General features: G+C 46.7%; 1 protein-coding gene across 2 annotated transcripts; it reads right to left on the reverse strand.

Annotated features, from left to right (window-relative positions):
* Window positions 1-1,386: 1,386 nt before the first annotated feature.
* Window positions 1,387-44,527, reverse strand: RFX2 (regulatory factor X2). 2 transcript variants are annotated; one of them, XM_063110939.1, is made up of 17 exons: window positions 44,438-44,527; window positions 41,476-41,565; window positions 39,829-39,908; window positions 37,937-38,198; window positions 29,884-29,958; window positions 22,254-22,435; window positions 20,572-20,691; window positions 17,877-17,992; window positions 17,000-17,118; window positions 16,630-16,742; window positions 16,106-16,260; window positions 14,051-14,148; window positions 12,943-13,092; window positions 11,934-12,142; window positions 4,577-4,730; window positions 3,239-3,281; window positions 1,387-2,788 (listed from the first exon to the last, which is right to left on the reverse strand). In XM_063110939.1, the coding sequence occupies exons 1-17, from the start codon at window positions 44,525-44,527 to the stop codon at window positions 2,676-2,678; spliced, it is 2,169 nt and encodes a 722-aa protein (XP_062967009.1). In that variant the 3' UTR covers window positions 1,387-2,675. The 2 variants fall into 2 exon arrangements, with proteins under 2 accessions (XP_062967009.1, XP_062967008.1); XM_063110938.1 differs by lacking the exon at window positions 29,884-29,958.
* Window positions 44,528-72,089: the final 27,562 nt, after the last annotated feature.

A 72,089-nucleotide genomic window follows, 5' to 3' on the forward strand; every position in this document is an offset into this window, starting at 1 on the left:
AATTGGCCACACAATTTGCAGGCCCTGGTGCAAAATGAAAACACGGGCCCTTTGTTCACAAAGAATTTCTAGCTGGTAGGTAGCACAGCATCAAACCAAACACAGGCCCTGGAGTTCCCAGCCTTGGGAAGTGATGGATGATTTTAGCGTCACCTCTTCCTGGGAGAGAGGGGCCTGGGCTGGGGCAGCTGACCGGGAACTGCATCAACCTCTCTGGAACATCCTCCCACCTGTGGGTCCTTCCTGGTTCCTGAGCCCGTCACCCTTCTCTGTGGGGTTTCTTCAAAGTCCTATAACCCCCAGCGTCAGAGTCCCCCAAGAGGAGACAGTCGCAACAATACAACTCCTGGCCTCCACCCTCATCCCACCGAGTCAGGCTCTCTGCCCTGGGCCTGAGAGGCTGGGGAGGGTGTGGAGGCTGATAAGCCTGGGTGATTACTCCCAACAGAGGGGAGCCTGAGGAAGGTCCACAGATGGGGGGAGATGGGGTCCAGGAATCAGTGTGCACTGATTTTCAAGGGAGTCTGAGCAGTGGTCCCCACCACTTGCTGAATAAACCCTGAGAACCACCAGTGGGTTCCATCAGCAACTGGAGATCTATTTATTCTGCCACAGCTGAACAGGTCTAGTCTGTTTACAAAGGCAAACTGGAGACATCAACGATCCTGGGCAAAGAATTGTTTTAGCACCATCGCGGGCTCAGGGCTGGCAGCTCCTTCTGGAAGGCATAAGAAGACCCTGAGTGCAAAAGGTTTAGTCTCCACTCCCCAGACAGCTAGCATGCAAGTGTGGGAGACACGCAGCAGCGTCCCCTTTGGGCTGGCTGACTCCGGGCAGGTGGACCACAGAAGCGGGGCATTGTGGGGGTGAAGGAACTGGAGTGTGGATGGTAACCTCCCAAATGGGCACACCCAATGTGTTTATTGCTATGAAAAACAAGGACAGGGTTGGAAGGCTTTTGACTTTAGAGTCATTTCTGTTCCTCCCCGTGGATCCTGCAAAAGACGGATCCTTACGGAGCGTAAGGCAGAAACGCAGTTTGCATCGGTCACCACAAGTGGAAGAGAAGCCGGGTTATTATGATCCATTAACCACAAGCTTAAATGTCTCCCAGGAGAGGAGACATATATTTTAAAGACATTCTTTCTGTCTGATTTCATCTAAGTCTTGAACTGCAAGACCACACAAACACTGTGGTTATTACAGACTTCCTGTTTCGAAAATAAGCACATCTTTCTCCTCCGGCCCCTCACTCCTCCCTGCACCCCTGTGCAGGCCGCGGGATGCACAGAGCTCCTGCTTGGTATGAAGTAAGGTTTTTAAAGGCCACGTGAGTTTATATTAGTACCTTCTGCGTGAATGAGAACAAAATATTTGGGCTGAATATTCTGCAATATACACATTCATAAGAAACGTTCTAATAACAATTAGAGCACAAAACTATTGGTATACACATATTTCCAAAAAGAGAAACTATTGCATTTTGTTAGACGGCACTTCCTAGACCAGAGGCTTTTCTTCTTTGCAGCTGGTTTGGGGACAGAACTCTCGCACATAGCTAACCAAGTGAAATGGCTATGTGGTTCGATGGATACAAATTCAGAGCGTCAGAAGTACAGGGCTGCGTGGTATGCGCTTGCCCCCAGAGAAGAGTTCTGACTTTGAAGAGGTCAAGATGGGACTAGCTGGGGGTCAGAGTGCTCCAGGATTGCTAATTCAGAGGGAGTTGTTCTGGAAGACTCCAGGGAGTGAGACGCAGGCACTGCTGTTTGTACACAGATGTGGAGGGATGGCTGCCCTCCCAAGGAGCGGCTGTAACACTGACTGCCCTGGTCCCCTTGAATAAACTTATCCCAGAGCCAGTGGTTTGGCTTGATGTTGACTGTGAACTTGGACAGAACCTCAAATCCTTCACGTTGTTGATAAAACGTCTGGTTTTGATTTTTTAAAAGACACTACTGTGTCTTGGCAGGAGTGGGCCTGTTTCTGTGGCTTGTTCTTTTTCGGGCTGCGGATCTGTCCAGGGACAGAGTGACTGGCAGCTGCTTCAGAGACTCCTTTGGCATCTGGAACTCAGGCTCCAGAGGGACAGCCTGCAGGAAGCTGAGGACAGTCAGTCCACGAAAGGCCACGAGGCACAGTGCTGAGACCACAGAGGTAACAGGGCGAGGGCGCCCTGCTATCCGTTCCTGAGGGGACCCCTATGGATGCCACAAACTCCACACCTGCCCAACAGCGGCAGAACAGGTGGGGAGAGGCTGTCCCTTCCTTCTGCTCTCTGATTTTTCCTTTTTTAAAATCATCATGAAAATTGGTACCAGCTGAATGGAGAAGAAAACTGTGGAAGGTAGCAACTCTCAGCTCTTAAAGGGACTTGGGCCAGAGTTCACAATTCCAGCAGAGAAGGGTTTGTTCTGTGTAAGGGACAGGTGTCCTGGTGTAGCACTCAGGACACCCAGAACACAGCCCCCGATGTGAACTTCTTCGATATTAACAATCATTTTTCTTCTTGAACAGCATGTCATCCTGGAAGGGCACACTGACCCCAGGAGTCCCCCTGAGTCTCAGTAAATATTCCATCATCTAAGAGGCACTAATGCGGCAGAGCTGATGGAGTCCAGGCTCCCCGAGTGGCCGGGCGGCATCCTCGGGAACCTCGTGGAAGGCACCAGGTGCTAGATGCCCTGCAGGGGGTGGTTGGGGTCGCTGCGCTCACGCTTCACGAGAGGCTCGCCCTGGCTGCGGGCATCTGCCTCGGCCTCGCTGCCACGCTCGTCACTGATGTCATCTGTGGGGTCAGGGGGCACAGGAGGAGGGAGAGAGAGATGCGCATATTCAGAGAACTGCACAGACACGAATGAGCCAGGGCATCGAGGACACGGGGCAACCTAAGGAACCTGTCCTCCCTCGCCTGCCTGGTCACCCCTAAGTACCCCTAGGTTGGGCAATGGCAAGGGAGTCTTCTGACCCGTGACATCCTGTGACCAGCACCGACTGGCTTGGGCCACGTTCCTGGTGGAGCTGTTCCTCCCGTCCACTCTCCTGCTGGATGTGGATGCAGGAGGCCTGGCTGTGGCCTCAGTCCTGCGGGCTGGTGTGGGGGTGCCACCTGGATACCATCCCCAGGGCCCTCAACCTGCCCCAGGGCCTCCACCCGCCTGCAGATTGTGTGATGGGGCGGCCAGGCCAAGGCTGGGAGGGATAGCCCTCGGAGGGCCAAAGCCACAGACACACGCACCTTTGTCAAGCAGCGTCAGTGACAGGGAGGCGAGATCGTTGAACTGAAAGATAAATCCAGAGTCAGGGGCGTCTGCAGAAGGGTGGCAATTACTCTCTAGGAGGGTCTCAGGGTATGATACCCAAATGGCCTTAAGCAACGTCCTCTGTTCAGTTACATGACTGGGGTTCTGCCCTGAGAAGTGGCTTTGACACTGCCAGGTGGCAGGTGGGTCCCCTTGACACTTTCCAGGCCACACCTGGGAGTTGACGGAGGGTAAGGGGGTGCTGACTGCTGGGGCCAGCCAGGGGACAGGCAGCTCGCAGCGGAAAGCCCTGGGGTGTTGCTGATCCAGCCTTTTGCGGTGGCTGGAGGGTCTGTGGGCTCCTGGGGTCTGTGCATGGCATGAAAACTACCCATGGCTCCCAGCAGGGCCCAGCACCCATGCCAGCGTGGTAAGTGGTGGGTCCTGGTCACTAGCCCTTGGAGTGTTGTGGTCTCTGAAAAGTAAGCTTGCGGCGGGGGGAGTGGTCACCCTTGATCCTGGGCTCCACAAGCATCACCTCATTTCTTCCTCAAAACTACCCCACCCAACCCAGCAATTCCGCTCCTGGGTACAGGCACAAGAGAATGGAACCTAGGTGTGCAAAGACCTGTACACAAATGCTCACAGCAGTGTGACACAACAGCCAAAAGGTGGAGACAACACAAGTGCCCACCCACAAATGAATGGACAAACACAGCGTGGTCCATCCACACACTGGAACATCACTTAGCCATGAACAGGAGCAAGGCTCTGACACATACTACCACGTGGATGAACTTTGAACAAGTCACTCTCAGTGACCGATGCCAGACACAAAAGGCCACACAGTATGTGATTCCATTTATTCCATTCTGTCCACAGAGACAGAAAGTGGATCAGTGATTGTCAGTGGCTGGAGGAGGTGGGTGGGGAGTGGCTGCTAATGGAAAGGGAGTTTCCTTTTGGGGCAATGGACTGTTCTGGAACTAGATAGTGGTGATAGTGGCACATTGTGAATGCACTAAATGCCACTGAATTGTGCACTTGAAAATGGTAAATTTTATGTTATGTGTATTTTACCTCAATTAGTAAAAACACCACCCATGGTGGGAAGGGGGTGCTCGAGGCATCATTTTGGTGACAGAAAACCTGCCAGGTGGCAGTGAGTAGGTGGCAGAGGAGCTAGGACCTGGACCTAGGTCTCTCAGCTTCTCCCTCGTCCCTGGCCTCCTGCAAATATTTTCTCTGGGCTGTCCACTGCGTCCACACTCACAGTATGCCTCCTTCTCCCTGCAGTCCCGGCTCTCCGGGGTGCCGTACCAGGGTCCCCTCACCTCTCCCATGACAGCGATTGGCGTCTCTCCAGTTGCCTCGGCGACACGGTGCTCGACCAGGTAGAACATGTACTCATCATAGAGCAGGCGGATGAGGTGGAAGGAACCGAAGCTGGCAGCACTGCGCAGGGTCAGGTCCCGGATCACCATGGAGCTGGGGAGACGGCGGACAGAGGCTGGGAGACGGGTCGGGGAGGACTGAACCTGGGGCAATTGGCCAGGCTTCTATGGAGCAATGTGCTCATTGGTGTGGTTCTTAGACCTGCTGGCCTACGGGGGCCTGCCAGCCACCGAGCCACCCCTAAGTTGGGCATGATGGACGGGTGGGGATGGGGCTGCCCACTTGCTCCCAGGGGATGGGACGGGAGCAGTCAGCTCTAAAGCAAGAGGCCGCTTGACACCGCAAGTGTGATGGCTTCTAGCCCAAGCATCGGAGACTGGTTCTTGGCTTGTGAGTAATATTTCAGACTCCGAGTCAGAGCAGAGACCAGAAGTTCGTGCCCTCTTGCCCAGCAACAGGCGCCTTTCCTCGCCTTCCCCGTGGCCTTCCCTCCTCCAGCCAGTGCTGTTAGGCACCTAAGAACCAGACAGAAGTCCTGGGTGCTTCTGTCTCTTTCCTGGAGAGCAGGGGTTGGCAAACCATGCCTAGATCCAGACTGGATGCAGCCCATTGCCTGGTTTTGTGCTGCCTGTGAGCTGAGAATGGTTTTTACATTTTGAAATGGTTGAAAAAAATCAAAAGAATGTTATTTTGTGACACGTGCAAATTACATGAAATTAACATTTTCAGTGTTCACAGATAATTTTATTGGCACAAGCTGTGCCTGTTCCTTTATGTGTTGTCTTTCCATGCAATGACAGAGTCGAGTAGCTGCAGGAGAGACCATGTGGTCTGCCAAGCCGCAAATACAGACCGTCCCTGATTTGTAATGGTTCAATTTATGAGTTTTCAACTTAACAATGGGTTTAAGCGGATGTAGCCCCATTGTAAGTCTGTACTTACTATCTGGCTCTTTACAGAAAAGGTGACCCCTGATGTAAAAGAATTATAACCCCAATGCCCTATCTCAGAGTAAGAACTCATGAACTCTCAGTTCTGTTGAGTCAGTGTTGTAGCAATAAAAGGAACAGGAAGGGACAAGAAAGGAGAGACACAGCATGAACACTACCGAAGCTGCTGATACCTATGTGTAGAGCTAGGGCTGGGTCTGGAGCTCACAGACCCCTCAAGCCTGTTCACAAACCCTTCACACACAGGTCTGTGAGCTAGGTAACCAGAAAGAAGGTCCTTGGAGCCGTAGGTTAAGAAACAGTAGTTTTTATTCAGCACACACACTAATACCCAGGGAGTCCCAAGAGAAGCTCAGAAACTCAACTGCTACCGGCAAAGTCCAAAGAAAAAACTGAGCAGCTGCCAGCAGAGTAAACATGCTCTATTTTTAGACCCAAGCTCTACTGGCCAGGCCAGCACTGCTTCACAAACTGAAGAACACACAATAGCAACAAAACTAAAAAGATACATGGGTGCACATGTGCACTAACTTGACCCACGCACAACTTGTTTACAAGAAATGTGCTGCACGATCCCCAACCAGACCTGAGGTGGGAGGGGCTGACTAAACTATTCTATTTTCCCCACACTACGCAATAGCCACGGGGTGTGCAGGTGATGCGGTAAGGACAGCTGATGACAAATCAGGGTACTGAAGTCTTTCTGCACCTCCCTGGGCCAGCGTGTAGGCAAAATGGGAGCTGGCTTCAGCTGCCTGTAACTTTGAGATGGCTAAGGAAGGGCACCTGTGTGGCTCCTGTCTGTGTGGTTACTGTGTGTGTGTCTATGAGCCCTTTAGAAAGCAAAGGGAACTTGAAGGACGTTTATGAACACAAAGACCGCATAAGTGGACAGAGTGAAACAGCTCGAGGTTTGTGATGTGTTTTTCTCCCTTGGCTCTGTGCAGCCAAAACCTCCCCACCAAGGTAAGCACAACGAACATGGCCTGCGGGTACTTGGGAGGGAGGCCCCCAACCCCCAGCCCTTGCCCACCCCAAGTAAGCTACACCCCCCCAGCCCCCTCCTGCTCCCTGGGCCCACCAGCTCGCTTCCCAAGCCCCCTTCCATGAAGGCCTCTGTGCGGGTCAGGTTCTAACATCCTGCACCTACCCACTCCATAGCCCCGGTGTCTGGTGCGATGCTTCAGCCCGAAGTATCTTTTCTGAAACATCTTTGTGGTCACCTTGGCATGTTTTGGGTTCTCCAAATGTGCTTGCCCCTTCCCGAGGGTAGGAACATCAGAAGAACTCTACCAAGAGGAACCCAACCAGAGCCGAGTGATCAACCAGCCAGGGCCTCTGCCCACCTGTTCACCACTTTCTGGTGGATGCTGCAGAAATAAATCCCTTAAAGCTAATTTGTATTTTTTTTATCACAGCAGTGCATGTACATAAAAATGAAGTCAAATAGTGTTCCAGTCCTGTTAGTGAAAAGCAGCCCCTGTCTCACCCGAGGTGGCTCCTTTTCAACTCTGAGCTGCATGTGCTTGTTTATACTGCAGATGTCTCAGTCCTAGGTTCGCTCTGCTCTGGTTCTTCAGGCTATGACATCCCCATTGACTTCCCACCACGGAGATGGGGGTCTCTGCACCTGCAGATCAGCAGCACATCCCCTCTTTTCCTCCCCCGTCACCCCAATGTTGTGTAACCACTCTTTTGGGCTACATCAGCGTTTGTATTAGACAGCGATGGTGTATGAAGTCCACAGCTGAGTCGTGCAGTTCCTGTCTCGTTCATTGACTCAAGCTGAGTTTAGGAGCTGGGGAAACAACAGGGAGCAGGAGCAATGTCCTGGCTCTTGGGGAGTGTGCTTGATCATGGAGGAGACAGACAACAGACACGCGGACATACGAGGTGACAGCGAGTGGTAAGGACGATGAAGAAAGTGGGGCATGGGGGAGAGATGACAAAGGATGTGTTATTTTATTTAGGGAGGTGTAGGAGGATTCCTGTGAGGATGATGGAGCTATGCAGAAGTCTGGGGGAAGAACGTTCTGGGTGGGGGGGAGGCAAGTGCAAAGGTCCTGAGGCACCGAGGCCAGGGCAGAGCGAGGAGAGGTGGGAACAGGGAGGTACTGGGCAGCTATCTAAGGGGTCAGATGGTAAATACTTTTGGCTTTGTGGCCAACAGCCACACTTCTGTCTGTAGCTACCCTGCTGCTGATCTGTGAATGAGTGGGTGTGGCTGACATTCCAATAAAACTTTATTTGCACAATGAGGTGGACAGCAATTTGGATCATACAGGACCACAGAAAAGCTTGTTTTCCTAGGGGTAGTAGCTACCTCTTTTTTAAAAAATGCACACTTTGCTGTGTATTCATCACCGAGTGAGATGAAAACCCTCCCATGGAACTGCAGGAGTCATTCAGTATCACAGTCCCTGTTCTGGGTAATATCCCCCGCAAAGCCTTTTTTCTCTTGCTCTGGTCTGCACAGATCGGGGCTGTAGCTTGGAAATCATTTCCCCTTACAGTTCTGAAGACCTTGCTTTTACTGCCTTCCAATTTCTGTACTGTTACGCAGAAGTCTCATGCTGTTCTGAGTCCTGGCCTGTTGTCTTCTTTCTGGAAGTTTTTACAGTTGTCTCTCAACCTTGGTGTTCTGAACTTCCACAATGAAGTTCCGTGGTGGAGGGGGCAGGTGTCTTCTTCATTGTGCTGGGAACTTGGCAGATTTTTCAATCTGGAGACTTGTGCCTGTCAGTGCTGTATTAGTCCGTTTCTGTTGCTTATAACAAAATACCTGGCACTGGGCAATTTACAAGAAAATGAAAAATTTACTGCTTACAATTTCAGAGGCTGAGAAATCCAAAGTCCAGGGAACACATCTGGTGAAAGCTTTCTTTGATGGTGGTGTCAGTGATGCAGGGTATCACATTATGAAATGGTGGAGCAGAGAGAGAGTAAACTCCTCAGTCACTCTCCTCCTAATGCCACCAGAACCACTCCCATTATTCCAAGAATGGACCAATCCACTCATGAGGGTACAGTCCTCACGATCCAATCACCTCTTCAATGCCCCACCTTTCAAATACCACAATAGAATTTCCTATCCTCTTAACACTGTCACAGTGAGGACCAAGCCTCAATGAGTTTGGGGGGGGACATCCGATCCACTGCATTCCACCCCTGCCCCCCAAACTCATGTCCTTTTCACATGCAAACACATTCATTTCATCTCCAAAGTCTTAACTTGTTTCAACTCAAAAGTGCAAAGTCCAAAGTCCCATCTGTGAAATCAATGTGTTATCTACTTCTAAGACACAATGGTGGGACAAGCACTGGGTACACATTTCCATTCAAAAAGGGAGAAATAGGCCAAAAGGAAAGGGTAACAGGTCCTAAACAAGTCTGAAACCCAGCAGGGCAAGAATCAAATCTTACAGCTGAGGAATCATGTACACTGACTCTATGTTCGACATCCTCTGCACACTTTCATGGGGGTTGGGTCTCCAAGTCCTTGGGCACTTCTGCTTCTATGGCTTTCCTGGTCTGAGGCCATGCTTCAGCTCTCACAGGCTAGCACTGCATGCTGGTAGCTCCACAATTCTCGGATCTCCATGGCAGTCCTGCTCTCATGGCTCCACTAGACATGGACTGATGGGGTTTCTCTGTGGCAACTCCGATTCCACATTTCTGCTAGGCATTGCCCTAGTGAAGGCTGCAGTGATTGCACTCCTGCAACAGATCTCTTCCTGGGGCCCTGAGGCTTTTCCATACATCCATTGCAATTGGGGTGGAGGCTCCCAAGCCTTCTGTGAGCCTGTAGACCTAAAATCACATGGATGCCACCAAGGCTTCCAAATTGTATTTTCTAAAGCTATGGGTCCAGCCACACCTGGGGTCAAGTTAGCCACGGCTGGAGCAGCCAAAGCAGCTGGGGTGCTGGTCTGGGGAGCAGCATCCCGAGGTGGCCCTGGGCAACGAGCCTGTGGAGGGCACCTCAGGCCTGTTCCTCACAAGCATTCTGTCTCCCTAGCCCTCTGGGCCTGTAATGAAAGATGCAGCCTTTGAAATGTCTTGAAGATCTTTTCTCCCTCTCTTAATAATCCCTTTCTTCTGTACTAATCTCCTTAGCAAAGGGTCGTTGGGCTGTGCCATTGCATTTTTCTCCTGAAAATGCTCTCTGCTTCTCTACCACATGGCCAGGCTGCAAATTTTCTAAATTTTTACTCTTTGCTTCCCTTTTAAATTCTAGCTTTATGTCATGCCTTTGCTGCCATAACTCAGTGTAGTCTGTTACAAGTAGCCATACAGACTCCTTAGTGCTTTGCTGCTTAGCTATTTCCTCCACCAAATACCTTGGGTCAGCACCTTGAAGTTCCACATTCCATAAAACTTTGGGGCCTGAATAGAATGCAGCCAGGCTCCTTGCCAGTTTGTGGCAAGGGTGATCTTTGCCCCATTTTCCAATAAACTCCTTCTCATTTACATCTGAGAACTCCTTAGAAAGGTCTTTATAGTTCATATTTCTATCAACATTCTGCTCACAACCATGTAACCAGTCTCTAAAGCATTCCAAACTTTCCCTGGTTTTCTTGTCTTCTAAACTTTCCCTAGCAGCTAGGCTTTTTCTAGCCTGCTCCTTCAAATTCTTCCAGCCTCTCCTCAGCACCCAGTTCCAAAGCCACTCCCACATTTTCAAGTATTTGTTATAAGCAACACCCCACTCTTGGTACCAATTTTCTGTCCATTTCTGTTGCTTATGACAAAATACCCAGAACTGGGTAATTTATAAGGAAATAATATTTATTGCTTACAGTTTTGGAGACTGGGAAGTCCAAAGTCCAAGGAACACATCTGGTGAGGGTCTTCTTTGGCGGTGGCTTTATGGCAATGTTGGGGTCTCACATGGCAGAAAATGGTGGAGCAGAGAGAGCGAGCTCCTCATGCACTTTCCTTTTAAAGCCCTCAGAACCATACCCAAGGCCACCATTAAGCCATCAACTTAATCACCTCTTCAAGGCCCCACCTTTCAATTACCATAATAGGATTCCCCACCCTCAACAGTTACAGTGGGAATTAAGCTTCTAATACATGAACTTTGGGGGCCAGGGGTGGAATGCTATGGATTGATTGAATTGTCTCCTACCACAAAAGAAGACGCTTACCAGATGTGTTCCCTGGACTTTGGACTACCCAGCCTCCAAAACTGTAAGCAATAAATACTGTTTCCTTATAAATTACCCAGTTCCAGGTATTTTGTTATAAGCAACAGAAGTGGACTAATACAAGTGTTGAAATATTTTCTTGCATTATGTTTTTATTATTTTATTTCCCTCCATTTTCTCTTTAAAAAAATTTCCTGTTAGCTGGATATTAAACCTCCTGGAGGAGCCTTTAATTTCTTTCATGTTTTCCTGTCATGATTTTTCTTACTCCTTATTTTCTCTCTCATATTTACTTTCTGGGTTAGTTTTACATGCTAACTTGGTCAGGCTATAGTACCCAGTTATTCAATCTAGTACTAATCCTGGTGTTGCTGTAAAGGTATTATGCAGATGTGGTTAACATCAGTTGGCTTTCAGTAAAGGAGATTATTACCTTTCATAATGCAGGTGGGCTCATCCAACCAGTTGAAGGACCTTAAGAGAAAAACTGAGGTCTCCCTGAGTAAGAGGAACTTCCACACACACCTGAGAATGTTCAACCCTCCAGTCTGCTCCCAGACTTCAGACTGGCCAGCCCCCCAGTCATGTGAGCCCATTCCTTGAGATAAATCTCTCTTATATATGTAATATATCTATATATGTTTTACCTACAGACACCTGACCCACTGACCCTCACCAGGTGCCATTCCATGGGGACAACGTAACCCCAGGCTGCTGGTGCCTGTCCCTGCCTCTTGCCGGCACTATCACAGTGAGTGACAGGGCTCAATAGTACTTCCCATGTGGCTTGTTGTACTAATTGACACCTTGACACCTTTTTCAAACTCTTATCCCATCTCATCTGCCCCCTGTCCTCCCATCCTCTTTCGTGCATTTTGTGCATTTATGCCTTTTACAGACTTTCTTTACTGTCACTTTAGTGGGGTTTGCTAGCGGGCAGAAATAAGTGCATGTGCTGGAGCTGCTGTGTATCTCCAGAAGTCCTGATGTCGATTTCTGTCTGCGGATGCTCGCAGTCTACTTTTAGGTCTTCTGGACCTGCCCATGGAGTGAGGCCCACAGGTCAGGCACTCATTTTTGGGGGTTCAGCCCCTGCCTCAGAGCTGCAGAGTTTCATTTTCCTCCAAGCTCAGCAGGTGGATGACCTCTGGAACCCCCTCCCCTTGAAGTTTTTGCAGGAGATCGGGGGGGCTTACCTGTAGAAGGACCACTTCAGTAGGAACTGTCGGGCGGCCTTGGGGAAGCTGGGGCTGCCTGCATGCTGCTTCAGGACCTGGGTGACCACATTGTTCAGCCAGCTGGCCCACTGGTCCAGGGAGCTCTGCTGCTGCAGGGTCATCTTGAAATCCTGCTCCAGCCGCTGTACCACGCTCTCCTCGCACTGGCACACCCACGAGGCCTGCTCCTGGGGTGAGCATGGAGGGTCTGTGTTGGCCCCATGGTGCCAGTGCTGCAAATGGGGAGCCCAGGGACCCCCAGGTCCAGCTGTGGCTCTGGGTAGGATGTCATGCAGTGCTAGAGCCTTTCTGCCCTTGACCTTTCTTTACCCATCTCACAGGACAGGGTGAAGAGCTAGAGAAGGAACCTGCTCTGGCTTCTAGGGCCTTAACTCCAGGTCTTTCTGGATCAAAGCTTGTATTATACCATGACTTTGTCTTGTTTTGTTTCGACGTGGTCACTCTTCTAAGTGCATGTGTGTGAGTTTACTCATTTAAAAGATAAACACAGTGCCTGAAATGATCCATCTGCCTGCTGCCTGCTATGAGCTGGAACCTTCTAAGCCCAGTGGACAGAGCCATGATATGACGCCAGGGAGACAAATGTGGTGCTAGAATCCCAGAAGCTGGGAGCGTTTGCAAGGAAAAAGAACAGAGGTATTGGTCACAGCACCTGGATGCCAGAGGGACCTGAGAGATGGTGGAGTGGAGGGTCTTGAGGCTGAGAGTGGGCTTCAGGGGGCTTTGACCTGGGACATGTTTCATGCCATAGAAACGTGGGCCAGGCATAGGCTAGGTGCTGGGTTTTGCTGTGGGCTCAATTTTGTGTTTGCTGGTTTTTCTAGAGGGTGGAAAGCCTAGGCCAGCGGGGTAGGGGAAGACCCAGATCTGGGGCACAGACTGGAGTCACACAGATGTCCTCTCTACTCTGCAGCTTGAGGCCCATGCCCCATCCCAGGCCACAGGTAACTGTGCTGTAGAAAGTCACCTGCACGTTGGCAAAGTCCACGCGGTTGAGGTCGCTGAGCATCTGGTTGATCTGGGACGTGTTCTGAAGCACCGCCCGGGCTGCCTGAGCGAGGTGATTGAGGGACGTGTATCTCCGCAGAGTCTGGGCAAAGGCACTGACGACGCCAACCTGTAACCGAGGATGGCACGTGCGGATCAGCCGGGGGTAGCCAGGCCTCGCGGTGAGCAGGCGGCGGGTGGGGAGAGCCTGTTCTACTCTGCTCCTTGCGGGGTGCCCTGTGTGGATTCGGGACATTGCAGGAGGAAGCAGCAGGAAAGAGCAACTCCAGCAGGGAGAAGGGGCCCATGGTCTGCCATCCTTAAGGACCCAAAGATTGAGAATAAGTGAAGGATACAGACCTCGCCAATGTGTCATGCTGCACCTCTACCAGATGCCTACGCACTGGCGAGTTAGAATTCACGACGGTGTAAATATGCCCCCACTCCTAGAATCCCTATCGCTCTCTGGAATAGCTGTTGAAAATATAGAGTCCTGGGCACTACTGGATCAGACTTTTGTGGGGAGGTCTGGCTTAGGAATCTGCACTTTGTAACAACTACCTAGGTGATTTTTACACACATTGAGGTTTGAGAATCACTGGCCTAACAGGTCAATTCCAAATTGCAAGCGGGTCGACCAGATGCTCTGAGGGTGGCCCTCATCTCTGTGAGAAATGCTTGTGAGAAGGACGGGTGAGCACTCTCTTTCCACATGGAAGCCAAATTGATACACTTCAAATTCTGACTTGTGGCCAAGACTGCAGTAATAAGGGCAACAGTAAGATTAAGTCCCCTCTGATGAGCACAGAAACACTCAAGTGTGTTCTGCATTGGCCCATCAGATGACACCTGCTGCCACTCCCCTCCCTGCCAGCACCTATTCTACACCATCCACATCCTTGGTGCTTCCTGAAAGGACCAATAGCCCTCATGGCGCAGAGAGGAAGTTGCTCTCTCTGGGGCACAGTGTCCTCACATTCCTCCGGAGCAGGGCGAGAGGAGCCCCTCCTCTCATCCACCCCAGGCTCCCTCCCTGCACAGCACAGCAGGGCCCGGGGGGGCCCCCAGGGTCCCGACCCCAGGGTTACCTTGGTCTGGATGGCCTGTGGCGGGAAGTCACTCATGGCATTGGTCAGCCAGCCTTCCAAGCTCTTGGCAAAGTTACGGATCGCCTGGGTCAGGGTACCTGGGAGTATAAGCCATGATACTGACTGTGGGGAAGGCAGTGTCTTGCCCTCAACATCAGGATTCAGGGTAAGAGATGATGCCAGTCTGGTGGAGACGACCATCCATGAAGAGCAGGCAACACGGAGGGAGAGAGAATGACTGAGCAGGTACCAGGGCAGCCCAGAGCTCAGGGCACTGGATGAAGGATTTGCCGAGGAAGAATCAGGGATGGCTAATGCCATTTATTACTACACACTGTCTGTGATGGTGGGTCTCATCCAGGGCATGCTGCCCCATCCCAGGGACACTGGGGCGTGCTCTGGGACGTTTGTGGTTATTATGACTGGGAAGAGGAACTCCTGGCATGGAGTGGGTGGAGACCAGGGATGCTGCTCAGCATCCTGTAGTGCCCAGGACGGCCCCATCCCCAGAGAATGATCTGGCCAAATGCTCACAGTGCCTGGGGGATAAACCCCGAAACACACACACACAAGCATGTAAATATATACCAACTCCAGACTGATTTAGAGCAAAGAAATTGTTTTGTTTTGTTTTTCTTTTGCACCTGGCCGGTAGGGGGATCCAAACCCTTGACCTTGGTGTTACAAGGCTGTGCTCTAACCAACTGAGCTAACCAGCCAGCCCCAAATTGATTTTGAGATGGCTTATAATAAGATGCAAATAGAGAGGCTGGCCGGTTATCTCCATGGTTAGAGCATGGTGCTCCTAACACCAAGGTCCAGGGTTCGATCCCTGTACTGGCCAGCCACCAAAAAAAACAAAAGCAAACAACAAGATGTAAAAAACCCAGGAAAAAAATGTGAAAGGAAATTCACCCAAACTCCAGCCATAATCTAGTGTCTCTACCGAGCAGGGCCCTGAACAGTGTTCCGGCAGACAAGGCCAAACAAAAAATGCAATCGTTCTGCTGTTTCTTGTTTTCTGGCAAAATACAGCATAGCAGTTCCAGAAAGACCGAGATTTGCCTAATACTACTAGCCCCACGTATTTACAGCTCGCCTGCTGGGCACAGCCCACAGAGCCCGATGTGGTGATTTACTAACATGGAGGCCTCTGTGCCCAACGGCTGTGTCTACCCTCAGGATTACAGGAGGTGGCACAGGCCTGGCGTGAGGGCCCTTCGGTGGTGGGTACTGTCATTGCGGCTGGAGGGCGAAAGCCCTTGGGAGTCTCCACAGGCATATCAGCCCTGCCACGGGTCTAGCTGCCAAGGCACATATTTTCAGTTTTTCCTTTCCTACTGTGCCCTGTCACTCTAACATCACCCCTGCCCCCATGTCGTGTGGGGACATCACAGGGCACAGAGGCACTGAGACATACATGTCACCTGGAATCCCACAGCACTGGGCAGCAGCGGGTCTCAGTGTTCATAAGGGAATGCTTGGGATTTGGCTGGGGAAGGGCTGGGCAGCAGGGTCTGGTGGAGGCATTAAAGGTTGGCCCCCATCCCTAACAGGCTGCCGGAGCTGAGGGCCACAACCCTGGCTCTTCCTCGTTATGTCCTTTCCCCTTCCACAGTGCGTGGCTCTCAGGAAAAGTCATTCTAGTGCCTACGGGGAACTGGGGGAGGGCAACTGCTGGGTGGGCAGCAACCCCCTCAATCCTGAGCAATGGCCTCCCCCATGGTGAGGGCCCCTGGGCATAACCAGGCTACATCCTCCAGCCAGCCTTCCAGAAAGCACCGTGCCTGGTCCCGGCCCACTCTTGGCAGCGACCTGATAGCAAGCAGAGCTTGGAAGAGCCACTAACTGTGACCTTCCCCTCAGTATAGAAACAAGGAAAAATGCATAGGAAGAGAAAACACATTCCAGGGACCATCGAGCGGCTGTTCTGAGGGTACGAATCCAGAATGTGTATGAGATGGCTGCAGACATACAGATGAAGAAAGGAGAGGAAAGGAGAGAGAAGGGCCAGAGAGGCAGGCTGGACGGAGGGGCCGCGCGGGGCCTGCTTACTGGGGACCGGCCGCAGCACGTCGGGGATGAGGATCTCCACCAGCGCCTGGTAGAGGATGTGGTCGCAGTTCCTCATCCACTTGAGGATGGGGTCAGATTTACACAGAGAGATGAGCTTGTCCTTGGGGAGGGTGGCACCTTCGGGCTCTTCATCACTGTGGGGGGAACGGGGAACAGGTGAGCTGGGGCCTGGCTCGGGTGGGCCCTGAGCTACCTACCCCCACCCCCCTGTCCATGCTGCTCAGAGGCTGCTCAGAGGCTGCTCGGGTCATTTCTATTTGAAATGACATCATGGTCACCTCTAAAACCCTCTGTGTTAAAAGTCTGACTTGAAAAAGGCAAATGGCAACATGGATTACAAATCAACTCTGTGAGGTCTAAAGACTACAAGACATAGAAGGAGGGGTCCGAGCCCCGATTCTTGCAGTGACGCATTCGTTTGTGGGTCACATGAGGATGTCTGCGTGTTAAATCTGGGGGCAGGGGGTTGCCGTGGCCTGTGTGGGAGGACAATGGGTGGTCACCTGGCAGGTAGAGAGGTGGGGCTGTCACTGGAGGAGGCTTTAGAGTTCCAGAAGGAGAGCCACAGCTTTTCGATGTAGTGAAACTGGAGGTTCATTACAACGTCTAAAGTGGCCTAGGTAAAAACGATCAGTTAGATGGATGAACGTGTGAATTTATCACATGTCCTGCGAACATGCCCAGCAAGCAGCAGTGATACAGGCAGCAGTGAGGTCTTTTGAGATCCCAAGAGAGACCCCCAGAGAGGAGCGACCTGGAGGGAGGGGCTGCTGCTTGCAGAGAGGAAGTGTGGGGACACGTGAAAGACGCCTGCCTAGGCTGGGGACAGCCCGAGCCACCCATCCAGGCCTGGGGCTTCTGGCAGGGCGTCACCTCGCAGTGCCGCCTGTACACCAGCTGAAGGGCTTTGACGTCGTGCAGAGTGACACTGTCCTGCAGCAGGACGCTGCCCAGGTCAGGCGCCGGGAACTCCGGGAAGACGTGGGAGACGTCTGGGGGAGGAACACGGGCATGTCAGAAACGGGGCTCTTAGGGCAATGGGGACAATTACCAGTCGCGGAAGCCCAAGTACTGAGGGGTGCTCAAGAAACAGACGGCTCTGGGCTGGCATCCTGACTCCCCCTCAGGTACAAAATAGGGATATTCAATATTGTCACCTCCCAGGGATGTTAAAGATGCCAACACAGAGGCAGCCCAAGCCCAAACCCCGGCAACAGCATCTGCATCTCTCCAGAATACCCAACCCAGGAGGGCTTGTCCAGGCTCAAAAAATACAGTAGAACAACACGGCAGCTGCTGTCTTCAGAGTCCACCTGAATAATGACACTGAAAGCAGTGAGGCCTCCACGAGTGAAGACTGTCCCCTGAGTAGCCCCTAAGTTCTCCAGGTAGAAAACGAAGAGAACCCGGGATGGTGGCCACACCCTGCTGCGCCCAGAGCCGATGGGCTGTAAAAGACAGTATCTAGTATTCTTTCTGATGGTCATTCCATTTTATTTACTCATTTTCCTGGTGGTCATTTTCTACATTAAGTTTTTTGGTGTATGCTAATTATTCCAAAATCTCAGGGATGCCAGAAAGGTTTATCTAAAACTTTCTATTTAACTGAAAACATGTCACACAAGAAAACTGTTTGAAGCATCCTTTTAAATGCTGCTGTTGCTGAATCCCCTGAGCATCCAGAAGCCGACAGGATCCCCGTGGGACCCTGCACCTGGGGCCAGGTGACATTGTGCCCTGCACCCCTCACCTATGTACTGCTGGTGGTGCTGGCTCTGCGCAACCATGGCCTGCTCGGGCGTGCTGTGCAGGCTGCTGTGGGAGCTGCTGTCCCCAAGGCTGTCTGTCTTCTGGGCTGGCCGGTACCTGGGCAGGGGACACATGTGCCACCATGAGGCCCCAGTAGCATTGCCTGGGATGTGCTCAGGGAGCAGGAGGCAGAGCAGGATTCAGTTTGGGGGTGTGTGTGTGTGTGTGTGTGTGTAATTTTTAAAAATTGTGGTCAAATACACAAATCACAAAATTTACCATTGTAACCATGTTTAAGTGCACAGCTCGCCAGCATTAAGCACATTCACACTACTGTACAACCATCACCACCGTCCTTCTCCAGAACTTTCTCATCTTCCCAAACTTACACTCTGTCCCCATTAAACACCCACGCCCCATCCCCCTCCCCAGCCCCTGGTACCCCCCATTCTACTTTCTGTCTCTGTGGATCCGATGACTCTAGGGATCTCCTATGAGTGGAATCATGTATTATTTGTCCTTGTGTGACTGGCTTATGTCACTGAGCACAATGTCCTCAAGGTTCATCCATGCCGTAGCGTGTGTCAGAATTCCCTTCCTTTTTATGGCTGAATCATACTGCATTGTGTGGATGGACCATGTTTATCCATTCATCCACTGATGGGTGTACACACATACATACATTCTTTTTTCCCCCTAATATTTCTTTCTCAGAAGATAAGTGAAAATCTTCATGGGGAATCCCAAACATTCTACTTCTGCGAGGTCTCAGAGGAGACTCTGAGACTTTCGTTTTACCCTGAGCCAGAAAGCAGTGGGCAGCCTGTCCAGGCAGCAAGCTGAGAAACATTCCGTGAAGGAGGCTTTCCTAGACAGTCTGTTCCCCGGCGCCCAGACGGTGTGCCGGGCGCAGGGCAGGGGCAGGAGTTTGCCCGAGCTTGGAGCTCCTTTCCTCATGTGGAAAGTAGGGCCAGGCTACTTGGGGGGAAGGGGAGAACATGCTGATCAGGGTCAGATGCATGTTGACCTCCTGGCTCAGGGTGGGCTGTGAGCATTACACAGAGACAGGGTGAGGCTGTTGCTTTCTAAACACAAATGGTGGAAGCCTGTCCCCAGGAGACAGGTGGGTGGCTGCTCCTAAATAACAGACTGCCTGGATTATAGGTTCACAGGTGTTTGCCAAAACTGAGCACCACCAATAAGCTATGGTGTCTACTTCTGCAGACAGCAAGGTACAGGATGGACTACTGGCTCCTAGAGAAAATTCTAGAGACTCTCTTCTGTGACCTTCAACTCCTATGACCGGCTGTATGGGCAGGAGTCACTGGGACACCTCAGAGCAGCTAGAATGGGTTTTTGAGCCACACAGATTTGTGAGTGCTCACTCTGTGCAGTGGGTGGGTACCAGGCATGAAGGTGCCGCACAGAGGTCTGTGCCTACAGACAGACAGCTGGAGCCATCAAGACTCCAGAGAGGGAGCCAGGGGGACAGAGGTGCTCTTTGGCTCGTGGGGGCAGGAGGGAGGGGGGTGCAGTGGAAGGCTGCCATGGAGGTGACATTTGAGTGGGGCCCTAAACCAGGGGTTGGCAAACTGTGGCCCGCAGGCCAATACTGCCAACTGTCTTTGTAAGTAAACTTTTATTGGCACACAGCCACACCCATTGGGTTATGTGCTGCCTGTGGCTGCTTTTACGCTACAACGGAAGCGTTGAATAGTCGTGACAGAGATCATCTAACCCGCAAAGGCTAAGATATTTGCCTTCTGGCTCTTTACAGAAAAAGTTTGCTGACCCCTGCCTTTAAGGACATGAGGAAGTTTGTGACAGACAAAGAGTACATTCCAGAAAACCCTAGGTCTTTCCAGCCAACAGATCAAAACGTTAGGAGGAAGCAGTGATTTAAGTATACAAGCTTCTTTCTGCTGGCATCTTGGGTTATTTTTCAGTGTTCTCTCTCTCTTTTCTCCCTATAGTTTAAAAACTAAAGATCTGTGATTCCAACTAGATGGCATTCTAGAAAATATGGAGACAGCAAAAGGTCCAGCGCTTGATGGAGGAAGAATGAGTAGTTGGAGCGCAGAGAACTTTTAGGGCAGTGTGATCTTATAGATCTGTATGATCCTATAATGCTGGGTACATGTCATCACACATTGGTCCAAGTTCACAGAATGTCTAACACCAGAGCGAACCCAAATGTAGACTATAAACTCTCACGATAATGACTTGTCAGTGTAGGGTCATTGGCTGTCACAAATGCACTGCTCTGGAGGGGGATGTTGATAGTGGGGGAGGCTGTGCCTGTGTGATTTGGGGGGCAAGGGATACATGGGAACTGTCTGTGCCTTGCCCTCAATTTTGCCGTGAACCTAAACTGCTCTAAAAAATAAAGCCTATTTTTAAAAAATTAAAGACCTGCACACTCTGTTGGCAAGATGAGGTTGCACCCAGCCTCCCATGTCTCTTGTAGCCTTGCTTCACTCTCAGCAGAGGGGACAGTTTTGGCTCTCCTGGGATGCTGGAGACCGGGAGGTTAATAGGAGCTTGTTCTGTGGGCTGGGGAGTCCTCTCACAAGTAGGTAAATCATGTTTGAGAAACGCCTCTCCCCACACTCTCCAAGTGCAACCCAGCTCTGCCCCAGCTCAGGCTTTGGGAAGGGCAGTCCTCAGGCCAGCCTCAGGACCCCAGGGCCACCCACCTGGGCTTCTGGTGCATGGGCTGCTGCCGCATAGCCATGTACTGCGCGTCCTCCTGCAGCCGGTTCAGGGGGGAGTCTGGCTTCAGCCGGATCCCATAGTAATGGTACTTGGAGTTGCCCCTGGAAACCAAACAGCCCAAGGTCAGCTCTTGGTAGATACTGAACAATAGGTTCAGGTTCTCTTTCTTGGCCCTTCATTTTGGCCACTCTGGTCCAGCATTTCCTGAACTGTGTGAGAAATGTTCCCGGGGAAATTCTGCACACAACGCCCCCTTTGTGGAGAGTCCCCTCTCACATTTCTGTATAATAAAAGCTCTGAGAAGTCCTGAAAGGCGAAAACCAGGTCAACTTTTTTTAACCCAGCATCACCTACTTATCATTATCATTATCATTATTATTATTAACTTTTCCCCAATCCCTTCAATCATCTAATAACACGTTTTAGAAAATGGCACAGTTTGGGAGCCACTACCTTAGTTGGTTATGGGAGAAATGATGATCAGAGGGCTTTCAACAGTTCAGTTACGAAAATAAGTCAAGGGGTCTCCAGAGGAGAGAAGCATTAACAGGCCAACACGGGCTGTGCAAATACTCTGCTCACGCCATGCCATTTCTCTGGAGCTGGCAACAAGGAGGGGCTGCCTGGGGCCTTTCTAGATTAGGCCTGTGCTTAGCCAGGTGCTAGGAAAAAGGAAAACATGGGGACATGAGCCCTAATCCTGAGGCCAGTGCCCCGGATACTCCAAAGGTGAAGGCCCCAGAGGCAGTGGTGGTTGTGTCCCCCAGAGGCCCGGGCTTCCCTGTGTTTTCTCCCCACTTCTTCCCCTGCTCTATCCGTCAACAGAATGTTCTCTGTAAAGGATCAAAGAGAAGAAGGGACTCTAGTCCTTGTGGACCCACTGCCACGTCATCATTAGACAGCTAGAATGCTCGCTTCTGAGAATGTATGGACAAAACCCCGATGCCCATTTCTGTGCGACTTGGCAGGGAGTGAAGCCGAGCCTGGCCTGCCACAGGATCATAGCCACAGCAAGAATCAGCCATGTGGACACTCCAGGCCACCAGCTTTGAGTTAGCGGCATGGCCGTTTGCTCCTGGTAAGAAGAGCATTTGCTTAATTGCCTTTGATGAGTCTGTGGCAAGAGACATTCCGTGGCTGCTGTTGGCCAAGGACAGGCAGTGGTGGATTGTACCAGGCAGAGCAAAAGGTATTAAGAAACGGTAAATCCAGGGCTAGCTGGTTAGCTCAGCTGGTTAGAGTGTGGTGCTGATAACAGCAAGGTCCAGGATTAGATCCCTGTACTGGCCAGCCACCAAAAAAAGAGAAAGAAATGGTAAATCCAGCTCTATTAATAATCCATAGACTGCTTTTAAAAGTGAGTTATTATGGGAAATGTCAAAAGGAGAGAGAAAATTAAAGTGAACCCCCATGTCCCATCACCAGCTTCTAAAGGAGGGAACAGGGCCACAGTCAATGCCTTAAATCACGGCCCAGCCACAGCCAACGCTGTCACCAACTTAGAGCAACTCCAAGTTCACCCAGAGGCGGTTGTAAGGGACACTTGGGCAGAAAGAGGAGGCCCCACATTTTCCAAAAAGCTTGATTCTGGATAAAAGAAGAGGGAAGATGGGTGGGGAGAGGGTCATAAGACCCTCGGCTTCACTGCCTCCCATCTACCCACCTGGTTCCCAGCCTCCGCGTCCTCAGGCCCATAAACACAGACCGGATCAGTTTCCCAAAGGAAGCAGCATTCACGGGGTCGAGCTTGTGTTCCTGGCAGTGCCGCAGGTAATGGTTGTAAAGGGAGCTTCGGGGTAGACTCACGCCTTCGGCAGTTTCATAATTATCTAACAGCCACTGGAGCTGGATGAAGAAAGACATGTTTGCGTTTGTCAAAATCTTGAAAAACACTAAAATGCTAATGTGCACTCACTAAGAGAAGTACTTGCTTTTCCTCTGCTAAGAAACATGATGAGGACATCCGTCTTTACTGTGCCTGCTTTGCGTTCTCTAAGCATATTAACAGCTTATTTTCATTCATTTACTTATTCCTTCAATTTTCAGCCTGGTGTACAGGTTCCTTGACTTATTGTATAAAAATCTGCAAGCGAACGAGACCTATTGGGTTTTGTCTTCATAGTCATTTAAATACCCACACACCACCACACACTGCTTAAACACCAAATAGCTCCTAAACCTATAGGAATGGAGGTAAATTCTGATGCCAAGGAAAATGGGAAGATTAAAGAGAACTTGTTGGAACCCTTTAGCACTGCACTCTGTATTAAACAGTGAAAATGAACAGAGATGTGGAGGAAAATGAAGAACACCTGTTAAAGATGGAGGCACTCTTGCTTTCCAGGATTTAGACTGTCAGCAGAAATGCAAAAAGACTGGGTCAGCAAAAATTTGCAAAGCTTAACCGCAAACCACAGACTTCCTATTGAGTTACCTTGGAGACGGGGAGGTATGGGAGGGGATTACAGCTGGCTACGACATATGTAAGACATGCCTGTACCCGATAAAGTTGCTTAGTGCGTGCGCTAAGCCCCAGAACTTTGTGTCTGGTCTCTGGTTGACCACCTCCCTAGGCGGCAGCCCCTAGCTCAAGGCATGCCTTGAGCAACTCACCTTGCTGCACTCTCTTGGCAGGACTGCATGCGGCCCTGCTCCCCGAGGGACTCCTGGCAGAGGCTACGTGTAGTCCTGCCTCCTGAGACCCCAGGGACCAAGAGAAAGGTGCAGAGATGGACTAATTTGTACTGAAATTCCTGATTGAGAGATGTACAGATGGAAGTTTAATAAAATGCTTAAATGCGAGGTTTTGTGCTCTAAATTAAAAGGCTGGCTAAAAATCTAAAGTCAACATCAAGTTAGAAGAGCAAGAACCATCCACATAACAAGATCAGTCCCCATGCAAGGTATTAACGCAGAGTGGGGCCCACCCACCTGGGGATCCCCCCAGCAAAGTGCTTTAAAGGCTGAGGCTTGATTCTGGCTTACCCCTCTGTTCCCTGATCCAGAAAGTTCTGATATGTGAAGACAAATGGCCTTCACTGATGACCGTTTGTATTTGGAGAAAGGCACAAGCTACATGCACAGAAATAAGGCCTGAGGTCCGAGTCCCGATCCCACGCCAGGAATGTGGAGGGAAAGCTGCATCCCTGTCCCAGTCCACCCTGCATGAGGCTGTCAGGGTGGTCACCCTGGGCTCCTGCACAGCCCCGTGGTCTGAGGAGCCCTTGCCCCTATGCCCTGTGCATCCTGTAAGAGCTCTCCCCCAGCACACCCCCTGTGCCCCACACATTACCGTGTGCAGCACGTCCATTGTCTGTTTGTCCCCCTGACTCAGAACTGCAAGCTGGGAAGGAAGTTGGCCTTCATCTCCTTTCTAAAAAATAGTTTTACTCTGGGGATGTTCTAATGTGCACAGAGTCTCCAACAACCATCACCACACTGTGTGTCCTCTGAGCCCCACCCACTCACAGCCTGTCCTGAGCTTCCTTCCTCCTCCTCCATCCTTGGGGCTGTCCAGGGAGGCAGACGCAAGAGTGAGGAGCTGCCCTGTGCTCTGGAAAGTTTCAGAGGGTCAAAGTGGGAGGACAGCCAAAGATCTAGGTGAAGGGGTGCCTGGGACTGACCGAGGTCCCTTTCACAGAAATACAGACATCCACCCGAGCTGGGGTGATGGGTTCTGTTTCAGAAAGGAGGAGGTTAAGTGTTGGGCTGGAGGTCAGGGTAGAGATACAGACCAGATGTGTTACTTTGGCACCAAAGAGCCAAGGATGGACCTCCAGGGCTATGGGAAAGGATCCCACGTGCAGGGGCTGAGGTGGAAGGCCTAAAATCAAGGTCCAACACTATGTGCTGCCTCTGGGGCAAACCAGGAAGGCTTCAGGGGACTTTACTGCAAGTTCCCTCCCCCCTGCTCCTGCAAATGAAGTCCTGGCCAAATAGCCATTCCTGCTACCCATGAGTGTTGGATTTCAGTTCCTTGCCAGCCAGCAGAATTGTACAAACAATACAATCACCTCCTCCTGTGGGTACCAGGGTCACCTCCCCCTCTTGCTGCTATAAGCCTGCCTCCCTCAGCCCCTATTGTCCACTGTGCTCCTAAGCGTGGCCCTGTGTGGCCCTGGCTGGCATGCAGTGTCCTCCTCCCCAGGCTGTGAGCATCTGTGAATAACAAACTGCTGTTGATCTCAGGTGTCCAGTGCCAGGTGTGCGGGGAGACAGAAAGACCAAGTGAAGAGGAGTCCTGAAGAGCAGAGGGGACTCTGGCACATGGGGAGCAAGCAGAGAGTGGCTGGGCACAGAAGCCAGAGGAGGCTTTCCCTCTCTGTTACTAAGGCTAGGGGAGCAGAAGACGCCACTTCTCAGGCATCCTCCATGGGTGGCAGAAGCCAGGACCGGGAGCCCAATGTCCCAAGGGTCCGAGAGCCACACGAGGTGGGTAGGAGCCAAATGATGACATGATTCTCAGGCTGTGAGCATGAGGTCAGCTTTGTGGGTGGTGGGCTGGAGCGAGCACTGGACTGGGAGCCCTGAGAGATGGATTCTGAGACCCCAGCCACCAGTCTGGGATGATTGGTTCGTGTGTACAAAGAAAGGTTTGGAAAAGATGCTCGCTTCTGCTCATCACTTAAATAACCTGTTATTTAAATTAAAAGTACAATTCTTTGCTTGTGTAATTATGTTAACATTGACATTAAAAGGAGGCACAAGTGTCTCCTGCGTTTCTTCCTGCTGAGCAGAAAGTAAGCACACAGAAAAGACTGAGTCCATTCCTCCAAAGGAGCAACGGTTACATTTCCTCTCTTTTGCATCAATGAACTACCCAGAAGGGGAAGGATTAGAGCTGCTTATGATGCACTTATGGACTCCATCCAGGGTCTATACCTTCCAGTGGGCCATGAGTAACTCAGGGGCAGGAGCTGCGAGTGGCTCAGTTCTGGGTCCCCATACCCAGTGTTGTGCCGGACATGGGATAAGCGCCCAATGTTAGTCCAATTAAAATGAGCACGAGGGTCCAGTCTCTCTGGCCACACAGTGCCCACCCCACCTCTGCGAGTTATTTAAGCTCCCTGGGCCTCAGTACCTCCACGTGAGGAAAGGAGAGGGTTTGGCAAGATTGCCTGCCCACTTTGGGGATATTGTGCCATCAGTCTTTCCTGCTTATATGTGTTCTATTTCTATGTCAATATCAAACACAAATCAAGAGAACGCTTTCCAAGAAAGCATATGTATTTATCCAGACATCCATTGTGATCTGTCAGGACTGCACACTGTTGAAATGAATTAAATTCTTCCTTTTAAGGGGAAAAGAACCCCTAAACCCTAAACACCCCCAGTGGCTCTGGGCTCTTTCTGGCACTGACCCTGGGGACAGATGTCCTAACCTACAAATGGGAAGGTGGGGACTTGTGTCTCAAAGTCCAGACTCGTGCCCACCCTGTCTAGCCCCCTTTGTCCCTACGAGTTGGGGTAAATTTGCCTGACATGGGCACCTGATCAGCTAGTGGCAATTTAGATTCTTGCTGTGCCATATATCAGCCGCTTAGGTAGCCCTTCTGAGCTCCGATGTTTGCTTTGTTGATATAATCAAACTTTGAACACCCACCTGTTCATCCATCCATCTATTTACCGAGAGTCGACTTCATGCTAGGGGATCGGGATGCAGCAGTGAATAAAACAGACAAAACCCCTTGCCTTCCAGATGTGTCCATTCTTGTAGGGGAGAGACCCACAATAAATAAGCAAAACAGAATGCGAGATGGTGTTAAGAGCTATGAGAAAAATTAACCCGGGAAAGGGGACCAGGAGCAGCATGGAGGGGCAAGGGGTGGGGGTGGTGTCAGGGAAGGCTCTCTGAGAAAGCGCCGAGTGAGTAAGGACCTGAAGGAAGTGAGGTAGGAGCCATGAGAAGAGAGCTTCAGGCAGCGGGCACAGCCTGTGCAAAGGCCCTGGGGCAGGATGTGCTTGGCATGTTGGAGGAACAGCAGAGGACCATGTGGCTGGAGCAGAAGGAGAGAGAGAGGGAGGAGGGGAGGGAAGGGAGGGGATGGAGCAGGTTGTGCAGGATCTTGTGGGCCATTTTGATGACTGGCTTCTACTTGGAGTACACGAGGAACCCTGGAGGCTTCTGAGCAGAGCATTGCAATGATCTGACTTAGGTTTGAGTGGGATCACTCAGGCAGCTGCCATGAAAAGGGAGGGACTGGAAGCCAAGCAAGGGTGGAAGCAGAGGGCTGGCTGGGAGGTGGCTGTGATAAGCCAGGGGGAGATGGTGCTGGCCAGCGGGGTGGGAGAAGTTGTCTGATTCTGGATTTTTCTTGAAGGTGAGGTTCAAGAGCATCTGGATGTGGGACGCAGGAGGAAGAGTGAGGCCTGAGCACCTGGAAGGCCGGTGGCCAGCATGGCCTTGCCAGAGACAGGCACAGGGCTGGCTGGTGCTGGGGTCAGGGCTTGGCTCTGGATGTGCTGCGTTAAGGTGCTGAGCTGAGCAGACAGGTGGGTTAGCAAGTGAGGAGTCAAGAGGGAGTCCCCGCTGGTGGATGCGTTCAGAAATATACCGGGTAGGGTCAGCCAGGTGGCTGCAAGGGGGCAGAAATGCTGAACTGAAGCTGCTACAGGAGTTCGTCACAATGACTTGGAGCACTGTGTGCAATGACAAGGCTACCTACCATCCCATGGAGCTGCCAGCTCCGCTGACCCCACCTGCCACCTATGGGCTCCGGTCAGGGTGGCCACTAGCTGAAGGCTAAATGACTTTCGACAATTTGTGTTTCTTGATGTAAAAAACCAAAAGTCTTATAATCCCAATATGATTCATCTAAAAGCAGTTCATTCTCCCAGGGTGTGGAAACAGTAAGTTTATTTTAGTAGATGGCAACTACTGCACCTTGATGTTGACTTGGCGAGGGGTCCCGGAATCAGCTGACAGCAGAGTGGCTGCGTTCCCTGCTCTAGGCTTGGACCTTGACTGAGGTTTTTCCGGGCCTGGAGTGGTGATGGCTGCCCCTGAGCAGATGCGGCAGTTCTGCCTCTGCCTCTTCCCTCTGAAATGGCCATTCCCCACTTTCGCACTGCCAAATTTTAGAGACAGCTTGAGGCCTGCCTCCTCCTTTGGGAACTCAGTAACCACAAGAATCAGCTCCTCTTTTCAGCCCTCATGGGTGGGCTCCTGTGCACACATAGGTTCAATCTGGATTTGTTTTTCCACACTTTCCACTTTCCGCTCTCAAAGTCTAAGCTCCCTGGAGTGGTCTTCTTCTCCTTTTTCATCCCTGTGTTTGGTACTGGCCCAGCCAGAGCCCTGCACATGGTAGACGGTTGGCTGATGTCACCAACTGGCAGCAGGGAGCAGGCATGGCCCCATTGCTGATGGGACACCCTGCCTGGGGCTTTCTGAGGAGAGAGGTGTGGGAGGTCACCAGGAAAACGGGCCCTGCTGGGCACAGCTGCTGCCCTGCCCCCCAGGCTCATCTGCCCCAGAGTTGGGCTGGCAAAGAAACTGAGACTGCGGCTATGAACCCCTCCAGACCTCCAGAAAGCTGCTGCCCACTGCTAGAGTGGTCTCAGCCGTAGGAAGCACTGGTGACAACCGTTGTGAGTATGCACAGCTGGGCAGAGGACACGCTGCCCATCCATCAGCAGATCATACTTTCTAACTCCCTGTCCTCTCTGGCTCACCTTTGCCAAGACAATATCCAGGTTTATTTTACTCCAGTGTGTGTGGTTCACTTTTTAGAATGATCTTATTTCTACTTCCTTTGCTTCTAAGTCACCAACCCCCAAATTATACTGATCACAGCTCCTGAGGGAAGAAAATGCACATGGGAGATTCTTCCTGCTAGAAGAGCCAACTCCGGAGTGTGACTCTGTAGGGAAGCAACCCAAGAAAGCCTGTCTTTCAAATGAAAAGCGTTAGAAAGCCAGAAGCTTCGGCAGCCAGGGACAAGCGGCTCATGTGTCTTCCCATAGACATTTTAACTTTCCCACGGACTGGACCTGCTGCCTGCCTGGGCTCTGTATTCCTGTTCCTGCCTTCCTCCTGACCTAGCACCATGGCCCTGCAGGTGGCACATGTCAGCATCAAGCCGAGACCACCAGATCCTTGTTGAACAGAGACAGAGTCATTCTGCAGGATTTTCCACATGGTATGCTCTGAGTTTAAGACTCGGGGGTGGAGGGATCCTCTCTCCAAGCACAACCTGAAGCTTTTTCCTTCCTGGATGTGTCCACAGGGAAGACGTCTGCCCTCCAGAAGGTTTCTGGACCTTTGCCTAGGTCTGCTTCTGCCCCCAGAATCACTGTCTGAACGCTGACCAGCTGGAAGTCTTGAAGGGGTCACAGTTAGGATCAGACTCAACTAAAGGGGTCTTCTTTTTCTTGGATGTTTTACCTCTCAAGAGAATGTGAAATCCCAATTTCAGTGCTAGAAGACATTCTGACTTCCATGGCCTGTCCTTGTTTTAAAATGTCAAACACATTTCCAGTTATGTGCAAAGCCGAATCGAGAGCGTTTGGAGAAGTGAAGTGAACGAGTGTGGGGAGACTGGAGCTTCCTCCTCAGTGTCCCCAGAAATAAAGACCCTGAGCCAGTCACCTCCTCCAGTTGCTGCTGTAAAGCTGCCCCAAGCCAGGACTCTAACAACCTCCTGGCACAGGATCTACGATCTTGGTTTTCTCCCATGAGATGCATGAAGGAGGAAAATCTTATACAGCTAAAATCAGTAGGAATTAGTTGCCTTATACTTTTCTCAAATTATCATTTCTTTCAAAGAGCTGATCCCAGGAAAATTAGCTAAGGGTCTTTATAGCATTTCTGATCCGATGTCATTTTTTTCTTTTTTGTTTTTGTTGCTTATTTTTAGTATTAGTTTTATTTTAAATATATAACTGTACTGCTTATTACCTGTCAGGTATTGTTGGGAGTATTTTACATACATTAAATAATTTAATCCCTGTAGCAATCCTAGGAGGTAGGTGCTATAATTATTTACCTTTTACAAATGAAGAACCTATCTTTACTTCCCCTTCACTGTTTTTGTTTTTTGGGGGGCGGGGGGACAGCTGGCCAGTACGAGGATCTGAGGATCCGAACCCTTGATGTCGGTGTTATCAGCACCATGCTCTAACCAAGCCCCTTCACTGTCGAAGGATAGTTTTGCTGAATGTGGAATTCTAGGTTGGCTTCCCCCCATTTCAGCCCTTTGAAGGCGTCATTTCCTTGTCTTCGTTTGTTTTAAAAATGTCTATGAAGGTTAAAAGCAGAGCAGGGCAGAGCGCCACGTCAGACACACACTTACATGGCTGTTGAGTAAACCGCTTTTGTGTGATGTGATTCCTTCGCTTTTTTGGAGGTTTTCAATCGCCATTTCAAGCTAAAGAAAATGTGTGCAGAAACAAAACAAAACAAAATGGAAAGAAAAAAAAAAAAAAGAAAAAGGAAGTCAGATGGTTAGCATCAGCCACGATTTATTTTTATTAATATCCAATAATGGTTTGAGTTCCTCAAAATAAAAACAAGGCTCAACGCAGGCAGAGGGAGATGAGTTAGGTCAGTGTTAAAGCTGCAGCAGGGAGTGTTACCTTGTCACATGCAGAGGAGCCCGTGAGCCCGCCAAACACAAGCAGCAGAAAGAAGTCATGTTGGATTTTAAAGCAACATATGCACGTGCACATGCGTAACACATTAATGAGTAGTTGCTGCATCAAATCACGTGTCAGCGAAGCCAGCTGAATAATCACCCACTCTTCTTCCCACACCACATCTGTTGCTAGGGAGAATCAGGTGAACGAAGCCAAGGACAGGTGGCGGCATTGACACTGGCCAGCCTGTCCCATTGCAAAGCCCAGAGTCTCCCTGCTGGATGCTTCAAGAAAATACCAATGAGGACAAAGACACAGACCCTGCCATTGGAAGGCGCAGGACCCTGGGCCATTGGACACAGTCACAGAGATCAGCGCCTGGATATTCAGGAAATGTGGGCTGTGCAATGAGGGTCATATGGAAGAGAGGGCAGAGTGCAGACAGAGTTAGGGGAGCAATGGCAGGACTTCCTGGAGGAAGGGGGCTTTGAGTTGGGCACTGAGGACCTGGTGGAGGTGAGGAGGAAAGGTGGAGCAACAGGTCTGTGCAAAGGAAGAAGCACCCAGCCATGCGTGGCTGCCCCCACCTTTGCACCTGTCAAATTTGACCGAGACTTGTACATGGAAAATGGACATTTAAAATCTGCTGCGGCCCACCACGACAGGCAGAGAACTGTAATGAAAAGGAAATGGACCTAAAGTATATGCTTTCTTTTCTAAAATACCCAAGGAGGGCAAAAACTTCAATGATGCTTCTGCAAAAAGCAGGCTGAGTGTGTATTTCAGAGACCAGGTTTCCTGGGGCTGAGTTCAAGAACTAGAGGGTTACTACTTCTCCTTTTGCCTCTTTTGACCACTGTAGTTCTGCTTTGTCTCATTAGCTACACCTGCTGGAAGCCAAAGAGGATGTCAGTGTCACCTTTAAGACATGCAGAAGGTGCCCTGGAGGATCAGGTGAAAGGAGAATGGCGAGACCTTCCCCAGCTGCCGACTCCAGGGAGCAGGTGAGCAAGAAGGCAGTCACTGCCTGTATGATAGACAGAAGAAATACACATACCTCCCCCCAGCCCAGCAGGCATTCTGGTCTACAGCTTGGGCAGTCAGGTGAGTACCAGCAAAGCACATGGCTCCTACTTCCCCACGCTGAGCAGGGTGGAGCCTGGGCAGTCAACTTATAACTGTGTGTGGCACCTTCCATGTGAAGCACTGCCCAACTCATGGGTGCCCTGAGTGCAGAGTTCATGACTCTGGAAGTCCTGGGTGGCCTTGTCCAATGCACAGCAGACTGGGAAGGGGAATAAATACCATCTCTCCAGCATAGTGGGTCTTGACCATTTGGTCTAATGATCCCTCTACACTATTAAACATTTTTGAGGTCTACCTCCCACCAAAAAGAGCTTTTGTGTTTAAGAGTTAAATCTGTCAATAGTTCCCATATTAGAAATTAAAATGGAAAAATTGTAAATGTATGCATCAATCCATTAAAAAAATAAACCCATTACAGGTTAACATAAATAACATTTAAAATAAAGAAATGCTATATTTTCCAAATTAAAAAAAAAATTAAAAGAGTGGAATTGTTTTACATTTTTACAAATCTCTTTAATGTTCGACTTATAGGAGACAGTTAGGCCCACACATCTCTTCTACGTTTCTATTACAATATGTTGTTTTAGTTGACATATATAAGAAAAATCTGGCCTCACACAGGTATACAGTTGGAAAAGGAGCAGTGTTTTAATAGCCTTTTCAGATAATTGTGGATATTTTTACTTAATACTAAACCAAAAGTTGACAACTGGTAGTTTCTTAAAAGTTAGCTGTAACATGGAATCTGAAACCATATCAATGAGTTTTTACCTCAGTTACATTAAAATCCATTAGTCTTGAGATGACATCAATGAAAATGGCAGAGCAGGGAACTCCAAAATTCATTCCTCCACAAAAACAGTGAATAAACAGGCAAACATTGTCAGAATCAACTTTATCTGAACTCTGGAAACTAATAAAAGATTTCTAGCACCAGGTAAACCCTTAATCAAGAAAAAAAAAAGAAGATAGCCAAAACTTGGCATTTAAGGAGATCTGTCAAATCACTAGCTGACCACTAGGCTAACCAAATAGAGAATTCAGGGGCCACACATGACAACATGACAAAGAATACAGATTTTACAAAATTAGTCCAGAAAGGTCATTAAACAAATAACAACAACTACAAGCAGCAACAACAAACCCTGGGGAGGATGGAAGAATTTGATATGCAGAGTTGCCATAATACTCAAAATATCCAGTCTTCCACAAGAATTATGAGGCATGCAAACAAATAAGAAAGTATGGCCATATGCAGAAAAAGAAAGGAAAAGAAAAGAAATAAATAGAACTGTCCCCAAGGAAGCCCAGACATTGGATTTAGGAGACAGTTTAAATCAACTATTAAAACATACTCAAAGACCTAAAGAAAGTCATGTACAAAGAACTAAAACAAATCATGAGAATAATGTCTCACCAACAGAGAATATTGACAAAGAGATAGAAATTATAGAAAGGAATGAGATAGAAATTCTGGAGTTGAAAATACAATAGCCAAAATGAAAAAATCACTAGGGGAGGTTAAACAGCAGATCTGAACATGCAGAAGGCAGAATCTGTGAACTTCAAGATAGGCCAATTGAGATCAGTCAGTCTGAGAAACAGAAAAAAAACCAAAAAACAAAAACCAAAGAGAAATTATCTGAGCTTGAGAAACCTGGGGGACACTGCCAAGAATACCAACAGACACATAATGGGAGCACAAGAAAGAGAAGAGAGAGAAAGAGAAAGAGGTGAAAAGCATATTTGAAGAAATAATGGCTATAAACTTCCCAAATTTAATGAAAGACATGAATGTACACATTCAAACATCTCAACGAACCTCAAGTAGTATAAACTGAAAGAAATCCACACCGAGATACATTATAATCAAATGACTAAAAATCAAAGACAAAGAGAGAATCCTGAAGGCAGCAAGAGAGAAGGGATTCATTACAAACGAGGGAGCCTCAATAAGAGTAACAGTCAATTTCTCATCAGAAACCATGGAGGCCAGATGGCAGTGGAATAACATATTCAAAGTGCCAAAAAGTGGAAAAACACAAATGTCCACCAACAGATGAATGGATAAATAAAATGTGGACCATCTATAGAATGGAATATTATCTAACCACAAAAAGGAATGTAATTCTGACACACGCTACCACATGGATGAGCCCTGAAAACATTATACCTGTGAAAGAAGCTAGTCACAAAAGAACACATATTGGATGGTTCCTTTTACATAAAATGTATAGAATAGGCAAATCCATAGATACAGCAGATTAGTGGTTGCTAGGGGCTGGAGGAGGGATAATGGAGAGTGATTGCTAATGGGAACAGGGTTTCTTTAGGAGTGATGAAAATATTCTGGAACTAGATAGTGGTTATGGTTGCACAACATTGTGAATGTGCTAAATGTTACTGAATTGTACATTTAAAAATGATTAAAATCATGAATTTTATATTACATAAATTTTATCTCAAAAAGAATATACATACAACTAACTTAAAAAATACATTAGTCTTCTTACATTTTGAATGGATCTTTTACTGATGGGTATGATTTTGTAACATCATGCATTGGTCACTTGGAAAATATAGGTTCACTGAATTTGCAGATCTTCCATGTTGACACATTTCACTAAACAGTATCAAGAAATCACATTTGTTAATATCACTACTAACCTCATCAGAAGACTCATGAACTACTGGGAAGCTGTCCAGTTTCCAGTGGCAGACACAAATTTTCCAAACTTCCCATTTTTTGTTTGAAAACTTGAATTTTATGATTAGCAACTAAGACATGCCAGTCATTTTCCTTCATGTGTTCATTTCCAAAAAAAAAAAAAGTCTGCCAAATACCCGTCTGAATAATCATAGTTTGTCATTCTTTCAAGCAAATATGGCAAACCTCTCAATTTAGTATCTGCTGCTTCATGTCATTAAAAAAAAGCAAAACAGAAAGTTTTTATCAAAAACTCACTGTTTGGGGCAAGTAACTTTTAAGATTTATAATACTGATAAAATTTTTTGCCAGAAATAAATACTCGAGAAAATTTGTCACCAAAGTCTGAAATCACTCATTGAGGCAGTAGGTGGTCATTTGCTTCGATGTTCATTCTCTACTTTTAGGATTAAGTGGAAGTCCCATGAAACACAACTGACACAAACAAACTGGCAGATGTCAAATGTCACATCAGGAGCCACATTTCTGTTGCAATCTCTGAGCTATTCCCGTTCTTGGCTCCTGGAAATTCCCTTGGATCTCTGCAGCATCCTCATGAGATGTTTCCATGCCAAAATCAAGCCAATAAACAAAGCAGAGCAAGCAGAAGTCAAGAATTGGATTCCCATCCAAGATGATAACTCTCCAGGAACTTGGCAGGGTGTATGTGTGAGTATGAGTGTGTGTACGTGTATGCATATGTCTCAAAACATAGCTCATTCATGGATTTTTAATTAATTTAAAATTTCATTTCTTCCAAAGCAACCCAGACAACAAACCACAGTAACTGGGTGGCCAGGGTCTGAGCAGCACATTTGCTTATAACAAGAAGGACTTGGACCATAGAGAACACCACAGTTTCTCAGGAAATCAGCCCTGGGGTACTTTTGGCATTGAAGGGACTAAGTGGGGCTGGGGTAGAGGCAGGTGTCCTTGGAGAGACAAGCAAGTACTGCCCTATAACATCATACCCTCCAGAAAGCAAGTGACTTCTCTTCAGAAAAGAAGGAGCAGGCACAGGGGCTCCATGCCTATCCTCAGATCAGGGTCCTGTGGGTCACCCTGGACATAGGAAAAGTGAAGACAGCAAGGTTCAGGGGCCTCTCTGATATCAGGGTGACCCCAAACATACTGGGACCAAAAGAAACGGACATGGCTAGACCACCACCTTCTATTTCAGGAGATTAGCCCCTCACCCAAATAAGAAGTTATTGTCTAACAGAAAATCAATCAATGTTGTCTGACATAATAACACCCTAAAGAAGAGAAAACACATGATCATATCAATGAAGAAAAAGCATTTGACAAAATCCAACATCTATATATGATAAAGACTCCTGGAAAGCTAGGAATAGAAGGGAACTTTTTCAAACTAAAAAAAGGGATGTTTATGAAAAGCCTACAGCTAACACCATACTTAGCAGTGAAAGACTGAAGGCTTTTCCCTTGAGAATGGGAACAAGGCAAGGATGTCCATTCTTGCCTTTTCTATTCAGCACTGTACTGGAAGTCCTGGCTCGTGCAAAAAGGCAAGAAAAGAAATAATAGGCTTCCATGTTGGAAAGAAAGAAATAAAAGTGTTCATATTTGCAGACAACAAAAAACTCCTAGAACTAAAAAGTAAGTTCAGCAACATTGCAGGATACAAGGTCAGCAGCCAAAAATCAACCATATTTTCATACCCTATCAATGAACAGTTGGAAACTGAAATTTAAAATCAATACTATTTACAATAGCTCCAAAACCATGAAATACATAGGCACAGATCTAACAAAACATGTACAGGATCTGTATGCTAAAAATTACAAAATGCTGTTGAAAGAAAAAAAGAAGATCTAAACAAATGGAGAAAACATACCATGTTCATGGATTGGAAGACTCAACATAGTAAAGATGTCAATTCTCCCCAATTTCATCTGCAGGCTTAATGCAATTTAATAAAAATACAGTCGGATTTTTTTTTGCAGATATAAACTGACATAAAACTTAAATAGAAAATTTAACCAACACAATATTGAAAAAGAATAAAGTAGGAGGAAACGCTCTACTTGATTTTAGGACTTATTATAAAGCTAGAATAATTAAGACAGCTATTGGCAAAGGGACAGTCACACAGGTCAATGAAACAGAATAGAACATTCTGAAATAGACCCACACACATATGGCCAATTAATTTTTGACAAAGATACAAAAGTAATCCAATGGAGTCTATGCAAAGTCTATGGATAGTCTTTTTTAGCAAATCAGGCTAGAACAACTGGTTGTTTCATATGTAAAAAAACAAACCTTGACCTAAATCTTACATCTTATACAAAAGCTAACTCAAAATAAAGCATATCTAAATATAAAATGTAAATGTACAAAACTTTTGAAAGGAAACAAGAGAAAATCTTCATGACCTGCAGATAGGCACAGAATTCTTAGACATGATATCAAAATTCATAAACTGGATTTGATCAAAATTTAAAAAAAAATTTTTTTTTTTCTGCAAAGGACACTCATTGGAGAGTGAAAAGACATACTAAAGACTGGGAGAAAATATTTGCAGATCACATATCTGATGGGGACCCGTATCCAGAATATATAAAGAATTCTCAAAACTCAACAGTAAGAAAACAACCAACCCAGTTAAAAAATAAGCAAATGACTGAACAGATACTTCACCAAAGAGCATCTACAAAAGGCAAATTAAGCACATGAATAGTTGCTTATTATCTTCAGCTATAAAGAAAATGCAAGTTACAACCACAATGAGGTACCATCACACACTATTAGAATGGGCAAAATAAAATACTGACAACACCAAGTGCTGACAATGAAGTGGAGCAACGGGAACTTGTATACATTGCTGGTGGAAACGCAAAATGGCACAACCACTTGGGAAAACTGTTTGGTGGTTTCTGATAAAGTTAAACATACACTTACCATATAAACCAGTAACTCCACTCGTAGGTATTTACCCAAAAGAAAGAAAAATGTGTCCATACAAAAATCTGTACGCAAGTACTTAGAGCAGCTTTATTCATAATTGCCCCAAACTGGAAACATCCAAATGGCCTTCAACTAAGGAGTAGATAAACAAACTGCATTGGAATGGAATACTACTCAGTACTGACTCAGTAAAAAAGGACTGACTACTGATTCATGCAATAAACAACTTGATTGAATGTCAATGGCACCATGCTGAGTGAAAGCAGCATCTCAAAAGGTTATGTACTGTATGATTCCATTGATACGACGCACCCCAAAAGATAGAACTACAGTGATGGAAACAGATCAAACAGCTCGGCAGTTGCCAGGGGTTGTGGGTTGGGGAGGTTGTAACTATAAAGAAACACCATGAGGGAGTTTTCAGGGTGACACACTGTTGTGTATCCCGACTGTGGATGATTACATGAATCTACACACACATCAAAACTCACAGGCTGTACAGCAAAAAGTCAATTTGACTCCACGTTAATTTAAAAAATAAAATAAAGGTCAACATGGAAAATCGAGTTTTAAAAGCAGAGACATTTTTAAAGCAGGTAAGTAATTATTTTGCGTGGGATTATGGCAGGAAGAATTCAGTAGAGCTCTGGATGGAAATTTCCTCCTGTTTGCTTCAGTCCAGTTTTCAGCTGGATGGACTGAACTAAGCCTCCACAAGGCTGACAATGACAATAATGATTATAATGGTGATAACAATAGGAGCATCTGCCAGTGGGGAGATGCTACACACATATTCAGTTTCACAGCAGCACATGACCTCACATTCCTCCTCCTCTGTTTACCAGCAGCCAACTGAGCTTCGAAGAGCTCTGCAGACCAGTAGGCTCACGTGGCCCATCTGTGGTGGGCAGAGCTCCAGGCCAGGGCCACCTGGGTGCACACAGGTTACAGCTCCGCAAGGTTGCAGGCTGCCCCTTACTCACTGGCCCCGCACAAGTCTACTTGTACCCTATCCCACTGGCCCCCAAGAGCCTCGTACATACCGTGGCTGGTGAAGAGCGGGACGTGTGGGCCAGGGAGTGCCTCGAGCCATCCATCCCCCCGTGGAGGAGATAGGCTCCTGCGCTGGAGACGATGGGGTTCCCTCCAACATCCATGGCAATGCCCACCATACTGTGGGAGGGCACCGCTGGTGGGGACGAGGCTGCCACGGTCACCTGGGCACCACCTGGGGACTCGAAGTAGGAAGCTGCGCTGCTGGGGGAGTACATCTGAGGCTCGGGGTTGTAGGCATAGGCCGTGCGTCTGTCAGAAAGAAAGAGGTCACCCGTGGGACACTGTCTGGTTTAAACGCCTCATCTGAATTCCAAAGGAAGCTGGCAAAACTTCATGTAAACACTGGAGCCCTGTACACTGAGCATATGCGGCAGTTCTGACATGGTATATGAAATTCAAATGCAAGACGGAGTTCACAACCATCTTCTCTGAAGATATTCAGGATCACAGGGTGACTAATGCAAAAGGGATCATTTAACAATTCTAAGCAGATAAACGGGTTGCATGAGGGAGCTCCTTTGTGGAGATGGAACATACATATCATAGTGGAAGTTACAGAAATCTATACACGGGATAAAACTGCACAGAACTATATACATGCATCCATGCATGAACATGCATCCACACACACAAGCACACATGCACATGTTCACACACACAAATGCGTGTAGCGACTGGTGAAACTGAGTAAGTCCTGTAGGCTAGTGAGTAGTATTGTCCCAATGTCAATTTCATGGTTTTGATTTTGTCCTACAGTCACACACTATGTCAGCACTGGGGGAGGCTGGGGAAAGGGTGCACGGGACTCTACTAGTTTTGCAACTTCCTGTGAATCTATGATTATTTCAAAACAATAAGTTAAATAAAATGGCATAATAGAAAGAATTTCTAAGCTATACCAAGAATTCATCTAAGTAAGATTCCCTTAACATCTGGATTAAAGGATTAACCTTGTATGTTGGGACTGAAATTTTTAAGTTACACTTGACTAATGCCAGACATTGTAAAAGCCGGTTAGCGGTGGTTTCTCCTCATTGGTGAGTAAAAGTTGGTGGCATATCCAAAGCAAAGCCCCCTCTGAGAGGCCCCCTCTGACCCCTGGGAGGCACAGATCTTGTACTGTCCCTTCAAGGTGATATCCATAGAATGGCAGTACGATATCAGAACCAGGAGTGACCTTGGTAAAGCCCACAGACCTTGCTCAGATCTCACCGGCTTTATGTATACTCGTTTGTGGCTGTGTATGTTTCGTGACCATCAGTGTCAGGCATTAAAAAGCCACACAACACCATCAACCACAACTCTGCAGCCACACCCAAACCTCTCGCACAATCCCCACACTTGTGAAGGGAGTCATCAAAACCAAATGGAAACACATGAGCAAGCATCCTACAGAGAGTAGAAAACTCTAGAAGCCCTTGAAAAGTGGAGACTTATCAACATCATAAAAAGCCACAGTTTAACAAAGGTGAGGGTGAGAAAACACGAGAGAAATGGTTTCTAGATTGTGAAGACTGAATCTTCAGACCTAGAAGTTGGGTTAGTTTTTGGTTTTGGCGGCTGGCCGGTATGGGCGTCCAAACACTGGACCTTGGTGTTGTCAGCACCACGTTCTAACTAGCTGAGCTAACTGGCCAGCCCCTTGTTTCGTTTTTTCAAAGACTGCTTCTCTAGCAGTAAAAAATACACAGGTCTGTGATTTCTGAAATCTCCACAGGGATGTGATATCTTAATACAATTTAAATAGGACATAGTGAACATATCCCCAAAAGGATAAGGGAGAGAATTTGTTCCAACATATCCCAAGGTGGAAAGACGCAGGAGAGGTGTGACAGAAGGATTCGGGCATGGAAACTTCTGTGAGAGGAAACATACATACATGGCTCCATTGGTATAGACAGCGTCTCCCCCTTCCACATACTGCACCTGGGCGGGGTACACGTGCTGCACAGGCTGTACCTGAAACAACATTATGTATTTCGTGTTATGGACAGAAGTTTTCTTTTAATTATTTCCACAGTCAGCACTTCTAGAAACAGAGAGAGAGATGGTAATGTAAAGAAGATGTATTCCAAAGGGGCCCAGATGGTTCACAGAATTGCTACTGACTCACACAGCCTCTCTGGGATTTCTGGGAGCTGTGACTCATTCTGTTGTGCTGCATGGGGGCAGCAGGTCAGTGGTCCCCGATCTGTGTATGTGGGGATAGGACAAAGAGAAGTATACCTTCCAGCCAGTGCAGCGGAAGCCAAAAGTTTGGGCAAAACCCCAACCTTGGAGCTCAGGACTGTCCCTGTCATGGGCAGAGGGGTCAAGCTGATTACACCCTATGTGGCCCCTGATACTTCCTATTGGTGGTCCTGGGGCCCCCTCTCTAGCAGAGAGGAGGTGAGAGGCTGTGAAGATCTGAGCAGAGTTGGAAGGAGCAACGTACCTGGCAGTGGGGGGGAGCAATGGGAGGACCCCAGTGCATCCCCACTTTCCTTGTCCCTGCCTCAGCTGAGACATCAGTCCAACACCTTGGCTGATGGCCCCCAAGGGACTCTGGCCCCCCTAGTGGATGCCCAGTACTTTGCATGTGGAACTTCAAACTCTCACCATAGAGGGAATCTTAAAGGACGCCGAGGTCAACCTCACTTTGGGATGATAAGATCAAGGGCCACAGCAGTGGGCTTGCTTGGGTCTCCTGGTGACCCTACTCTAAGCAGGAGCCCCTGGAAGAAAGAGGTGCATTCTCCGGGGTTTCATGGCTCCTTTTAGGCAGGAACCTGATTTGACTTTAATTCATCATTTTATAGAGCATGAGACAGCAAACTCCAGTCTGAGCACCAAATCTGGCCCACTGCTTGTTTTTGTAAATAAAGTTTTATTGGCACACAGCCATGCCCATTTGTTTACATATCACCTGTGGCTACTCCTGTGCTATGACAGCAGAGTGGAGTGGCTGTGCCAGAGACCACCCTGCCTACAAAGACAAAAAATGTACTATTTGGCCTTTTCTAGAAAAGTTTGCTGAATGCTCTTGTAAATTGCTGACTCTCCTTGAGCTGATGACCTGTGTACTATTTGGCCTGTCCACCCATGCTTTCAAGCTTTATTCTTAGATAATTTAATTCACGAGAGGCATTTCCTTGGTCATGCTCTGGTCCAAGGGCAGGGTCCCTGCTTGTGGCTGGGTATGCCTCCCCCAGGGGTTCTGTGTTCCTCCAGCTCCTGGTATCTGCCCACGTCTCTGCCTTACTCTACCTGGCAGGCTCGCTCGCTTACTCACTCCCCAAATGCCTGCTGAATTTATGAATGAACAAAAGATCACCAGCTTTCCTGGCTTGTTGCAAAACTATCTGCAATAAAAGAATTTTTTTTTTCTTTTAACATAGCTTCTGGAAGAATCTTCCAGGTAAGAAACTGAAGATATTAAACACAAAGAAACAGCAACAGTAGAAAAAGATGCATCATTCAGAGATCGTTCTGGATTACTAAGCACTGACCACGCCCCCTGTGGATAGTGCTGTGGTGCTGTCATTACCTGCTGTGGCACCTGTTGAACTCTAGGGAGGGAGATTGGCTGCATCTGAGCTCCTTTGGTAGTGGAGCCCGCTGCCTGGACCAACACCCTCTAAAAGAAGGAGATGAGGGACAGTTAGTGCTTAAAACAAACAAAGACTACAGCTAGAGCTGCAGACACATGCAGAGACATACAGGCACACAAACAACACTGGTATGTACAAAAGTGTGCACACACACACTCACTCCATTCACCACACACATGTACAAGCTCATGGGCACATGAAGCACACACACGTGCACACAGGAGCACATGTGCCTCCACCCCTCTCGCTCACTAGCTTTGCCTCTGTGGGGTCTAGTCCACAAGATGATGCTACCTGTCCCTTGTACAGAGGGGATTGCTGCTGAGGAGGGGGACCTTCTGAGCAGCCATTCACACCACCACCCTGGGAGAGTGCTTTACAGCACCCCACGATTTTGCAGTATACACTGGACTTGTCCCCATTTTATACATGAAGGGAAATGAAGGCCAGAGTGGTCTATAGCCTCAGAAAACTAAATTCTAAAACCAAGATTCGAGTTGCGTTTGGCTTCCTCACTCTCTGACTCCACTGCTCTCTGGTCTCCTAAGGAGAGTCCTCACAGCGTAGCTTTGCTAGTTTGCTCTGAGAACCGATTGGCCACACAAAGCCATGAAAACGTGAAAGGTCAAAATGAACTCCAGAGTCAAGAGAGGACTCGGAGCATTGTGTTTGTGAATTTAGAGCTGGGGCTGTAGAAGCTGTCAACTGTGATGCTGCAACTTTCCAACATGGACCCCAAATGTCACTGGTCATGCTGATTCTGCAATGCTCTGTCTTATAAATGCCAGTGAGTGGTGATGAGTGAGGGTGCACTGTCCTCTAGAATCCACGGAATGTAGCTACAAGATGAAGAAAGCACTAATAAGGCCACCAGCCAGAGGGCATTTGTGTCTCAGCTGAGCTGGGTGCTGTGTGGTTGGAGGGACCCAGCCCTCCCTGAGCTCACCACCGGAGATAAAAAGAACATAGATGCTAAAACATCAACCGGATGAACGTATAAACTAAATGCTATATGTTTGTACGATGGAATATTATTTGGCTACAAAAAGGAAGGAAATTCTGACAACGTGGATGATCTTTGAACACATCACACTCAGTGAAAGATGCCGGACACAAAAGGCCACACGATGTATGATTCTGTTTATGTGAAAAGTCCAGAATAGGAAAGTCCACAAGACAGAAAGTGGAACTGTGGTTGCCAGGGGATGGGGATGGGGAGTGACTGCTGACGGGGATGCCTGGGGCTTCTTTTTGGAGTGATAAGAATGTTCTGGAACTAGATAATGGTGCTGGTCGCACAACTCTGTGAATACACTAAAAACCATTGAATTGTACACTCTAAAATGGCTAATTTTATGTTATGTGAATTTCAACTCAAATAAATAAAAAAACATGAAAGTTTCACATTTGTACACTCTAGCGCTGAGCTGTCCAATTTCGTAGCTACTAGCTGTGCAGCTGTGTGGCCATTTCAATATAAACGTAAAGAGATTTTTAAAAACTGTCAAGTTCAGTTCTTCAGGGGCATGGGCCACACTTCAAGTGCTCAGGAGCCCTGGTGCTGGCGGCTCCCATAATAGACAGCACAAGGTGAGGGGTTGGGTGTGAAGAGCATGCCACATGACTGAGCGAGCAGGAATTCCTTCTTCCGGCCAGGAAACAGCCAGGCAAATTTCTGAGAGCTCGCTGTTTGGAGAAGGCAGTGCAACCTGCTGACCAGAGGGCTCGGAGCTGGTGAGCCTCAGAAAGGGGCCACCAAGATAAGCCCTGGGTGGATGCGGAAGTTGTAGCAGTGACACTGGGACCAGTCCTGCTGTGGCTGCTGCAGAGGGAGGCAGAGTCCACCCAGGCCTGGGGGGCACCTGAGAGAGGGGCTTGGCGAGAAGGATCCCAGGCAGCAAAGGGTGGGAGGGCTGACCCCCCTTGGGCAGGTTCAAGTGTGAAGGGAAACAAATCAATTAGGCCACAGCTCGCTGCAGGATGACAGCATCTCATCATGCCCTCTCAGCACCTCAGATGTCGCTTCCAAGACCCTCCCCACCTGGCTGCCATATTTGCAAGAAATAAAAGCTAAAGATGTCTGACCATACATTCTTTTATTTATTTATTTTTGGGGGGCAGCTGGCTGGTACAGGGATCCAAACCCTTGACCTTGATGTTAGCAACACTGCGCTCTAACCAACTGAGCTAACCGGCCAGCTCTGACCATACATTCTAAATTGAATAAACCGCTTCAATGTCTGCCTTTCTTTTTTGCTGAATTATGGTTTTTTTCACTTTCATCGTTTCTTTTTGCCATGCTCCTTACTCTGAGATTCGTAAATCGTGGGTGATCACATGGCCACAGTGGACCTCTGCACACTTCAACGAGCCTCCAGTCTGTTTCATGTAATCTATGTCACTCACTTTGCGTTTATGTCTACTTTATGGCTTATTTCAATCCGTGATAGAAATCCAGAAGCAGAGAGAGCCATAATGTAAAAATTCTCTCTTTGCAAATCTTAAAGAATGTATTAATTCTAATGGTAGATTCCATTTGGAATCAAGTCCTAAGAATTCTAACATCTTTTGCCTTATGCACAAAGTCTTTCTGTGCAAAAGGGTCATTTACAAGTACAAGAAGACTTCCATTGAAAGATCAGAAGAGACTAAGTCGGATTCAGGGGAGTGGTTTCTTTTTCAATTTGTATCATTTCCCTGGTGGGACCTTTTTTAACAGTGAAAAAGCCAAGTAATGCGAAGGAAGATGTGCCCATTTCCACAGTGGTGGGCTTGGGGTTGAAAAGTCCATTCAGAAAAACACAGCCTCCTTTCTCTGCTGATTCATGTCGTTTTCCCCACTGTGGCCGCTCTGGTTTGTCCCAGAGTACCCAAGCAGCATGGCGGGGCCACTGTTACCTGCGGGGAGGCGGGCACAGGCTGGGCTGCCGCCGACGGACGCAGAGCCACGGAAGCTGGTGAATCCGATCCACTCTCGGAATTCTGCATGCTCAGTTCTAAAGAAAGGTCCAGAGACAGTGAATGGGCAGGGGTTGCAAGCGTGAAGGCAACTTAGGATAAGTACAAGGGAGGCAATCAGTAATGACCCACGGTCTTCAAAGCTGAAATGCAGAGACCCTGGCAGTACTGGGCAAGTAAGATGGGGGGCAGTTTGCACAATTCTTCCATAGAATGAGTGGGGGAGGCGGGGAGAGGGGAGAGAGAATGGTTTTCCAGATATAAAATCAAAAAAGCTCTGTGTCACTGAACAATGACAGGAATTCCTCAATGGAAGGCCAGGAACAACAGCTTCTCCTCTTTCCAGGTCTGATCAGGTTGAACTATTTTGAAAGACTCATTCTATTGTCTTATTTATCCAGCAAATAGAAAGTTCTTAATGGATGATTGCCATTTGGGGAGTATCTGCTCAACGCCACCACTGGAGAAACCCTAAGACGGGGCTGGATACTTCGCTGCTGTGGAGGGGCTCTTCTGTGCGCTGTGGAATGTTGAGCAGTGTTCCTTGCCTCTATCCATCCATCCCAGGAGCACCCCCTCCTCAAGTTGTGACAACCACAAATGTCTCCAGACATTGCCCGATATCCATTAGGGGGCAAAATTGCTCCCAGTTGAGAACCACTGGCCTAGGGACAAAAAAGTAATCTGCAGAGGGAGCAAAGAAATGGAGCACTTTATCCTGGGCTAGAAAAAGTCCTCAGGAATTTTAGCAGTAAGTGAAAATTACCTTCTGTTCATAGAGACCTTTGCCCATAGGAAAGCTCAAAGGTATACTTCTTTGCCGTTAGATGCAAACTTCTTTCAAATGGGTAGTTTAAAAATTCTATACAAAAAGACTCATTTAACATCAGGACAAAGTGGAAGATGAATTCATTCTACGAAATGCTAAAAGTCAAACTCTTCACTTTTAAATAAACAACCAGCTACCTTAAGTATTTGAGAAGCACTTAAATATGCAAACTTAAGGGAGGGGATGACTTGGTAACGAGGCATGCCTATTCCCCACATCCTGGTCTTAGCTCTGAGCACGTCACGCACGAGGTGTTGGGTCTCTATGGTTCCTCCTGCCTCATGGGGCGCGATGAGGACTCAACTGTACACACATCACAGCGCTCATGAAACTCAGAATGCAAGAAACATTTGCTAGAATTTTTATGTTTCTCTACTACCCCAGGAATTCCCACCTCTAAGAATGAGTAAAGAACTGGAAAAAAAAAAAAAAAAGCTTTCTTTCTAAAATGTAAAACAAAACTGATAACAGATTAAACTAACTTGCCTAAGGAAAGCAGAAAGAGGTGTGTACTTGTTTGAACCCAAGTGTGCTGGTTTAATTCCATTGTCTGGTACTATCCTCTGACTTCCCTCCTTTCCTCTCCCAAACACCTTTGGTGCCACTGAGAGCCACTGGAGGACCCGTTACCTGTGCCAGTCATTTTTCTGTTCTGTGTGAGCTTGATTCGGTTCTTACCACTAGATGTCCCCAGAGCCACATGGTGATTGGTTGGGATATTAATTAAATAAAGCTTTACTTAGCCTGACTCCTCCTAAGCTCTTTCCCTCTTTCAAAAGATTGTGAATTTCTAATAGTGTATTTCCTGGGTCTTCAACTTTCTCTCACTCCTTGACAGAACTGACCTTTGGAATTTTTTCTACTGGAAGCTGCTTAATTGAGGTCTTATATTTACAGTTTTTTCCTAAATGTTTAAATCAGTCATTTGCATACATACACCATGGTGTGCTCCTCTGAAGCCAAAAAGTGGGTAATGTCAGTGACACTAGGAGGAAATAATTTGATGGCAGTGTCAGGGGACAGAGTTCAGAATGCCGGGGGAGACATGCTGGAAGAGAGCCATGGAGGGGGTGAGCCCCCAAATCTGTCTACAAAATCCACCTGATTCTTTGGCCAACTGACTAAACCACACAGTTGTGGGGGAGTTACCAGGGATCGTGGGGAAAAATGAGTAGCTCAAAGATGACAGAACTTAAGTGGAGATTTTAGTTACTGTCTGCTGCAGGACAGAGTTTGAATCCAGCCAAGTTAGCTGCCTTCAGGGGAACTCAGCGGAGAGTCTACAATATATTATTCATGATGTCCAGGACCCAATAAAAATCATGAGCTGTGACAAGAAACAGAAATGTAACCTATGCTCAAAGAAACAAAACAAAACAGAAGTCAATTTCAACCAAACCCAAGATAATCCAGATGATACAGATAGCAGACAAGGAGTAAAGCAGCTACTAAAAACATGTTCAAGAGCTCAAAGTAAGTTATATACATAACGAATGAACATATGGGAATCTCAACTAAGAAACAGAAACTATAAAAAAGAACCAAATAGAAATTCGGGAGCTGAAAAGTACAATGGTTGAAATGAAATGTTCCCTAGATGTGCTTTACAGCTGATTAGAGATGGCAGAAGGAAGAGTCAGTGAACTTGAAGACACATCAATAGAATTTACCCAATCTGAAGAACCAAGAGAACAAAAATGAAGAAAAACAAATAGAACAAGCAGACTAATGTATATGTAACTGGAGTTCCAAAAGAAAAGGAGAGAATGAAAGAGAAAAAGTATTGACGAATGGCCAAACACCTCTTAAATTTGGTGAAAGACATCAACTTAGAGGTCCAAGAAGCTCAATAAACCCCAAGAAGGGCAAATACAAAGAAAACCAGCTTACATGTGTCATGGTTAAACAGCTAAAATAAAAGAAATAAGTTGAAAATCTTGAAATCAGAGAAAAACAATATACTTGTATTACATTTAGGGGAACAATAGCATGGATGATGACTGACTGCTCATCAGTAACCATGGCAACCAGAAGACAATGGAATGACATATGACATCGTTAATGTGCTGGGGGAAAAAACCTGTCAACCTAGAATTCTATATACAGCAAAACTATTCTAAAAAAATGAAGGTGAAATAAGGACATTTTCAGATAAATGAAACCTGATAAAATTTTACTGCTTACACTATGAGAAATGCTAAAAGAAGTTCTTCAGGATGAAGGGAAATAATGCCAGATGGTAAACTTGAATCAAAAAGAAGAAATAAAGAGCACTCAAAATGATTTAACATGCAGGTAATTATAAAAGACTGTGTTCTTTTCTTCTCTTAATTTCTTTAAAATATATATTAACTATTTAACAAAAACTTTAGAATACTCCATGGTGGGGTTTATAACATATGTAGACATAATCTATATGACAATAATAGCACAAAGGATGAAAGTAGATTGAACTGTAAATGCAAGGTTCTTGTATTTTACATGAAGTAGTACCATATTAACTCTACGTAGATTGTGATGAATTAACAATGTATATGTAAATCTCTAAAGCCACCGCTAAAAAAGAAATACAGAAAGGTATAGCTAAAAAACTAATAGAGGAATCAAATGAAATCCCACTAAACACATTTGACTATCCCAAAAGAAGGCAAGAAATAAAGAACAAAGGAACAAAAAATATATGAAACAAATAGAAAACAAATAGCAAAATGGTTTTCCTAAATCCAGACATGTTAATAATTATATTAAATGTAAATAGACTAAACAATTGAATAAAAAGGCAAAAATGTTGCACCTAGATAACAATATTTCATTATATGCTCCCTAAAAGTCACCCTCCTTAAAAATAAAGGCAGGGCCGACCCCATGGCTCATTCAGGAGAGTGCAGCGCTGGTAGCGCCGAGGCCGCGGGTTCAGATCCTATATAGGGATGGCCAGTGTGCTCACTGGCTGAGAGTGGTGCAGACAACACCGTGCCAGGGGTTGTGATCCCCTTACTGGTCAAAAAATAAAATAAATAAAATAAAAATAAAGGCAAACACAGGTTGAAAGGAACAAGATGGAAAAAATATATACCATCAAACTCTAATCTTAAGAAAGCTAGAATGGCTATAATAATCAAACAAAATAAACTTCAGGACAAGGAATACACTAGAGATATAACGTCATGATGATAAAATTATCAGTTTATTAGGATGACATAATCACTACAGATGAGTATGCACCTAGTAATGCAGCTTTAAATATATGAAGCAAAAATTAACAGAACTAAATGAAGAAATAGATAAATAAACAATCATTGTTGAAGACTTTAAACATCATTCAGTAATTTTGATAAAATAACTAAATAAAAATACCAGTAAGGATATAGAGTATCTGAATGACACTATCAACCACATTGATCTAGACATTTATAGACCATTACAATAAAAACCTGCACATTATTTTCAAATTCACATGGAATATTCACTCCAATGGGTCATATTCTGGGCCATAAAGCAAGTCTCAATACATTTCAAAGACTAAAATTATACAGAGCATGTATATACTTGACCACAAAAAAAGAAGAGGTCAATAAGATAGTTAGAAAAATGCCAAATACTTAGAAAATTTAAAATATATTTCTAAAATTACCCATAGGTCAAAGAATTAACCACAGAGGAATTAGAAAATATTTTGAACTGAATGATAATAAAAACACCCCATATCAGAATTGGTGGGATACACCTAAAACAGTGCTTAGAGGGAACTTTTTAAACTTTATATGCTTATATTAGAAAGAAATGTTTATGGATCAATCATTTACATTTTCAACCTTATGAAGAAGCTATAAAAAGACAAGCAAATGAAACTTAAGCAGAAAGAAGGAAAAATAATAAAGAACACAACAAAATAAAAAAGCTCTACAAACAATGGAGAAAATGAACAAAACCAAAATTTCAACAAAATTGAAATTTCTTCAGAAAAAGAAATAAGCTATTAAGTCATAAAAAGACATGGAAGAAATATAAACACCTATTACTAAATTAAAGAAGCCAATCTGGAAAGGCTACATATTGTATGATTCCAATTATATGACATTTTGGAAAAGGCAAAACTATACAGACAGTTAAAAAATATATATCAGTGGCTGCCAGGGGCTTGAGGGGGAGGGGAAGAATGGGTAGGCAGAGAACAGAGGATTTTTAGGGCAATGAAGATACTCTATATGGTACTATTATGGTGGATACACATCATTATACATTTGTCAGAACCCACAGAATGTACAAAACCAAGAGTGAAACTTGACGTAGACTATGGAGTCTAGGTGATTATGCTGTGTCAGTGCAGATTTCATCAACTAATGAATGTACCGTCCTGGTTTGGGAGATGTTGATACTGGGGGGCAGGGGCTTTGCATGTGTGGAGTCAGGGGGCATTTGGGAAATGTCTGTACCTTCCTCTCAATTTTGCTGTGAACCCACAACTGGTCTAAAAATTTTAAATAAAAAAAAGAAAGAAAGAAAAAAAGATTAATTGATAGCCCCCTAGAAAGACTGATAAAAAAGGAAAAGGAAAAAAAAGAAGAAAAATTGCATATATCAGGAATGAAATGAGATATACCACTACAGATTCTACTCAAATCAAAATGATATTAAGGAACTATTACAAACAACTTTAGCCAATAAATTCAACAACTTAGATCAAATGAACACTTCTTTGAAAAATACAACATACTAAAACTGACATAAGATGAAATAGAAAATATGAATGTTATATATCTCACAAAGAAACTGAATATGTTACTGAAATTCTCCCTACAAAGAAAACTTCAGGAACAGAGAGTTTTACTAGTGAATGCCATCAAATACTAAAAAAGAAATTAATACTCAAATTCCATCAGAAAATAAGAAAAGGAAGACTTTACAACTCATTTTATGAGGTCAGTAAACCCAGATATAAAAACTTGATAAAGAGATTACAAGAAAAGTATTTAGACCATATCTATCATGAACATATATGCAAAAATTATTAACAAAATATTATATATATGTATATAACCAATATATAACCAATATAACCCATACTTATATTGTCAATTGATTTTTGTTGTTGTTGTTGTTGTTGTCATTTTTTCGTGACCGGCACTCAGCCAGTGAGTGCACCGGTCATTCCTATATAGGATCCGAACCCGCGGCGGGAGCGTCGCCGCGCTCCCAGCGCAGCACTCTACCAAGTGCGCCACGGGCTTGGCCCGATTTTTTTTTTCTAATGGAGCCCCAGCTTTTTTCTTCCTCAATTGACTTTTGACAAGGCAATTCAACAGAGAAAGAAAAGTCTTTTAAACAAATGGTGCTGGATCAACAGGATATCCATTTTGGGGGAAAAAATGAACCCTGATCCCTTGCCTTGCACCATACACAATAATGATTTCGAGTTAGATCACAGACTCACACATAAAGTGAAAAATATAAAACTTTTAAGAGAAAACACAGGGGTCAGGCAAAGGTTTCTTAGGATGCAGAAAGCAATAAGCACAAAAGAAAAACTTAATAAATCAGATTTCATCAAATTTTAGAACTTCTGCTCATTAAGAGACTTTGTTTAAGAACATGAATAGGTTAGCCACGTTTGGGAGAAAATATTTGCAAAACAGGTATCTGACAAAGGGCTTTTATCTGCAATATATAAAAAGCTCCTACAACTCAATAATAAGATAAGTAATCTAATAGTAAAAATGGGTAGAAGACTTAAAACAGGCACTTCACAAAGAAAGACACAGATGTCCAAAAAGTACATAAAATAGTGTGTGACCTTGTTAGTCACTAGAGAAATGAAAATTCAAACCACAACCAGATACCACCAAACACTTACTAGAATGGTTAAAATAAACAATTCTGACAACATACAATGTTGTGAGCACATGGGGCAACTGAAATTCACATGTTGTTTGTGGGGATGTGAAAGGATACAACCACATTTGGAAAAGGTTTGGCAGTTTTCTAGAAAGTTAAACTTACCCTTTAACTACAAATTCCTCTCCTAGGTATTTATCCAGAGACACAAACACATGTCCTCAAAAAGAAAACCTGTACGAGCATGTTCCCAGCAGTTTCATTCACAAGAGCCAAAAAGTAGAAACAACCCAAGTGTTCCTCATCAGAAGAATGGATGAGAAATTGTAGACTGTGATAACTTAAAGATACATATTATAATCCCTAAAACAACAATTACAAAAAAAATGTATAGCTGAAAAGTTAATAGAGGAATACTATTCATTAATAGAAAGGAATGAACTGCTGATATTCATAACACATGGATAAATCTCAAAATCATCATGCTTAGTGAAAGAAGCTCATCCCAAAAGAGTATATAATGCAGAATGCACAAAACTAATTTAAGTTTAAAAAAGCATAATGGCAGGAGGTGGGATTGACTGGGAAGGGACAGAAGGAACTTTCTAGGGAGATGGCACATTCTGTATGATAATTGCGTATGAGTTACTTGGAGTATCCATTTGTCAAAATTAGCTACCTAAGATTTGTGCATTTACTAAATGTAAATTTTAACCAAAAATACAACGAAAAAACCCCAAACTGAGTGGAGGATGGGGAGTGGGGATGTAGGTGGTACGGGAACGGCAGACCACCAACAACCATAGAGGGTGATGGCTACATGGGGCTCATTGTACTGTGTATTAACTTTGAAGATGTTTGAAACAATCAACAGAGTGAAAAGACAACCTACAGAATGGGAAAAATACCTGCAAACTATATATCCAACAAGAGATTAATATACAGAATATGCAAGGAACTCAAACAATTTAACAGTAAAAAAACCAAATAACACAATTAAAAAATGGGCAAAGGAGCTCAATAGGCATTTCTCAACGAAAGATGCACAAATGGCCAACAGACACATTAAAAAATGCTCAACATCACTAAGCATCAGGAAAATGCAAATCAAAACCACATTGAGATATCATCTCACTCCAGTTAGACTGGCTATTATCAAAAAGAAAGAGAATGACAAATGCTGGCAAGGATGCAGAGAAAGGGGACCTCTCCTACACTTGGTGGGACTGTAAATTGGTGCAGCCATTATGGAAAACAGTACGGAAGTTCCTCAGACAATTACAGATAAAACTGCCATGCAATCCAGCAATCCCACTGCTGGGTGCCCAAAGGAATGGAAATCATCATGTCGAAGGGACACCTGCATTCCCATGCTCATCATAGCTCTATTTAAAATAGCCAAGATATGAAACCAACCTAAATGTCCATCCACGGGTGACTGGATAGGGAAAATGTGGTAAATATACACAATGGAATACAACTCAGCCATAAAAAAGAATGAAATTCTGCTATTGGCATCAACATGGATGAGCATGGAGAAAATTATGTTAAGTAAACCAGGCTCAGAAAGAGAAATACCACGTCCTCACTCATATGTGGAAGCCAAAAATAAAAAAGAAAGAAAGAGAGAGAAAGAAAGAAAGGACAGTCATGATACTATACTGAACTTTCAAAAGGAGAGAAGAGAACTGTGGTTACTAGAGGTGGGAAGCGGGGGGAGGGATTTAATGAAAAATTGGTTAACGGACACAAAGAATGATTACGTTTTGTAAGGATGAATATGCTAATTATCCTGATTTAATCATCACATACTGTACACAGGTATTGATATTCAACTCTACCCCACAAATATGTATAATCAATTATGTTTCAACTGAAAAAAGAAACAAATAAAATAAAATAGTACAGACTATATTAAGTACAAAAAAAAGTCCATAATAAAAAGTTACACACAAAATCCAGCAATTAACTGTCAGCTCAAAAGAATGAGCGGGAGCACATTCTATCGCTGCTTTTCTCAGCCCTTCAGGGTGAGAGAACCCTCCAGAAGGTGTGAAGCTGGATCTTGAATAACTCCTCCACCTGGCAGAAGAGGGGGCGCCAGAGGAAGGGAGGTGGCAAGGCCCCATGCACACAGCATCACTGAGTCACATTCGACATAAAGTCAATGGGGCACAAGAAGTGGAGTGCCCTTCCGGCCTCCAGTTTGGGAATCCCTGAATCCAGCCCGGTATAGTAGGTATAAGTGAGTGAAGGGCTGTGCTTCAGCTCTGAACCTGAATTTGCCCTGGGAACTGGGAATCATCCAGTTACCATCCTCCCACCCTTGCTCTATCCCATTTCTCTCCTGTTTTTCTTCCCAAGGAGGGGACCTGGGCAGTCATTCTCAGACTACCTTCGCCTGCATCCCCTTAGACTGGGCCTTGGGAGCCTCAGAATGGCCAATAAAAAGGAGAGGGGCTGCGAACATGACCTGTCAGCCAGCCTAGCCCAGCCCAGCCCAGCTCAGCCCAGCCAACAGGCTGGTTGGCCCGAAGCTCCCTCGTGGCTCAGAAACATGCATGGAGTGTCATTTATAAGCTGAGCACGTTTCATTTGCCATCTGGTCCAAGACAAGGGCAGGCAAGAAATAAAGTGGGAAAGTACAGAGTGAGCGGAGCAATTTCCCCTCACTGGCCGGCACAAGCATTTGGAATCCACCAAACACGCATTTGACCTTGAACCGAAGGTTCAAGTGAACAAAATGCGCATTTGACCTTTTGGAGACGCTGCTGAGTAAAACTCACCGGTGAGAACATCTACTCTGGTTTCTTGGTTTATGTGAGGGGGCAAAGGAGAGACGCGACTTGCAGCAGCCCTGGGTTACGGCTGCGATGAATGAATCTGCCTGGGCATAAAGGGAAGAGGCTTCTGTTTACAGGAAAATACTCCAATCACCTAGTAACCAGTAATGTCAGGAAAGGAAATGCAGAAAATGCTGAGAGCAATTTCTGGGCCCTGTTCCTGGCTCAGCCGCTGACTCACTGTGACCTTAAACAATCTCTTTTTTCTATTTCTGATCCTCCATATACCAAATGGAGCCATCACCTGCCTTACAACATTTTGTCATCTTTGGGGATAGTTAAGGAAGAGCAAGCGAAGTGGTTTTTAGTTACCTTCATTCTGATTGGCCAACTGACCTTTGCTCTGGGGAGACACATAGGTTTATCCTCTCCTGGTACTCGGTGGTGTTCCAATGGCCCAGAGTTCATTTGCCCCAAGAAAGCAATTAATTTCTTCCCTCTGAACAAGAAGGAGCAAGCCCAGAACACTCTCAGGAGTACTGGTTGTTTCAAAGCCCAGTTTCTACCCCTGCTCGTCTTAACATTCTGAGTGTCATGATGGTGACCAGGAACATCGTGTCCATTTCTGTCTCTTGGGTACCCTTGAATCTGAGGGCTGGGTCTCAGGAGCAAGTGACACGTGTTTTATATAGTGTGTCTCCACTGTCCACACTTGCCTGTGGCCCCTGCTCCAGGCATGAAGAGGATGCTCATAGATTTGGGGAGCTAAATGTCCATCTCCTTCTTGCCAAAAAGTGCATTCTTTTATGCTCCCAACATAAAATGGGAGGTCCCCAGGACCCAATGGGCATGAATGCAGAGTGTCTTACCCTTGGCACCATGGATGTGTGGGGCCGGATCATTCCCTGTGGTGGAGGCTGTTCTGGGCACTGGAGCACCCTCCAGTTGTGACCACAGATGTCCCTAGACATTGCCAAGTGTCCCCTGGGGGGCAGAGGGACCTGGTTGAGAACCACTGTCCTCAAGAGATGCATGATGTCTGAAAAGGGGACCAGACAAACGGCCCTTGAGTAAAATATAAACCTGGGACCTGTGAAGAACAGGAAGAACAGGGCCGACCCCATGGCGCACTTGGGAGAGTGCGGCGCTGGGAGCGCAGCAGTGCTCCCGCCCACGGGTTCGGATCCTATATAAGGATGGCCGGTGCGCTGCTCACTGGCTGAGCGCAGTGCGGCCGGTCACAAAAAGACAAAAAAAAAAAACAAAAAAACAAAAAAACAGGAAGAACAAGGAGGATACTGCAGGACACGAAATTGTTACAATTTAGCCAGACAAGGAATGTGGAATTAGAGGGGAAAAACAAACTGGACCCTTTAAAGGCTCCCCACTATTTTCCAGAGTAGCAAATTCTAACTTACACCAAGGGCGACCCATTATTCCTTCTTTGCCTGAACCATCTGGGTGCCCTGTCACTCTTTAGTCACTTTTTCGTGGTTTTTTTTTTTTTTTCTTTTGCAGTAAAGGACTTTCAAGGATGGGAGCTGGCCTGAGTTTCTCTGAAATAAAGTATCTTCAGAATTCGAATTCCTTTTTCTTTTGGTAAGAATTGGGCTTCTGTTTCTGTTTTCTTCTCAGCAGCCAAACTTTCCCTCCTTTCTCTAGCAGAAGGTCAGAACCAGGGCCTTGGTCACTGGCCTTCTGAAGGGCTCTAGGCAGGACGAGGGGGCTGGGAGGCACCCCGGCAGCCCATCAGGCACAGGTTCTAATCTGCAGAGGTGACACTGACCAGGTCTCCTCTAACCCAAGGGACGCCTGTCATGAGGGGGAAAATACCCAACCACTTCCCTTTTAAAGAGATGTCATTAGACTATTAATATAAAAATTGTCCAAACTAAGGTATGGCTGCCTTATCTCTGATGTTGTCTGATGTTTATTGCCATTAACAATGTAATGAATTCAGGGAAATTTGAATTAAAAAATCACCGAGACTTCACTGACCAAGTACTCTTTTGGCAGCCAACCTGGTTCCATTGCTTATTAGTAATAACTCAAACACTACAAAACTTGGTTTCCAGGAAATGGAAATTCTCCCTAAGTGAGGGGGTGCCCCGAAGTTCACCACATCTGAGTGAATGGAAATTAGATGCTGAGTTGGAAACTGACCGCCAGCCCCTTATCCATCCTTGAAGAAGTGACACACACACACACATGTGAACACACACACACATGCACACATACATACATACCATTCCACACAGGCTTACTGAAAAAAATGGCCAAAACCACTCATAAGACACTTGTCATTTTCTTATTCCAGACATTTTCCTATTAAACCAAATGTTGACTATTCTCAATAAACAAAAATCAATGATTCTTATAGTAAAAAGTGGGGCTATGTTTACATACTTACAAACACCCATATAGAAGAAAACCTTGAAATAGTTTTTTTCTGTAGATACTTTTCTCTTCTGAGGATTCTGCTCTGAAATTGTACCCATTGTCCCACTTTCTGATGCCACCTCTGCACCTGCCAGCTATCAGCCAGCACCCTGTTATGTGATCTCTTCTGCCTCCTGTATCCCCAATCCCGTCCCCTTTGCCTCTTCTCTTCTGCTGATCCCTCCTGGCCTCAGTCCTCCTCTGTCCCATCACCTCCTCACATTTCTAGCCCTCTTAGCATCTTTGACTCCCATTTGTGTACCGTCTATGGTGGCTTCTGTGCTACAGCGGCAGAGCTGAGGAGCTGTGACAGAGGTTAGCAAAAGCCTAAAATATTTACTCTCTGGCCTTTTACAGAAAAAGGCTGCTGGGCCCCTTCTAGAAGGTTCTAGAGCCTTCCATCTAGCTCCCTTGGAGGACCTATCAGTCAGGCCTGCACTTGGCCTCTGCACAGGCTCTATTCTTTCAGCTCACAGACAAGTTCACACCATACTGACCTACGGCAACATGTCCACCACCACCGTGACCCTGTTCCTTAGTCCTTCATCTGCTCTCAAGATACTGATTGTTCTTTCCTTGAGAGTCCAGATTCTGGGAAGGGAGTTGTGCCATTTGGTGTCTTCTCCTCCTGCTCATGCTCTTCTCTCTGCAGTCCTCACATCTGCCCTGCTGTTCTCTCTAGGTCATCATGGGGCAGTTTCAGGGCCTGTCTGAACTTGATTTCTCTGGAGCATTTGGTATTGCTCCTGGAGATTCTGCTGCCCTCATGCCTGGGCATCACTGCCTCCTGGTCTCATCCTCCCTCTGACGGCACCCTCTCAGTCCCCTACATTGGCCCCTCTTTGTCCCCCACATTCCCCCCTCAATCCCGTTCCCCCCTCTGCTTTGTCACACTTGGTGTAGATGACCTCACCTCACCACAACTTCCAGCACTGCCCAAATCTCCCAGCTCAAGGTCCCATTTCCAGCTGCCTCCCAGACCTCTCTACCTGGGTGCCCCTCGGGTGCCTCAACAAATCCAAAAGGGAACTCCCTTCTCCCAAACTTGCCATTTCTATGTTTCCTAAGGTACTAGGCTGTTCAAGCCATCGGACATCTCCCTTGGCCTCAGGCCACGTGTGTCCACCTGATAGCATCCCCCTTCCGTTCTTGCTGCTACTATTTTAGGGAGACCTGCCCCCTCATCTCACACCTGGAATGGCTGCACCTGCCTCCTAACTGGTCTCCCTGCTTCCAGCCTCAAACTTCTCTGAGCCAATTTGCTTTCCCATCAGGGTGATTCAAAAGATAACAATGTCTTGTCACTCTTGGCTCAAAAAAAACCCTCCCATGGATTTTCACTGCTTGCAGAGAGCACATGTATTCTAAATCAAGGGGTTACAAAAAGTCTAACCATCAGGGTGTGGGTCTGAGACATTTTGATATCAAAAAGGACTGTGGTTCCTGCAAAGGTGGGGGTGAAAAGGTCTACCCTTTACACTCACGAGCCAGCTCCATCTACTCTGATGATCCTGACCTTGTCACCCTAAGACACTACACTCATAGCTAGTCAGAGAGCCCTGCTCTGTGGTTCCCCTTCTGTTTCCAGCCCTGCCCTTGGATCTTACTCTCACTGGGGAGTCAGCTGCAGTGGGGAAAAGACTTAACCTTCACAATATAAGTAAGAATAAACGCCGAGGGCGTGCCAAGCTGGACTGGGAAAGGGGAGCAGCAGCACAGAGCACAGGAAGGAGGATGGACTGCAAGTTCAAATCTCAGTTCCATCACTCACTTGCCGACCGTGGCCATGGGACTCAGTTTCTTTGTCTGAGAAAGGGGTTGAAGTAGAGTAATATATTTGATGTGCCCCACCCCAAGCCTGGATCCCAGTGTGTGCCTGATACATAAGATGGGACCCGGTGGAAAGGAAGAGGGGCATAACCTCAAGGACAACAGTGCACAGCAGCCGGTGGGCAAGCTGAGCGCTAACCGTGCACAGTCCCCAGGGCAAAGCGTGCTGCACGAGTGAGCTGACAGGACTTGGAGGAAGCCACCACCATGATGATGCCCGTTTTAGAAACAACAACACACAGTCTGAGGCTCATACAGGTCAAGTGAGTTACCGAAGGCCACGAAGCAGGAAACGGCAGAGCTGGGTTTGATCAGGGTCTTGGCTCTTGCCTTGTCTGTCACCCCTTTAATAGAAGTTTCTAAAGACTCCCGAATCCCCCACTTTCACACCATGCAGAGCCTCCGTTGCCATACGTATAAAATGCTCCCCTGCCCCATGCCAAAGAGAACTCGAAATAACAACATGAGCTTAGATTTTGCTTCAGAAGTTTCTAGAAATTAGCTTATGTTATTGGAGCTATGAATGAATTGCTAGGATTCCTATGAATGAATGATTATATGAATCAAGTGGGACTTGAACATTTTGCCCAACCTCTGTGGTTCAAGTTAATGAGTAAGTGGCTCTTCATTCATTCTCAGTAACTGGGAGGAACTCTTAAATGATTGCTCCCTCTTTCCGCGCAGCCTCTTCCCATACATATAAGGAAGGCAGTGTGCTATTTCAGAATTTATAACCTCTGAGACACACTTCCCTGACCAACTGTGTGTATTCTATACCTCCTTGTTCCCCTGCCCCAGACCACTGTCATCTGCTTTCCATCTTGTTTCTCCCCACTCCATCCTCTGGGAACCTCCCGAGCTCGCTGGCCACCCTCCCCTCCACTGGGGCCGCCACCTCCTGGTCCTGCACTCTATGCTACCCACTCTCGCTCCCTTGTGCATTCTGCTACGAGGGTCATGATTCTCTCCACGTCGGCCTTCCCCGTGGAGAAAACCGGCTTCCTCTGCTCTCTGATGGTGTGTTTAAACGTGTTGGCTACATGACCCCAAAAGACTGCCCCACTCAATCCAAATGGAATTCAAGGTGCCAGGCTTTGTGGCCAGCCCTGCAGGACTCCGCTGCCTAATCATCAGCCGCCATGTTAAGCTGCCTCTGCCCAGCAACTCTAATGCCTTTACAGAGTCGCGGGTGGCCAGTGTGGCTCGCAGGGACAAGGTAGGCAGTGGCCATTCTGGCATACAGCCTGGGACTGGAGTCTCCTGAGAACAACGCAGCGAGGGCAAGGACAGGGCCAATGTGCCTGCCAGGTTGGGGACTGACCTGACCCCTCAGAGCAGGGGTGAGGCAAGGCTGGGGAGCACTCTGCCCTTCAAAGTCCACCCACTTGGGGTGGCTGAGAAAGAAATGACGCTCAGTTAAAAAGGTGGGGTGTGGGGATGCGACAACCACCAGCAGCTTCAAAGTGGCCCTGGGTAAAGTGATGAGCAGAGACTAAAACCCTCCCTCAAGCCATCCTGTCATCTAATGCAGGGCTGCCAGCATTAGACACTGCTGGCACTTGGGGCTGGATCACTCTCTGTGGCGGGGCTGTCGTGTGCACTGTGGGATGTTGAGCAGTGTCCCTGGCCTCCACTCACTCCATGCCAGGACTACTCCTCCGTCATGACAACCACAAATGTCTCTGGACACTGACTGTGTCCCCTGGGGGGCAGAATCCCCCCACTGAGAACTGCAAGCCTAGTGCCCCATCTTCACCAAACACAGGGGAACCAAACCATTCTCTGGGCTCACCTCCTCAGTCCTTCCTATCTGGCAGCTGTTCACATGTTTGGCTTCTTGACCAGCCAGTCCTCCTTGAGAAAACAAACACGGGACATTCGTCATCCCTATGGCCCCCTCCCAGCCTCCTGCCCCAGCCACTCCACCAAGTCAGCTGCCAGCATCCATCTACAGCTGCCTACAGGACCCTGTCCCTGGGGTTCTGGGGAGCAGCCTCCTGAGCCATCACGCTTTTGTCTCTCACCAGCCTTCCTTTCCCTCACACCCACACCATGGTTTCCATCTTTTCTCTCCCTTTCTCCACGCTGTCCACAAGCAGAGGACTGAACAACAGCTACCGACAGCCAAGGAGAAGCTGGAGAAGGTGGGAGGCCACTGAAAACCTGGACAGCCCGCCTGAGGGTTGAAGGCTGACTTAACTTATCCTTCCTGTCCCACCTTCAAAATCCTTCAGAATGACCCCAGGCAGCCAGAAGGTGGAGGAGGAATGACCAGCGACTGGCCAGGAGGCTTCGTCTTTGACAGCACCTGATGGGTTCTGAGCCTGGTGAGTTGGTCCCCAGTTGAGCAGGACTCCTAGGCGCGTATGCCCACCCGGTGACAGGTCTCTTGCCCTGCCTGTGTGGCACTTCCTCTCCCCCACGCCATCTCCAGAGATGCCAGTGATCACGGTGATGGGCAGTTGAAGGAAGCTCTTTCCACACCTCCACAAGTGATCAGGCCAAGAGGAGCTGCATTCTTGATCCCAGTAACATAACACATGGGGCTTTTCCAACTTACCCCCCACCTCCTCTCCTGTCATCACATTACTTTGGCATTTAAAAAGCAAAGAACCTGCTTAGCTCAAATTCAAGAATTTCCACCTAAAACCACAGCACTGTATCGACCCTTAAAAGTCACCTAACCCAGCTCTTTCATCTGACTGATAAATAAACTTACTTAAAGGTGTTAACTGGTTTGCCTAAGTGGCAAAGCCTGATGTGGGGGAAATATTTCCATGGAAAATTAAAAAATGATCAATTTAAAAGAAAAAAATTTTAAGGAGGCTATAATTTCTGAAAAATAACTTACTTAAACTGGACTGGGTATCAGATAATTTTGTGGAAGGCAGAACAGCACTTCTTTTGGAAGGATTTATCTTTTAAAGTACGTAAGGATCTTCTACAACTATCTTACAGCACCATTTATTTTAACTAATCTTTTGGGGAGTCTTCATGTAAGTCAGAATTTATTTTGATTCCAGCAACACTCGCTATCATTGGATGTATATTATTACATTTAATAGAGCTGACGGCTGATAAACTTGCCTTTTTTTTTTTTTTTAATAAACAAGCTTGCTTTTATATGTTATATAACCCAAATGACATTCCATTATAAATTTTGCAAAAGTTGGGAAACTTGTTCAGATACTTTAGTTCCAAGACTTTAGCTAAAATACTGGTACAAGAATGCAATGAATATTTTCTCAGGGCATTCAGCTAAAAGTGAATCGCCCTTAAAAAAAAAAAAAAAAAAAAGAAAATCCATACAACTAAAGAGAGTCTCACCACAAGAGTTGTTTTACTGACGGGCTGGTGTGTCTGTGACAGGAGGCACTTTGCGGTTGTTGCTGCATTAGTCAGATTGCACTCGAGATGACTAAGGAAGGATAGAGTCCCCACCAAAAACCTGTACTGGCTAACAGTTCTCAATTTATCGCCCTGCCTGTGGGGGTGGAGGCAGGGGGCGGTACTGGGAGGAGGGAGAGAAATGTGTCACCAGCCCTGAATGAAGTTCAGTGGTGGTGTTTACCTAAGCAACAAACCCTTGTAAACAATCACTATCTCTGGCTCACCAGGGAGGAGGTGGAGAATGAGACTGTTTTGATCAAAACCCAACCTGTGGCTGCAAAGTGCCCATTGACAGGGCACCCTGTTAGTGGGAACATGTGTTTCCCCTAATAAGCATAATAAACACATCCTGCTGAGGGTCACCTGAGGACCCAACTTCTCCACAGGAATATTGAGCACTCGGAACCAGAAAGTTCCAGGTTCAGTTTCCATTGCCGGCTGACCCTACTTGTGAATGTCTCTATGTGTGAGCCATCTGGGGTTCAATTCTTTGCTTTTCTGATATTCTTGAGTAGCAGGAATGAAAACATAATACTGAAAAGCACTGGAGAAATTGGGGATTTATCAGTGATGGCCAGTAGTATGGTAGCCATGTGATGATTTTACAAACACGAGGAATTAGATCAAAAAAGAAATTCCACTTAAGGCTAAAATAAGTATCAAGTTGTGAGAGGTCTAGTACATATTCTAATGGCCAGAAGTTTACTTCAACAGCTTCTCATTTATACAAAATGTGATGTCCACAGAACTATGTGCTTTCTTCTAAGTAGACCCCAAGTGGACCCACGTCTACCTGTTGTGGCAAATCAAACTCAAACAGTTTAATCAGAGAGGAATATCTGCAGATATTCAACTAAAACCTGGAGTCACAGTCTTGGCGCTGTTTGCCCGGCTCTCATTGTTTGCTAAGTAACAACGGTTGCCGGGGCAACGCAGTCCACTCCCGTTTCCAAGAGCCTATTGCTGGGCAACCGGGAGAATACTTCCCAAACCAAACAATGTCATCCCCGGAGCAACCCCCTCTATCTCACATTAACCAGATCTAAAAAAAAACCCTCCCAAATATGTAATCTATTATTTTCAGAAGCCCTAAGAGAAAGGCAAATAATCTCTTCTCTATAGTAACCAAGGGGAAAACAGTTTACCATATTTGTTCTGAAATAACAAAACCCAAGAAGGACCAACTCTCTCCTCGGCAAGAAGGCATCACAGGAGGGATTGCAATCCTTCCGAGTCCTGGGAGGAGAAAGTGCCTTTTTCTCCAAGAGGAAAGAATTTATTTGTCATCAGATAAACAATGTAGGATTGTTCACAGCTGTACAAGTGTTTTCTGGGCAAACTAAAACAAATCGGGGATTAAGCTATCTGCAAAAATGTAAAAAAAGAGGAGATACCTAATTTAAGACTTTTTAAAACATCATATATGTTTGGCATAAGTGCAGATGGAACCATTGACTCAGCATTAGAAATGCTTTGCGGGACTGTGCTGGGAGGGATTTATAGTACCTGGTGTCACTGTGCTGGCTCTTCTCACCCTGCTCAGAGAGAAGACCCTTCTAAGAGGAAGTCAGGACACATTGGATGCCTGCAGATGTTGGGATGCACAAGAGACACAGCCCCAGAGACAGACAGCAAGGGGGTCCCTAGCACTGGGCAATCTTGACCCATAGAGAAAAAAAAAATAGGCTAAACTCAAAGCCAACATAGCCTTTGTTCTGTCTGGAGCAGCTCAGGCTGAGGATGGATTCTCCGCAGCTCTGGGGCTGGGAGGGGAGAGCAACCCCATGGTCTTATGGGCTCCAGGTAGTGCTCACTTGTGGCTCCGGCCTCAATGGATCTACAGTTTAGATTATACAAGCACACAACGCTGATTGATTTGTACATAAATTAAGCACAATATTTAGCTGTTTGCTGAGGTCTGACTTTGAGACAGACAGGGTTGGTGCACAGAAACTTTGTTTTCTTAAGATATCATCGAGGAGTCACTCCTAGAATCAACAGGACTTAATTGAAGTGCCTCCCTGAGAAGAAGGGAAGGTGGATTCCACGCTGTGAGAATTGGAACCTGCGCTCCAGGGACATGAGGAATTTGAAGACAGACCCTAAGTGGTAATGTGGAGTGGTAACTGCATCGATCGCTGGTCCTGGAGGTGAAACTGCCAGCTGCCAGAGCTGCAGGAGTCTTTGCTCTGGCCCTGCTCAGCAGACACAGCTGGCTTCTGCTTGGACTCTCCATCTGAAGGGAGGCTTTGTCATACAGCTGTGGGGACCGCAAACCCCGCATCCGGAGGTATAATTAACATGAGGATTCTATTGCATCATTCATTGATTTCAATCAAAAATACTTATTGAATGCCTAGCATGGGCCAGGCATTGCCCAGTAATCAAAACAGACAAAATTCCCTTCCTTCATGGAGCTTATATTCTAGTATGGGGGCGGGGGGGGGGTTGGGAATACAGACAACAAACAAAATAAATGAGAAAAATAGATAGTATGTCAGGTGGTGATAAGTGCCAAGGGAAGAAATGAAGCCAAGGCAGGGAGTGCCAGGATGGGTGGTGTTCCCATTTTAAAGGGTTGTCAAATGCCCCCCGAGCAGGTTCATTAGAGTAAAGAGATGAGGAACATGCGAGATGGAACCACTCCGATATCTGAGGGAAGTGTGTTCCTGGTGGAGGAACAGCCAGTGCAAAGGTCCTAAGGTGGGACCGAGCCTGGCTGGTGACTAGAGCCAAGTGAACCAGAAGCAGGGGAGGAGGAGAAAAGGCTCATGTGGGCCATCTTACAGGCTCTGGCTTTTGCTCAGGGTGAAACAGAAGAGAATAGAGTTTGAACCTGGGAATGACCTGGTTTGGCTTGCATTTTAGCCAGTCCCTCTGGCTGCAGGGCTGAGAACAAACGAGGAAGGAAAAGCGTGGAAGCAGAGAGCAGTTCAGAGGCTAATGTAATATCCAGGTGAGAGGTGATTGCCTGGCCCGCGTGACAGCAGCAGAGGGTGCATAGGGATCAGATTCTGGATAAACATCAGAGGTAGAGTCGGAATTTGCTGCTGGGTTGGATGTAAAGTATGAGTGAATGAAGGAGTCAATGGTGCCTCCAAGGTTTTTGGAAACTAAAAGGATGAGGTCAGGAAAACTGTGAGGGAAGCAAGTCTGAGGAGCCCTAAAGGAGTTGAGATCTAAAGGTGGGAAGTGTGAGAGGCTCTTAAACACCCAAACTGAGATGCGGAGAAAGCAGGTGGATATATAAGTCTGGAGCTGAGGGACAAGGAGTGGGCTGTAAGAGCCATCCATGTATAAAGGATGTGGGCAGAAGCCACCAGTGTACAAGGAATTGAGCAGGAGCCATCAGTGTATACAGAATGTGGGCTGGAGCCATCAGTGTATACACGACCTACTTAAAACCATGAGACTGTTTTGGGTCACCAAATAAGAGCAGAGAGAAGAGGGGCAGGGCTGAGCTCTGGTGCTCTCTACCATTCAGAGATCCTAAAGAGAAGGAAACCCAGCAAAGGAGCCCAAAAAGAGGAGGCCAAAGAAGTAAGAGCAAGTGGTGTCCAGGGAACCAAGTGAATTTGGGGATGAGAAGTGACCACTGGATTCAGTGAAATAGAGGTCACCAGTGACCATGACAGAGCAGTCCCATGGGAAGACTGTGGGCAAAAACCACAGAGACTGGAGCGGGTTCAAGAGAGTCCAAGTGCAGTGGAACTGGAGACCAGAGGAACAGACGGATCTTTTGAGGAATCTTTGCTGGAAAGGGAATGAGGGGAATGGGATGGTAGCTGGAAGGCAAAGGTTTAGAGAGGGTTTCAGGAAATGGAAGAAGTAAAGCAGGTGTGTATTTTGATAGGAAGGACCCAGCGGGAGGGAGAGGGACACTTACTAGTGAGATGTCCTTGCATAGATGGGACGAGATGAGCAGTCTTGCAGGAGGGAGGAAAGGTTGACCAGAGCTGGGTGTGTACACATTCATCTACAAGTACAGGAGAGAAGGCAGTGTTCACCTGAATGCAGGGAGGTGGGCTGACACTGAGTCAGACTCCCCTCAAGGAGCCCCTGGTCCACAATCCCACCCCTTAGCCACGGAACACCTGTGTCTACCCCTGGCCAGCCCCTGATGGTCAGAGTGCCGGCCCTGCAGGCAGCAGGGAAACTTCCAGCCTCAGCAGTGGGACGGCTTGAAGCTGTTTGTGTGGCCTGGGCATTGAGTAGGACGACTTAGGTCTATGGACCTCACATCTGAGTGAGGTGGCCTCCTGGGCTCCAGGCTTCAGGCTCCATAGGACCAACATTGGCACCCCCAACTCCACGGTCCCAGCTCGACCATCTGACAGAAACCCCATCCTTCATGCTTACACCTGCACACATGATTTGCTTTTTTTCACTGCTTTCTTTATGGTTACTACACACTTTTCAAGTCTACCAAATAGCTGATCTCTCTTTCCATACTGCAGTATTGCTAGAAATGAGTTGTCATGCACCTGTCTTTCCTGCTACGTCAACGTACAAACATGTGACCTTAAATAAGAAAAAGTTCTGGAGTCACACAGAAAAATAAAAGTATATTTCTCTCCAAGTCATGTTTGAATAATGCAAGATAACCAAGAAATTTAATGCAAGGCAAAGGACAGAGGCCAGGAATCTTGCTGTGAGAGTTTCAAAAGAAGGGTTCTCCCACTCTGGGCAATGAATGGACTCAGCCCAACTGAGGGAGTTCTTGCCTGACTCTGGGAGGGAAAGAACCTGTCGTTGCTTCTAACTGGTCACCAATCTCAAAGGTACAGACATATCTCGACTGGTCCCATACAGAAAGCCAAGTCAAAGATCCATTCTGCAAGACCCAGGGATCTCTGAAGAAATCACAATGAAGGAAGGAAAGACAAAATTAGAAATATTTATTCCATTTGTCATCTCCCTGCCTCATCCCAAACCCTGCTGTCCAATCCACAAAGAACAACAAAGGAACATTCTATTTCTGTCCCCACAAAAGTTTCACCCCAAAAGCAAAACCTCAGTGTGCTCTGACCAAATGGAGCAAAACAGTCTTTTTTGTTAAACTCGTTATTGTAATTCAACCCAAAGAAGGAAATGTGGGAGGTATTTTAGGTTTTAAACTAATTAGTCCTAATTAAGTCTAAGAAGATACACTAAAATCGATTCTGTTTTAGAAAGTCAATTTGAGTCAAAAGCTTGGAGGGAAATTTTATTTGTAAAATTTTAAAAAGGCACCCCAAAACCTTTACCATATTTTAAATAGCTTTCCCATAACATTAAGATTTGAGACAAATTTTCATTTTTCTCAGCAAACACTTTCTCCCACTGTGGGGTTGGGCAGACTTCAGACAGGATGAAACCAGCGAGCGACTCACAATGTCCAGGACAGGAAAGGACAAACCCTCAGCGTTGTCTGCACCTGTTTTTGGTGTCTCCATTCACAGCTCTGCATTAAGTCAGCTCCCAAAGCAGAGCAAAAGATAGTTTTGGGAGGGCCAAGCCCGTGGCACACTTGGGAGAGTGCAGCGCTGGGAGCGCAGCGACGCTCCCGCCCGCCGCAGGTTCGGATCCTATATAGGAATGGCCCATGCACTCACTGGCTGAGTACCGGTCACGAAAAAGACAAAAAAAAAAAAAGATAGTTTTGGGAAAAATGGAATAAAATGTTCTAACTGCTGGAAAAGTGGTGGGAGAAACAGATGAATACCATGAAACATGCATAATAGTGAGCTGCCCTCTCCCTCCCTAGACCACTCTTCCTTCCTGTTCACAATGCACACTTGGACCAGCTGCCATCTTTCAAACCATCCCATGTTCCAATATTCCTTCCATTTCTCTTTGCTTCTAGAAATCTTGGTGGCTAACATATCCACCTGGCTGCTGGGTGATTCTGGCCACCAATACACTTGAACAGAATTTACTACTACTTAGGCATAATATTTTAAACTTTTCATTTTGATGGGGGCTGGATGCTATGAGGATCTGAATCCTTGACATTGGTATTATCAGCACCATGCTCTAACCAACTGAGCTAACCGGCCAGCGCTCAGAATAATTTTTTAAAAGATAAATATTGGAAAGTTTCCATCCAGATGGAATCTGAAACTATTTAAATAAGGAGAGAAGGAAGGTTGAACAGATTAAAGCCCTCAAAAGCTTACTGCAGGCTGGAATCATGAGCAGTTTGTCTCTGTGTAAGTCAAATTCTCTATTTTACAATGCAAATTGCATGTTTAGGAATAGATTAAACGTGGATGGCTAATGTCAATAATCTGGGATAAATGCTTCTTTTCGGGGAGTCTAAGATACCTAAGCTGGCTACTGCTGGGAAGTATATATGAGGGTGCAATACACCAATGAAGATCTTCCTCTCACTAGCAGATAGAGAGTCTGTGTTTGGTCCTTACACAGGAATGACGTGGACAATCACAGGACGGCTTCTTGGCAAACCTAGACAAGCCTGCCCTGGGCAGCAGGAGCTCAGCTCTGCCATGGCTGAGGCTCCAGGCAGCACGTGGCCAGATCTGCTAAGGAAACGGGTCAAGGTCAACACTCAAAGAGATGGAGAATGAATAAAGGGCAGCCCTGCCCAAAGCGGCCAGCTGTGGTCAGCAAACATGGAGAGCTGGGATTCGGTCACTGTGGGATGACACGGGGGCAGATCTGGAGCTGATGGGCTCTAAGGCAAGGGACAGGTACTGAGGGAGGCAGGGTAGGTGGCAGCATCCTTTCCTCAGCTTGTCTTCTTGCTCACCCCAAACTAGTACCTTCCTAACCCCAAGTTGACAGAGGGGAAAGCATACCAGAATCTTCCAGCCTTCCTCTTAACAGACAGCCTGGGTCTGTGCCTCCCTGTCATCTGCCAGTTTCCTGGGGCAAGGCTGTGTCTGGAAGAGTGCCCACAACACACTGTCTCAGAGCCTGTGGCACTTGGTCATTTTCATTCATTCAACAAACATAGTCTGAGCATCTGCCATGTGCCAGCATGGTTCCAAGTGCTGAGAACACAACAGAGAATGGAGCAGAACACATCATGACCACGTTGGGCTGACACTCCAGGGCAGATAGACGACATCAAGGACACAGAATGTCAGGAAATGACAAATGCTTTGAAGAAAAATAAACCCAAATGACAAGGAGGAGGAGGCCAGTGTGGGAACGGGAGTGACAAGGTGACATGGGACAGAGACAGGATGGAGGTAAAGAGCCCATGGATGAAAGTGCCGTTCGAGCATAAGAAGCCTGATGCTGGGAAGGCTCTGCAGGGAGGCATGTGAAGGTCACAGGGGGACACACGAGGAGGCTGCCCATGAACAGGGCAAAGTGAGCTGGGGATGCCAGGGACTGAATGTGTGCCCCCCCCCAATTCACGTGTTGAAATTCTCACCCCCAACGTGATGGCCTTAGAAGGTAAGGCCTTTGGGGAGTGATTAGGTCATGAAGGGTGGGATTAGTGCCCTCATGAGAGGGACCCCAGAGGGCTCTCTAGTTCTCTTTCCACCATCTGAGGACACAGTGAGAAATTGGACACCTGTAACTGGAAGAAGATCCTCACCCGAGCCCAATCCTGCTGTCACCCTGATCTCAGACATCCAGCCTCCAGAACTGTGAGGAATAAATCTCTGTTGTTCACAAGCCATCCAGTCTATGGTCCTGTGTTAGAGTAGCCCAAAGGGACTGAGACAGGGAGAAGGAGGAAGAGAGGGCCTAAAAGAGGGAAAGGGACATGGTGGGGTCTTTGGCTTTTGCTCTGAGTGTGGTAGGAAGCCACTTGGAGATTTAGGGCACAGGGACACAGTCTGACACATATTTTAGAAGCATCAGTGGCTACTGAGTGGAGAACACTCAAAGGAGGTAAAGGCCAAGGCTGGACAACAAGGCCAGAGCCACGGTGAGCCGGGTGACAGGAGTGGGCCAGCTGAGGAGACACTTTGAAGACAGAGCCGACCTGATCTGCAGACGGATTTGACATGGAGAGTGAGAGAAAGAGGTGTCAAGGCTGACTTAAGGCTTGGGGGCCTGAGCATGGAGCTGCTCATGCTGAAGGAGGCGAAGCCCGTGATTGCGGGGAGACAGGCAGGAGGTGGAATCAGGCACCCAGTTCTAGGCGTGTGAAGCCTGAGATGCCCACTGGCTGACACCCAAGGGCAGCTGCCACGTGGGCAGCTGGAGCCACAAGCCTGGAATCCAGGGTAGCAGACCAGGCTGGAGACACGGACCGCGAGTCATCAGATGCATTTCCACTCTTGCAACTTGGCAAGGTCACCAGGAAAGGGGGTGTAATAGAGCCAAGGAGGTCCCTTCCTCACGTTCAAGGTTATGAGCAATTGAGGCTTTGGCAGAGGAGACTAAGAAGCAGCAACCAGTGAGAGAGGAACAAAATCAAGAGACCATAGAGGTCTGAAAGCCAAGCAAAGGGATGATACCGAATAAACACCACTTGGTGGGTTGGGGAGGCACCTGGATCCGAATCCTGCATCCCTCATCTTCTAGCTGGGTGACCTTCAGCCAGTGACTTAAATCTTTCTGAGCTTCCATCTCTTTCTCTGTAAACTGAGAAAATAGTTATATCTGCCTCTGGTGGGTGTGTTAAATAAAATGAAACCTACAAAGCATGGAGTTTAACTGCCTGCCCAGCACACAGTAACTGCTCAATAAATGTTCATTCTTGTCATAGCTGTAATTCACTCCATTGTAACATAGCCAAGATCATCTGCTAATTTCTGCTGATTTCAATATCCGAAACTCTCAAAGCAGTTACATTCTTTGCTGTTTGTGATTTCAAAAACAAATAGTCTTGATCAACTCCTCAGGGAGGACCTCCTGCTATGTTATATCTATTCCAGGGCATACTTGTGGGGTTCGTCATTTTAACCAAATACTTAGTATGTGTTTCTCTCCTAGCATTATGCCAAACGTTGCGGCTCTCCCTCCAAACGAGCATTGCTGCATTACTGTTCTAGAAATGATGTTTTATCATCTATCCCCTTTTCCCTGCTTAGGAATCCAGTCCTTCCCTGAGACCTCAGAGTGCACAGTCACCCTACTACATGCAACATTATCCGCGGCTGAGTGCCTCATAAATTGCTGGACAGATGGTGACTGGTGCAGACTGTGTTTAATGCTATCTTTCCTGATGAGAGAAAAGCGAGCCAGTGAGCTTCTTCAATTTACTTTAGTTCCCCCAAAGGAGAGACTTTTTGCTTTCTCTTCTTTACTGCAAGTTTCTGGGATTTGCATCATTAAGCCTGTGGCTTTGCCAATTCCTTCTGTTCAAAGACAGGTAATGGTGCCCAGTGTTATCCATGAGTATGTGCGAGGAGCTGGGTGCAAAGCCCCAGGGCACTGGCTGCTTGGGAAGGGGTGGTGGGCTCTGTTACTACCTCCCCCAGCCTGCCCGAGAGCTTCAGAAAATGGCCTCTGAGCATCCCTCAAGACTCAGGAGATGCCTGAACCTACATAGTCAGAGACGAAGAGCTAGCTAGAAATAGCATCTTTTTTCCCTCCTCAGAATTTGTCCCACAGAAATATGCATGTGCAAAAGGTGTATGGCCACACCTCGTACACTCGCACACCAATATTCATAGTGGCATTATTTGTAATAGCCCCAAAGTAGAAATAACCCAAAGGTCCGTCAACTGAAAAACGGATAAACAAAATGTGGTATATCCATACAATGGAATATTATTCATCCATGAAAAGAAATAAAGCACTGAAACATGCCACAACACAGATGAACCTTGAACACATTATGTTAAGTAGAAGAAACCAGAAACAACAAGCCAGGTACTGTATGATTTAATTATATGGAATGCTTAGAACAGGCAAATCCACAGGGACAGAAAGTGGATTAATGGTTGCCAGGGGCTGGGGGAGGACAAATGGGGAATGACTGCTGATGGTAGGAACAGGGTTTCTTTTTGGGGTGATGAAAATGTTCTGAAATTAGATAGAGGTGATGGTTACACAACTCTGTGAATATACTAAAAACCATTGAACCGTACACTTTAAATAGGTGAACTTTATGGTACATGAAACATATAAAAAAAAAGCTGCAAAAAAAAAGTATATGCAGTACATTTCCCCAGTAGCATTAGTTGACATCACACACACACAAAAAAAAATCGAAACAACTGAAATGTTCTTCAATAGAGAAATCATTAAATAGATTACGGTAATTCCTTGCAGTAATACTACACTGCTGTTAAAAAGAATGAGGCACATTCTCCAAGAAAGAAATCCAAGATACACATAGCAAGCTCTCAAATACTTATGTAAAAAATGAATGAATAAATTTATGTAAAAAAAATGAAGCTATTTAACAGTGCTGACCTCATGGGAGGTGAGACAGAAAGATGAAAAGAGAAAATTTAATTTCTTAATCTACTTCTGTAGATGATTGTCCTTCATAGGAACACGCTACTGGTATTACTTATACATCATTTTTTAAAATGTAGTTCATTTTTAAGCCTTCTAAGACAATCAGTTC

The sequence above is a fragment of the Cynocephalus volans genome, chromosome 10, assembly GCF_027409185.1.
Source record: "Cynocephalus volans isolate mCynVol1 chromosome 10, mCynVol1.pri, whole genome shotgun sequence".
Classification (NCBI taxonomy): domain Eukaryota; kingdom Metazoa; phylum Chordata; class Mammalia; order Dermoptera; family Cynocephalidae; genus Cynocephalus; species Cynocephalus volans.

Bases quoted from the DNA above. Each gene is read 5' to 3' on its own strand.
- RFX2 (XM_063110939.1), bottom strand. From the start codon at position 44,527: ATGCAGAATTCCGAGAGTGGATCGGATTCACCAGCTTCCGTGGCTCTG. The intron at 39,909-41,475 runs GTAATGACAGCA...ATGTTGTTTCAG, and splicing joins TTCAACAGGTGCCACAGCAG to GTACAGCCTGTGCAGCACGT. The intron at 38,199-39,828 runs GTATGTATGTTT...TCTTTCTGACAG, and splicing joins GTCTATACCAATGGAGCCAT to ACGCACGGCCTATGCCTACA.